Source organism: Natator depressus, chromosome 25 (genome assembly GCF_965152275.1).
Source record: "Natator depressus isolate rNatDep1 chromosome 25, rNatDep2.hap1, whole genome shotgun sequence".
Lineage (NCBI taxonomy): Eukaryota > Metazoa > Chordata > Testudines > Cheloniidae > Natator > Natator depressus.
The window spans coordinates 6872013-6932960 of record NC_134258.1 but is presented as its reverse complement, the minus strand read 5'-3'; the positions used below and the strand labels follow the sequence as shown (position 1 = coordinate 6932960).

Genomic DNA, 60948 nt, shown 5'->3' with positions numbered 1-60948 from the left:
GCTCTCCCCACTGTTCCCATTCTGCGTGTGGGCAGAGGAGCTCATTCTTCAGAGCTGTCAGTTCAAGCCCTTTAACAGCCAGCAGAAAAGGCGACCGAATTCCAACCTATGGAAGCAGATCATTTCTCCATCAAACCTTTTCCAGAGTTTTCGATAGAGCATTCGCTGAGCCTGACCTTACGCTCAGGCCAAGATGAGAAATCCGGAGAATCATTTTCCCCAAGTGGAACTCACAGAATTGCAGAAATTAGATATGGGAAAGTCCTATTAGCTCATCCCATCCATGACCTGCCAATGTGGGATTATTCCCTACAGTATATTTTCTAGTCCAGTTTCAAATGACTCAAGTAATAGGACTTCCACCACTTCCCTCGGGGAAGACGGTTCCACGCTCAAATGGAAATGTTTCCCGATAACTAGCCTACATTTTCCTTTGCTTAATATCAGGCCATTCCTACCAATACCCCCTTGGAACAGGTTAACAAACTGCCTCCTCTCTCTCCTGAGTGATCAAGCTCTTCAGGCGCTTGGAGTTGGCGATCACATTTTCCCCCCAGTCATGCTTGGCCAACACACCATGTGCAGAGTTAGTTCCTGAGAATTATACTCATAAATCAGTCCCACCAGCCCTTTAGCAGTTTTACTGCTCCTTGCTGAATTTTTGCTAGTTTGTTGACATTTTTCTGATACGGAGATGCCAACTGAAATAACAGCAGGATCAGGATGCCTTGCTCCTTCCTTTGCAGCTGCCCCGGCATCAGGGGCCAGGTGTCCACTTTTTAAAAGAGCAACTTCTTAAAAGGTTTATTTCATACAAAGAAGACTTGTCTGTTTGAGACCTGATGAATGCACCCCAGGCCCTACTGGCTTTCGCCCCAGATAGCGATGGCTTCCATTCCAGCCACTCAACAGTCTGCGTTCCTACAAGCGAACAGCACCACTGCTTAGTGACAAACAAGCTATCTAAATAAAAGGTATCGTCACGCCTGGATGTGCTGGCTCCGCTTGACTGCCCTTTCAAATGGGATACAAACGCCTTGTGACTCGGGATCATTAGAGATCTCTTGGCACACGTTGCAAGAGTAGAGATGTTAACCATGATGTCCTGGCCAGATTCCAACTTGGGTAATTATGTTTGCCCTCTCTACATCCCCTCCTGCAGTTTTAATTGGAGAATGTATTCTTCCCTTCCCCAGATATTTGTGGAAGGTCACAGGAGCAGAATGGCTGGGGCGGCCCATCTCTGAGGGACATCACAGCCATTCTGCTCCACAAACTTTACGTTGCAGAGGTGGGTAAATGATCCATATAAACAACTTGCAAAGTGCTCTGGGACCTTTCCTGACAAAAGATGCTATCTGCCTGTCACATTAGGACGACGACCAAAAAATGGACTTCTCCAGCCAATGGCTACACACATTTGGATCCCCCTGCGAGTGGAAAGGAGCACTTCCACTGGGCTGAGCCAGAAGTAGGTGTCCTAAAATGAGCTGCTCCTGGCAGTCAAATGGGTAAAATTGAGAGGACCAGCACACAAGGCTATTGCATCACACGTAAGGCCTAGACCTCCTGCTGCCCTTTGCAGGATTGTGGATTTCAGCCAGACCAAGTTGTGCTAGGGGCTGCACAAACAGCACAAAAAGACAGTCCTCATCTTTGTGCATCTCTGAGTCAGTCTACTGCACTTGACTGTTTGGTGGGTTAATCTTGACAAATGCTGTGAATGGATTTAGAGGTGGAATAAACTGAACACGAGTAGAAAGGGATGCATCTGGAGAAGACATCCAAGCTAAGTAGCTCTTAAGGCAGTGACGCAGAGGTGCTGGAATGAGGGGTGCAGGAGCACCCCATCTTGAAGTGGTTTCCATCATATACAGGGTTTACAGTTTGTTCAATGGCTCAGCACCCCCACTATACAAACGGTTCCAGCCCCCCTGCAGTGAAATAGAGCAGTTAATACAGTGAAGGACAGAGGAGGAGCCCCACTGTACTGACAAACCCAACTTCACATGTCCCAGCGGTACATAAGGCTAGTAGATCGTTGGCTTCTATCGCACAGGGACAGAAATGTAAGGATATTGTGTGATCACGGAGTAAAGCTCCTCTCAGACTGGAGACTTTTATCCCAAATGCAATCTGTCCTACCTGAATGGAGGACAGATACAGTTAGACTGAAGGGAATGGACCATAGGGAGATTAGCAAGATAACTAGAATGGAGGAGTTTGCAGACTTGGAGGTAGGGTGGCATGGACTGAAACAGATTGAGGTGATGATTAAGAAGGGACATGATAAAAATACTGAAGCCAGCTCAGGGTTCTCAGTCAAGCTGGTCAAAAGTTTTCTGATACAAACAGTTTTCAAATGGAAAATGCCGATTCAGTGGAACGGAAACATTCTGCACAACCGTGTCGATTCCAGTGAAACTTTCAATGGAAACTAGGCGGGTAGACTGGCCAGTCAGCCTGATTTCCTGCTAGCCCACCAGCCAGTCAGCAGGTGGGCAGGGTCCCAGGCTCTGTGGGTGGCCAGCTTCCCAGCCCACTTACCAGCCAGGAGTTTTTCAAGATATTTCCAGTCTGTGGAAAAAAATTGCATTTCCAGCTTTTCTGTCCAGCTTGGAACAATTTCTTTTTTCTGGAACTGCATAATTTCTCACAGTTCTTGCACAGCTCTAGCGATCACACGTTTTAAGCCTGATGATCTATTGGCCTTTGCCTGACTGACTAGAATTAGAAATCTTAGGGTTCAGTTAAGGAGGCATCATTTTGCCGAGAGATTGGTGAAGACGTGGCTGACGGGAGCTGAGTATCGCTCATGTATTTGAGCACAACCCAGGTGGACAATATAGAATGCAATTAACAAAAGGGGCATTATTATTATTTTGTATTATTTGCACTGCAGTGCAACTTGAGATCAGCATCCCATTAGGAGAGGCGGTGTGCGCTGGTGGCTAGGCTGGCAAACTGGGAATCAGGAAACCATGAATCTATTGGCAGCTGACACTGACCACCTGTGACCTCCTTGGCACGTCCCTCTGCCATCTGTTTTGACTGTAAGCTCTTCAGGGCAGGGACTGCTCCTTGCTGTGTGTTTATACAGCACCTCAGTTGGAGCCTCTAGGCGCTACATACGAACAAAAAAAGCTAAACTAGAAGATTAAATATCAACCCCAGGATATTTAAAGATCCCCCTTTTTAACAAGGAAAAAATTCCAAATGCTTGTAACATGGAGAGGATTAGGTCTCCAGTGGGGTCATTTTGTGGTTGGAAGCACACATTTCTGACAGTTGCTTAAGCATGAGGCATATAGTGTCGGTGAGAGGCTGCGGTGTAAAGTGTCTCCCGCAAAGGATGGCTGCCTCTTCAGCATGCAGCGATGCCTCCAGCCATGCATGAGAAGGAGCTTGTTAAATGCATGATCAGAACAACTGGGGCCAGTGTGGGAGATGAAAGATAGTTCTCATTTCTCTCACGCTCTTACACGGCCCCCATTACCAGGATACCCGAGTGCCTTACGGTGGTGCTGTGAGTGGGAAGCAGTGTTTTCCTCCTTTATCCAAAGAGGCTCAGTGACTTGCCCAAGGTCACACTGGAAGTCTGTGGTAAAGCTGGGAATTGCACCCCGGCCTCCCTCCTCCCAGCCTAGCACCCTAACCATTGGCCCATCCTTCCACCTCATTTCTGCTCTGTCAGGCCTCTCTCTCCTTTGCACAGTACGTGCCATTGCCTGGGAGCCCAGTGCTCTGTACTGGAGGACCACCACTCACTTGGACACTCAGCCCAGGAGGTTATGGTTGCATTGCACGCAAGTACACAGTGCCAGCTTTATCTGGAGCATCCCACCACTGGGTCACGAGATGGAAGTCATCCTACCACTTCAGGGAAAAAACTGCTCTAGAAACGCAATGGCCACATGCTATCACATGCCAAAGGCCAGGCCACATGACATGATGCCCTTTGTGCCAAGGAATCCCAACCCTCCACTCACTGAGATGCAATGACTTTGCCCCAGAATGAAAGCCCTGGGGAACGACTATCTTGGTCATACAGACAATGATACTAAGAGAGATAATCATGCTTCTTAATTTTGCAAAGAGATCCCCCTAGGTTACCGTTCCTACATGAGATAAAGGGTCCATCGCCTGGTGATTCTGCTGCAGGAGAGGGACCTTATATGGCTACTCCAGGGCAGTATTTTGCAGTCGCAACTTTAGTGGAGCCAAGACACTTTTGGTAGTCGTCAGGATCCGATTGAAAAAGTTTGGGTCCGCTCTGCGGTCAGTTACTGACCACTGCAGAGAGTGACTGCCTGAAAGCAGCCACGCTACATAAATTCTCCTGTTTCACACAATACTGCTTTCAGAGTAGCAGCCGTGTTAGTCTGTATCTGCAAAAAGAACAGGAGGACTTGTGGCACCTTAGAGACTCACAAATTTATTTGAGTATAAGCTTTCGTGAGCTACAGCTCACTTATCGGATGAACGAAAGCTTATGCTCAAATAAATTTGCAATGCTGCTTAGCCCCTTAGAGATCAAGCTGATGTCTGTGGACTCTGCTGTCCTCCCCTCCCCCTCATAACAGGGGACAATTAGCTAGTGAGCATTTGTGAAAAGGAACAGGAGGGTGCTACTGAGCAGGGTCTCCCATACTACATGGATGGGGGCCTATGAGTACCTAGATAGGCAGGGAGACAAGGAAAAGCATAAGGAGCTTGTTATAGGAACCTGCTCAGCCAGCAGCCCTCAACAATAAGGGGTGTTCATGATGGGTCAGCACGAAGAAGGGACACTGCCACCAAGTCAGTAGGTGCACGTTGTGTGGCTATTTCTCAGACAGTCCTGACCGCTGCTGGGTCTTTAAAGACTCCCTGGTACTGTTTGCAGCACAGCACTGGCCAAACTCCAGCTTGGGTGACTTCACACTGCCCTCCAGATTTACCTGGCTGTAGAACGGTCCTTGCCTTAGCCTCCGGCTGATAGGAGCGTTGCTCCGCCCTGCCAATCAGCTGCCACATTCCACCCCAGAGGTGGCTGCATTCCACTCATTCCTGTGGCATACAATTGGCACATCCATTTGTAAAATGAAAGGCTCTCTACGAATGGAAGACAACTTCCTTGTAACAAGGAGATCCTCACCATTAAAGCCTTGACCCATGTATACGCACACAAAAATCAGCTCAGATACAAAGCTTTCTTGGCTGAGAATTGTGCTTTCAAACTGCCGACTAAGCCATGCCCACCAGGCCGCCTCCTCCCCCCATGCAGGTGGCCTGCTGCCCTCCCCACAGAGCAATGGGAGCTAATTGCTTCCGCTCATTAGCATTTGACAAATAACCACAGAGAGAAAAAGTCCCCAGCAGGATATGAGCAAGCTTAGGCCTTCACTGCCGTCTGACAGCGCCGATCAAACGTGTCATTATTTTTCCATTCTTTATCACCCGATCTCTCCTTCGAGCGGAATCAGGGGGCTCTTGCCAGCTCAGAGTGGCTGTGTCAAAGCACGGGCAGAAAGTGAATGAATCGTGATGAAAGGGCAGGACGGGACTGAAGTGTGCAGGTGGCAATTCCTGAGCCTGGGGGAGCAGATGTAGGGGTGTGTGTGGGGGGGTGCACTTTGCATAAAGGTTCATGAGTTTCCTCCCCCCTCACAAATGTGACAAGCTTCCTCTCAGTCATCAACTACCCTTCCAGCTGCAAGCAAACTCAGCAGCTGCTGGGGTGGGGGAGAGGGGGTCAGCGCAGGCGAGTCAGAGCCTTGCTAGCCAGAGCTACCAGATCACAGACAGAAAGAGGCATAAGGGACGATAAGGTGCTGAGCAGTTGGTGGGTCAGTCAGCAGTGCCACAGGGAGCAAAGGCCCAAGCCGTCAGCGCGTCGGGCAAAAGTTCCATTTATTGAACAAATAAAATCCTGGTAATTGAGGGGTCTGGGCACCATGGTCGGGGATTTAGTTGGGGGCTTGTGATTTGGCTCAGCTCCCGATGGATACAGGCCCCTCAGGGATCTGCTGCGGCTCTTCAGGGAAGGCTTGCTGCAGCTTTGGAGCCTGTCTGCCCGGGCTGGGAGGCTCGCTTCCAGCTCCAGTGTAGACATCCTCTAAGTGGAACATGGGCAATACAGACAAGGACACAGAAGCAGCTGCCTGCCACAGACCCTTCCCTGTACCCAGAAGAGTGATCCTGTTTCAATGACAGCTGAGAAGGAGAGGATATTTACTGAACTCTGATTTCTCCTCATTTTCCTGCCTGGAATAGTATTTTCCTAACCTCCCTCCCATGGTATCAGAGAAATTATTCTACACTTTACTTCCTAAAAATGGTGCATTATTACTAGGGCAAAATGGTCACCATGTTCCACACCAGAAGTGGCTGCATTTCAGTGGTGGATGAAAGATCTCAACTTGCACAGTCTGGGATCCACAGAGATGAAAGAGACCTCAGACTTCTAGTTATTATTTACCCTTTTAAACACACAGCCAAGTACTATCCTTCAAGTTAATAACCTTACCTGCTCACTTCCTTAGATGAGAGAAGACCAGATCCCAGCTGAAGCCTGAGTGGTGCAGGTTTCCAGAAGAAAACCTGGAGAACAACATCTGTTCTGAGGGGTTTCTGTAAACATGAACACAGTCATTTCACTTAGGGCTAAGCCTGAATAAAACCCTCTTCCAGGGAGAAATGACTCTTCTTAGCAATATCTATTCAACTGTATTTAACTTGTTGACTGAAAAAAAAAAACAGAAGCAAAATGTGAATGAGCCCACACTGTATACTAATGTTCTATTTATCAGGAGCTCAGAAAGCTTCAAGTGTTGGCAGATGTTTTAATGAGAGGTTAATCAATTGTTACGCAGTCCAATCGATCAATAGACGGCTTATAACCACCTACAACACCTTTGACGGATGCGCTTATAACCCTATATAACGTACTATTCATGACTATAACATGCTCATATCTAATTCATCTTGTGTGCTGCAGTTTCCCCTTCCACAAAAATGGGGATAACGATATTGACCTCTTTTGTAAAGTACGTTGAGACCCACTGACGAAAGGCCCTACAATAGCTAGGAAGTATTCCTCATTAGGCTTTTGTAAGCAGACCCTTGACACGAAGCATGACCATGCCCAGTGTAAGATTCTGAGCCCGATCCCCCTGTTACTTATGCTAGGGCAGAGGGAGTGCAGAATGGTAGCAACGTATGCCCCCTTTGCCCAGATACAGGTGACAGGGCCAGGTATTACAGCCAATAGAGTCCAAAGGAGAGGCAGTGGAGAATCCGGCCCTACGTAGTTAGCAGGTCAGTGAAGCCAGCTCCTTAGCCGATATTTCAGTTCTCTAGCTTAAAGTGCTGCTCTTGTTTGTGCAGAATAGGGCCCAGTTGCTGAGCATGCCCCTGAAATGCTACTCAGCCATACACGCAAGCCATCTACCCTGACTGGCTTGTGTCAGCAGGAGGGCCAGGAGTGAACCAGGGACCTCTAAAAAGCAGGGGTCACTGCCCCTTGTGCTAAAGGAAGCCGCTTGGTTAGAAAGAATGGCCTTGGTAAGTTATCCAAGGGACCCCTTTCCAAGGCCTGGCAATAGCGGATAACAGCAACACCCCTATTGGTGCAAACCCTGCAAGGCCAGGGCTACGGCTAGAGCCGTGCACGTGGCTGCGAGGGCGAGGCAGTTCCTCGCAGGAAGGTTCCATGGCAGTTGCAAGCCACGGCCGTCGGTTGGGAGCCTGGCAAGCAGGGGAGAGTTTCTACCCTGGAACGAGCCAGGCCTACCCAGTCACTGCTGGGAAAAGGCTCAGCAAGTCCGGTATGTGGCCATGTCAGGCTTCTAAGGGCACTGCCTCCTGGTAAGCAAAAGCAGGGGTGGAGGGAAGCGGTCTGGAGGTGGACCAAAATCTCCCCTCAGACTAGCTTCTCATGCCTCATTACAGGGCCCCCCCCCATCTGCATCCCTGTTCTTGCTCCTCCTTCTCCAGCCTCATGCCTCCACCTCCCTCCCCGGGTCGCTCTCACTGCTCTGCCACCATGTCTCTCCTCCTTAAGCACCTACCCCTTCAAACAGCCCCTCCTTGCACTCAAGCGCAATCACACCTCATTCCTGGCCTTTGCCTCAAGCCCATGGCCAGGCTGGGGCTTGTTTGCCTTCCCCAGGGCCAGGGGCCACTGTAGCTAGTGGCATTTTACCAGTGCTACTCCCTCATGGTGTCATCCCCACTGGGGCTCTGAAGGAATTAGGGTGACCAGATGTCCAAATTTTATAGGGACAGTCCCACTATTTGGGGATTTTTCTTTCTAGGTGCCTATTACCCCCCACACTCAGTCCCAATTTGTCATACTTGCTATCTGGTCACCCGAGGAGGAATGTTCCAGCAGGGAGGGTAGGAAAATCAAAAGCAATGGGGCAAGAAAAGACCCTCCCCCACCCCCAAGCATTACTGGCTTTCCAGAGAGACACAGCTGAGCTCTGGGGAAGGCAGGCATCATCTTCACCAATATCACCCTCATCCCTGCTGCATTTCCTGGGATGGGAACAGGCACTCACAGGGAGTCTGAAGGGCCAGGCCCAAACTCAGCAAGAGGCACTAACAAGAGAACAGTCAAGGGGATTATTTCTCTCTCACCCTCATTGCCTTTCCTCAAGGCAACACCAGCCCTGGAGCTGCTGCAGCAGGCCTTCCCCATGTGGCTTCAGGCACTTCTGCTGCCTCCATTCTCCCATCTCCATCACCCTATGGCTGGTGTTTGCTGAACATGCCTCCTCTTTCCAGGAGCCTGGTTTACTAAGGTGGCAGTCAAACACTCACAAATCTCCCCACAACTCAACCCACCTAGCTGGCTCTCACCCTTGGTGCAGCGTTCTTAGTGCTAGCTCCACTAACCCTCTTCCTAGCTGGCTCCTCTCCCTGCAGCTTCTGCTCAAGCACACCAGAGAGTTACCACTGGCCTTATATTCCTCAGCAGGCCTAGTGCTGAGTCACACGCTCCCATCCCCTTGCCCCGGCCCCTCTCCATTCCCTTCACCTGGGAAGGCAGGCTACACCTGGCACAGGTGATGCTGAACCTCATCCATCTTAAAGGGCTAGCTCATAGAATCATAGAATATCAGGGTTGGAAGGGACCCCAGAAGGTCATCTAGTCCAACCCCCTGCTCGAAGCAGGACCAATTCCCAGTTAAATCATCCCAGCCAGGGCTTTGTCAAGCCTGACCTTAAAAACCTCTAAGGAAGGAGATTCTACCACCTCCCTAGGTAACGCATTCCAGTGTTTCACCACCCTCTTAGTGAAAAAGTTTTTCCTAATATCCAATCTAAACCTCCCCCATTGCAACTTGAGACCATTACTCCTCGTTCTGTCATCTGCTACCATTGAGAACAGTCTAGAGCCATCCTCTTTGGAACCCCCTTTCAGGTAGTTGAAAGCAGCTATCAAATCCCCCCTCATTCTTCTCTTCTGCAGACTAAACAATCCCAGCTCCCTCAGCCTCTCTTCATAAGTCATGTGCTCTAGACCCCTAATCATTTTTGTTGCCCTTCGCTGGACTCTCTCCAATTTATCCACATCCTTCTTGTAGTGTGGGGCCCAAAACTGGACACAGTACTCCAGATGAGGCCTCACCAGTGTCGAATAGAGGGGAACGATCACATCCCTCGATCTGCTGGCTATGCCCCTACTTATACATCCCAAAATGCCATTGGCCTTCTTGGCAACAAGGGCACACTGTTGACTCATATCCAGCTTCTCGTCCACTGTCACCCCTAGGTCCTTTTCCGCAGAACTGCTGCCTAGCCATTCGGTCCCTAGTCTGTAGCGGTGCATTGGATTCTTCCATCCTAAGTGCAGGACCCTGCACTTATCCTTATTGAACCTCATCAGATTTCTTTTGGCCCAATCCTCCAATTTGTCTAGGTCCTTCTGTATCCTATCCCTCCCCTCCAGCGTATCTACCACTCCTCCCAGTTTAGTATCATCTGCAAATTTGCTGAGAGTGCAATCCACACCATCCTCCAGATCATTTATGAAGATATTGAACAAAACCGGCCCCAGGACCGACCCCTGGGGCACTCCACTTGACACCGGCTGCCAACTAGACATGGAGCCATTGATCACTACCCGTTGAGCCCGACAATCTAGCCAGCTTTCTACCCACCTTATAGTGCATTCATCTAGCCCATACTTCCTTAACTTGCTGACAAGAATACTGTGGGAGACCGTGTCAAAAGCTTTGCTAAAGTCAAGAAACAATACATCCACTGCTTTCCCTTCATCCACAGAACCAGTAATCTCACACTGCGAGAGCTACATTACTGGGGTTTGTTGTGACCAGTTTAATCATAAATCCTAATAATAATGATAATATCGCCAACAATAATAATAGGAAGACATAAACAGCCCTCATGACAGGCTCCATACTTCTCCCTGCGTCACGGATCCAACCCCACTGACTTTGATTGATTTGCACCAGTGTCACAGACAGCAGAATTTGGCCCAGCCTGTTGTGTTTAGATGTCAGGAAGCGATACACCGTTGCTGGCAGTTTTCTCCCATGCCGAGGTCTGTGGCTGGCTATAGATAGCTGTAAATGACAGATATCTCAGAGATCTTTCTGTTTGTCGTGCCCACCTAAATGTGGTTGCAGTTTTGATCAGACCTAATTAAGTGTGGGAGAGGCCTTTCTCAGTGCAACTTTGGGGGGAGGGATAGCTCAGTGGTTTGAGCATTGGCCTGCTAAACCCAGGGTTGTGAGTTCAACCCTTGAGGGGGCCGTCTGGGATCTGGGGCAAATATTGGGGCTTGGTCCTGCTTTGAGCAGGGGGTTGGACTAGATGACCTCCTGAGGTCTCCAATGAGATTCTATGACTACACACATGAAGGCCAATGTGTTCTAAAGTGGCTACTGATTTTGGGTGCTTCTGGTTTTTGGTTGCTCGACTTGAGACACTTCGGGCATGTGGGGATTCTCAGCCCCTCTGGAAATTCAGGCCCCGACTGCCACCCAACATTTAGAGGCTGCTTGAAAAATCAGGGCCTGATTTTAGCAATCGGGGGGAGCAGAAGATGCATAGCACCATATAGGCCTCACAACGCAGTTGCAAGATGGGGACAATAATGCTGTGCCTATTTCACAGAGAGGCAAACTGAGGTACGCAGCAGCTAAGAGAGTTGCTCTGGGTCACACGGTGAGGCAAGTGGCAGTGTTAGGAACAGAACTCATTACTGCACAATAGCTTTGAGGCCAAGTGCTTAGCAGGATTCAGAAAAGGACCAGAGATGTATATAGATAACAAACATTTCCCATATCCTGGGACCAACACGGCAACAACACCACTGCATACCACAGTTTCCATAGTTGTATTATAATAGTAAAGATTAAACACAAACTTTGGAAGGGATATAACCCACATGTGTCAGGGCCTAAACCACTCCCTAAATATCAGTGGTCAGGAAGTAAATTTAACAGGGGAACTAGTTACTCCATAATTGTTTCCTTCAGGGTTTCTTGCACTTTCCTCTGACACAACTAGTATCAGCCACTGTTGGTAACAGCATACTGGGCTAGTTGGACCCCTGGTCTGATCCAGTCCGGCAATTCCTATGTTCCGAACTCAGGTCTCCTGCCCCCGTGATCCTGATTGCTGGCCCATTTGGTCCCCGTATCCTCCCATTTCATGCATTTGATAAAAGAGGCTTCACAACGCAGGCTGAATTTTGCTGAGTCTGACACAGTTTAATCTACGGCTTGTACCCAAGTTGCAAACCTCCCTGACTGTTTCCGGCCGTGGTTTCCTGCAATAGTAAAACGCCTCCGCTGCTCAGCCTGCTTTCGGTTGTCGGATGGCCCTTTCTGGGCTTCAGGCAGATAAAAAACAAATCTGGCAAAAAAAGCTGGTGGCCATAAATCCAGCTCCCTGTGCAGGCACCTCCTTGCCTTGCTCCTGAGCAAAGCAGGGGAGTTATGGCGGGATGGCGTCTCTCCAGCAATCCCCCTCCATCCCCATCTCACATACACTAGGCCAGTGGTTTTCAAACTTTTTTTCTGGTGACCCAGTTGAAGAAAATTGTTGATGCCTGCAACCCAAAGGAGCTGGGGATGAGGGGTGTGGGAGGGGCTCAGGGCTGAGGGTTGGGGCATGGGGGTGAGGGCTGTGGGGTGGGGCCGGGAATGAGGGGCTCAGGGTGTGGGAGGGGGCTCTGGGATGGGGCAGGGGGTTGGTGTGCAGGAGGGGGTCAGGGCTCTGGGCTGGGGGTGCAGGCTCTGGGGTGGGGCTGGGGATGAGGAGTTTGGGGTGGAGGAAGGGGCTCTGGGTTTGGGGGGGCTCAGGGCTGGGGCAGGGGATTGCGGTGTGGGCTTACCTTGGGCGGCTCCCGGTCAGTGGCGCAGCGGGGGTGGTAAGCCAGGCTCCCTGCCTGTCCCGGCACCATGGACCACTCTGTGCCCCGGAAGCGGCCAGCAGCAGGTCCAGCTCCTAGGCCGAGGCGTGCAAGTGGCTCTGCGTGGCTCTCACCCGCAGGCACCGCCCCCCTCAGCTCCCATTGGCCAGAAACTGGCCGATGGGAGTGCGGAACTGGTGCTCGGGGCAGGGGCAGTGCGTGGAGCCCCATGGCCCCCCTGCCTAGGAGCCGGACCTACTGCTGGCCACTTCCAGGGCACAGTGTGGTGTCAGAACAGGTAGGAACTAGCCTGCCTCAGCTGGGCAGCACCGCCAATGGGACTTTTAATGGCTCGGTCGGCAGTGCTGACCAGAGCCGCCACGACCCAGCGCCTTCCATTCCGCGACCCAGTACTGGGTCGTGACCCGCAGTTTGAAAACCACTGCACTAGTGTATATCATCTATAAGGTCAACGCTTATTATCATGATTGATTATTTGTATTATGGTAGCACGTAGGAGCTCCAGTCACGGATCAGGACCCCAACTGGGCTTGGCACTGTAAAAACACGGAACAAAAAGACAGTCCCTGCCTAGCCCACACACTACCAGGGTGTGGCCAGCCCAGCTCAGAATGCCATATGACCGTCTAAGGCCTGGTCCTTTCTGTGCTGGCCTTTAGTGTGCAATAGGTCTGTCCCTCAGTCGACCAAGAGGCCCGGCCGTTGGGACAATTTAAAATCTTGTTGGTCTGTCTTTGTCCATCTTCGTCTGATCGACTGTCAGCTCTGTCGGGCAGGGACTGTCTTTTTTGTTCCGGGTTTGTACAGCCCCTAGCACCATTGGGTCCTGGTCTCTGACGAGGGCTCCTGGGCACTATAATACTATGACTACTACTAATAATGAATTAAAAATGTGTGCAGAAGCGCAGAGACCGGACACCGCAACCCAAGGAGTCGGGTTGACTGTATTCTGAATGTGACCGACACGTCTGTGAAAAGGAGACGCCAGCTCAGCTCTTCTCACGTCACGCTACATCCCCATCAAAGGTCAGCGCCCAGGGAGCCAGGGTACCCCCTGGAGTTCACTGGTGTTTCCATTAATTAACGGAAACTGGCCGGGGTCTGTGGGTGGGATTTAGATACCAAAACCAAGAGCGCAGATAACAGCTCATTGGTGGAGGAGACTCGTCACAGGCTCAGCCAGCAGCGTGACATGGTGCACTGGGTTCCTGTTGAGAGCTGGCTCTACCGGGATAGGTGGTAAGTCCCTTTCTCTTATTACTCTGTCGTGAGTCTAGGGGCCTCCGGTGACATCTGCAGATTCCAGTTTGAAAAGGGTGGGAGAATTGCACAGAATCCAATCTGCAATGATGGATTGTCACACTGGAGTCACAGCTTTCTCTGGGTTGATAGGCACAGAGGACCAGCCAAACTGGTTCAGACCACTGGTCCGTCTAATGGACAATCTTTGACAGGGGCCACTGCCAGATACTCTGGTGGAAGATGCAAAAAATTCAGCAACAGATAGGGAAAGGTTCTTCTTTGCCCTTGCCACTTGGCAGTTGGATTATGCCTAGAAGCATAAGGGTTTTATATCCCTTATAAACTTGTATCCTACCTAGTGGAACTGTCAATGTTCTGATTACCCATAGAACTGTCTAGTCCTTTTTTTGAGGCCTGCTAATCTCTTGGCCGTAAGAGTATGTTGAGGTAGCGAGTTCCAAAGGTTAATGATGCATTGCAAAAAACGGTATTTCCTATTATCATGATCTACAGGGACCTCTCTGGAGAGAAGATTTTGGGTAGTAGGGGGCTTTTTAATGTAGACAATAATGGCATAACTAGGTCCAATGACAATGTCAGGCTGCAATTTTTTAACAGTGAGGATAATTAACCATTGGAACAGCTCACTAGGGGAATGTGGTGGATTCTCCATCACCTGAAATCTCTAACTCCAGTCCAGGTGTCTTTCTAAAAACCACACTCTGGCTCAGTCAGCAGTTAGGGGCGTGATGCAGGAACCACAGGGTGGAATTATCTAGCCCGTTACGCAGGAAAGGAGATTAGATGATCAGAATAGTCCCTTCTGGCCTTAGATTCTATTAATTGACCCTGCGGTAATGGCTTGTGGGCAGATGGATGGAGATGGCGACACGGGCCCTGCACTCCCAAGGGGTCCTCTGCCAACAGCTTCCCTTTTTCTGTGGCAGTGTTGCCATGCAATGTCTCAATGAGGAATTCTGCTTCCGTTCCCTAGGCACAGCACACAGAGTGTCTGAGCAGGTCCGAGGAGCCCCGGTCAGCGTACGAGATGCCGGATGCAGCCAGCCACCTGCCCTTCTTCTACGGCAGCATTTCTCGGTCGGAGGCCGAGGAGTACCTCAAACTGGCCGGCATGTCGGATGGCCTCTTCCTCCTACGCCAGTGCCTGCGTAGCCTCGGGGGCTACGTCCTCTCCATGGTCCACAACCTGCAGTTCTACCACTACCCCATCGAGCGCCAGCTGAACGGCACGTACGCCATCGCGGGGGGCAAGGCGCACTGCGGGCCGGAGGAGCTCTGCGAATTCTACTCCAAGGACGCCGACGGGCTCTGCTGCACCCTCCGCAAGCCCTGCAACCGCCCCAGCAGCGTGGAGCTCCAGCCCGGCGTCTTCGACAGCATGCGGGACAACATGGTGCGCGAGTACGTCCGGCAGACGTGGAAATTGGAGGTACTGGCTGGTCCCAAGGCAAAGGCTGTATTCAGTCTTGCTGCCAGTGGTCACACTGTCCCTCAACTCCTCCTCCCTCCGTTCGTCTCACACCGACTCTTCTCGAGCCCTTTCCACACGCTCAGCACAACTGGGGCTCCTGCCATTTGGAAAAGTCTCCCCGAATCTTCCTCCCTTTTCCAGTTCCCGCTGCAGACATAGCTCTGAGCCTTTGCCTGTGCCTTCAAATTCCTCTCTCCCTCTGCTCCGGCTTAACAAAATAGGGCCTGCCTGTCCTCTGTGGCCATTGCAGAGCTCACAGCATAAGAGAGGGGGGCTAGCCCTAGTGTCCTTAGCCTGGCTACAGCGGGGTAGCTGCTACTGTTTGGGTACTCAGCCCAAGCTGGCTGTGCTTCAGGGGTGCTGTACGGGACTTGTACAGAGCCAGACCCTGAGATGCTGATTCCGCTTTTCCTCTGTTCTTCCATCACTGAAGTCACGGGGAGTTTTTCTTGTGGACGCAGGAGTTGGTACGTCGAATCAGAGCTAGCTATGTGTCTATTTATTCCCATTATGAAATAACTAGAATAACACCTGTCCAAGGCTCTAGGCAATGTACCAGACGACAGTGCATGCAATTTAGATCTCGGCAGCATTAATCTGATCAGGTCAGTGAGGGCTCAGCCAGCCCTGCACAGAACTCCTTTCTGTCCTTCCTCCTCTGGGAAGCACACCGCCAGCCTTCTCCCCAAACCCTCACAAACAGGCAGCTTTTGCAGCACATCAACAAGGTCACCAAAAGTTCAGGCTAATTCAGACCAAAGGGGAAAGCATGTTCTAAAATCTCTAGGCCCTCTCTGTCAGGGATATCCAGCTCGCAGGCCCCTGCTGACTGCAGCTGCGGCAGTATGGTACTGGGAGAGAGGAGGTCCTAGGCCATTTAGGGCTTTATAGGTCATATGACCTATCTATGAGAGAGGCAGTGTGGCCTCGTGGACCGAGCCTCAGACTGGGATCTGGAGATTTGGGTTCTAGTTCCGGCTATGCTGCCAGCTGCTTGCTGTGGACAAGTCACCTCACAGCTCTGTGCCTCAGTTTCCCCATGTGTATAATGGGATAATGATACTGCCCTCCTTTGTAAAGTGCTTTGAGTTGTATGGATGAAAAATGCTAGTTAAGAAGTACTATATTAATTATTAGTATGACCCATCTGATCCAGTGTCCTGTCTCTAACAGTGACTGGTACCAGATCCTCTGCAAGAGCAGATGCAGTAAACTCCATAATGGACAATTATCAAATAACCTGCTCACATGGGAAATTTCTCCCAGTCCCCAGGCAGACTGATTGGATAATGACTTTTAACATATGTCCCTTACAAATTTTATCCTCTGTCTAATGTAATGGTGGATGTACTTGTTATCCATAGAAATTTCCAATTCTTTTTTGAAATCTGCTATGCTCTTGGCCTGAATGAGATCTTGTGGCAGAAGGTTCCACAGGCTAATTATAATTGTGTGAAGACATACTGCCTTTTATCAGTTTTAAATTTGACACTTTGTTTCATTGAACATCCCCTTGTTCTTGTATACCAAGAGAGGATGATTAGAAGTTTTCTCTCTACCTTCTGTTTATTATCCAATACTTTGTATATGTTATTACGTCCCATCTTATTCACCTCCTCTCTAAGGAAAACAGTCCCAAATTTTACAATCTCTCTTCATATTAGACTATTCCACGCCCCTAAACATGTTGCCCATTTCCAAACCTCCTCTAATTCTGCAATATCTTATTTTTAGATGGGGTGTGTGATGGGTTCCCTGGGGTGCAGCCTGGGACTGTGGGACTGCTGTGTCCCCTGGACTCACTCCAGCCTGGGCTGTCTCTCACAATGCCTTGCTAGTGACCAGCAGCAAACCCCTCCAGGCGCTGTGATCACTCAGCACAACCACATGTGGAGTCCCACACCTAGCTAGATTGCATGAATGCTCCCAGAGCCACTCATGAATCACACAGAGAAAGGCACCAGCCGAATCCCCCCAGCTCCCAGCACTGTACCCCAGGAATATACCGTATTGCACTGCTCAAGATGGGCAGTGCAAATTTATTAATTGGTTCACCACTTCATCAGTGGAAAATGGATATATACCAGCCTTTGTCAAACCTGAGCAGATTTGCCCCACACTTCATACAAATTCACTGGTAAAGATAAACAAACGTATTGACTATAAAAGGTAGATTTAAAGTGATATTAAGTGATAAGGCAACAAGTCAAAGTTAGTTACCAAAAGAAATAAAATATAAGCATACAGTCTAACCTCTCAACCCTATTAGACTGGGCAACAACTAGATTGAGCAGTTTTTATCACCCCACTGGATATTGCAATCCTTAATATACAGGTTTTTTCCTTAAACCTGGTCCTATTTCCTCTGTTGGAATCTTGTCTTCTTCTCAGCGTCTTAGTTGCTTGCAGCGTAGGTTGGGACAGGAGAAAAGGCCCAGTATGTGTCCACTTTATCTGTTTTATACCCTCAGTCCATATGCTTGGAAAACACAAGTCCAGGCATATCTGGGTGGGCCTTGCTGAGTCTCTAGGCAAGGCTGAGAAATTCCCCTCATGTGGCCTCATGCAGGTGAGTCATTGCATCGTAGCTCCCTTGCTGGACAATGGTTGTTGATTGGTGGTTTGACACCCCACCTGGGTGCTGGCTACTTTCCTTGCTGTTGCCTCTGGGGAGCTAATGTCTGGCTGATTCTCCAACTTACAGCATGTCTTAGTGACCACCATACAACACAATTCTCATAACTTCATATGCATTACTGATATACACATATGAATGGAGAAATGACCTTCAGCAGGTCATAACCTTTCCCCTAATACCTTACAAGGCATGCTTTATATGTAAGATCACAATCACATATAAATGAGGAATATGGGGGTTACAGGGCACTCCCGCAAGGTACAGAATGTCACAGGGTGACCAGATCTGCACATAGTAGTTCAGAGGCAGATGCACCATTGATTTGTATATTGTATATATATGTGGTATTACAGTAATTTCAATGTCACACTCCCTCCCCTTCTTTATGCATCCTACAAATTTTGCTTTGTCAGCCTCTGGTCCACATTGAGCAAAAGTCTTCACTGAACTGTCCATAACAATGCCGGGGTCCTTTCTCCTAGCTGATACAGTCAATTAAGAACCCAGTTCATATTATTCCCTCCAATGGCCATTACTTCGCCTTTGTCAACAATGAATTTCATCTGCTATTGTGTTTCCCATTCCCTCTGAAATTCCTTGCCAGTTTCCACTGGTGTAAGTGTATAGATTTCAATGCAGTAACTCCATGGTCTACTGCGGTGTGAGAGCAAAATAAGGCCTCAAATGGTTAATATGGTCCCACTCACTGTTCTAACAGAAATAAGCCCTTGCAATAGGGTTGCCAACCTTCTAGGATTGTACTGGAGACTCCAGGAATTAAAGATCAATCTTTAATTAAAGATTATATCATGTGATGAAACCTCCAGGAATACGTCCAACCAAAATTGGCAACCCTGCCTTGCAACAGAAAGGCATCACCGAATCAATGGCTTGTCTATGTTATTAATAGTATTATCAGAGCACCCAGGAGCCTGATCCCCAGTCCTGGACCAGGACTCCATTGTGCTAAGAATGACAAGACATCCTTTGAGGGTGGGGTGGCAAAATCACCTAGGAGATTTGGGTACCCATTGCCCATCAGAAATCAATAAATCTCAAAGGTGGCTGGGAAATACTCCCAGCTTCACAGCTGCAGTGCTCCACAGGTTCTTACCTGGTGTTCTTGTAGCCGCCAGGTGCAATCCGAGAGGGGTCATAGAGAGGCTTGGCAGGATGGGCATCATCCACGTGCTAGGCTGTTTGGGCTGGTCTACACTACGGGGAGGATCAATCTAAGTTACGCAACTTCAGCTATGTGAATAACATAGCTGAAGTCGATGTACTTAGATCTACTCACCGCAGTGTCTTCACTGCGGTGTGCGTCTCCCGTCAATTCCCCTTGCGCGTCTCGTTGAATCGACCGGAATCGACACTAGAGTGATCGGCGGTCGATTTATCGCATCTATACTAGACACGATAAAAAGACCCCCGCTGGATCGATCGCTGCCTGTCGATCTGGACTGTAGTGTAGACAAGCCCCTCAGACACAAAGGAGATATAGGTGCTTACATGCAAGTCCAGGTTGTTAATATAAAGTGTGCCATCTACAGGCAAATAAGAAAATGTAATTGTCCACATATGCGGGAGTCATAAACTTGCCGTGCACTGTGAATGGCTTCAAGATTACATTGCTCTTAACAGGGAGTAGGGAGCAAAGTAAAGGGAGACAGAGCAGCCAGGAGAGAGTTTAAAAGGCCTCTGGATTGACAATGGAAGACAGACCCCAAGGCTTGTGACCAGCTCTAACAATAGTCCTCTTCTAAAGGCCACCATGACCTTCTGCTTCTCTCACCTGCAAGTCGGTGAGCTCCCTTCCCTTCCCCACAATGGGTAGTGAGGGGCGGGAGGGAGAGGGACGCCCTTGGAAGATGGAGTCACTCTGGATTTAGACGGGAGCAGAATTCAGCCCAGTATCACTCCAGTGGTGTGGGCAGCCAGAGCTTTATCGGCGACCAAGAGAGGGATTCTGAGGTCTCCTGAGAGTTCACTATCACCTGCCCAAGAGGATGCAATAAAAACCAGCGCTGCCCTGCAGCAGCTGGCATGGTGCCTAGCAGTAGCTGGGTAGAGTGGTCTCCCTTCTTGCTTCCTCGCAGGGTGATGCCCTCGAACAGGCCATCATAAGCCAGGCCCCTCAGGTCGAGAAACTCATTGCCACCACTGCCCATGAGAAGATGCCCTGGTACCACGGCAATGTCTCCCGGGAGGAGGCTGAACGCAGGCTCTATTCCGGAGCACAGCCTGATGGGAAATTTCTGTGAGTATCCAAAGCGCTGGGAGATACCTGCTCCTATTACTGTGACCCCCCAACCCCGTTCTGCTCCATCTGCTTGTTTCCGAGGCAACGTAGAGAGGGTGTTGTCAGGTCAGGGCCAGCAGCTGAGCCCGTGTCCCAATTCCCCACATTTCAAGAGGTGGGGGGCAGAGGAATGAACCTAGTGGAGCTCCACGGGGGAGCTCTGGAGGCCCAGGAGCAGCTCCCCTTGACACTCAGACATGGGTCCAGAAAGGACCAGAACAGTGCTGCTGTGAAGTGCGTGCAGGGAGATCCGCGAGGACAGGGCCAGTGTGGCGCGCCGGGTCTCTGCATTGAGATTAGTACCCATCCAGGAGATGTGAGAGCCCCAGGATTTGGAAACCAGGCTTCTGGCCTGTTCCATGGGGAGCAAATCCCACCTCCCCATGGAAAGATGCGGCCCAGGTGGGAGGGGGTGACCCTTCCCAGAGCTCTGGTACAGGCGCCTCATGAGGACGCACGATAATTTCACGGGGTGAGCCCCAAAGCCAGCCCCTCTGACCCCCTCCTCTTTCCCACCCAGACTGCGAGAAAGGAAGGAAAATGGCACCTACGCACTGTCCCTCGTCTATGGGAAAACAGTGTATCACTACCGCATCGACCAGGACAAGTCCGGCAAGTACTCCATCCCCGAGGGGACCAAGTTTGACACGCTGTGGCAGGTATGATACTGTGGGACGCTCTCCCCAGCCCTCCCTGCCCCCAGTCAGGAGGAGGAAAGTTCTTTTGTCTCTGTCTTGGGGGATAGAGCCTGAGCTTCAGAAGCCTTGTGCGGCCGGACCAGGAGAGAAGAGCTCTCTCTCCAGAGGCAGCATTAAGCCTTTAGACCTCAGTTTCCTGCTTCCTGTATCCATCCCCCAGTCAGTTCTGTGCAATAATATGAGCACTCTCTGCTGTAGATCTGAACACGGGCTCTCTGAAATAACCCTTGCCTTGCTGCGCCCTGGGCACTTCTTGGAAGGACACCACCACATTGTGTTTCTAAAGGAGCCGAGAGGAACAATGCCCTTTATTTCTAGCCCCCTGGCCACGACACTTTCATGGTCAGGAACCTCGAGGTGGCCCTGTTAACTAAGCCTGTACTCTGTGGGCATACATCACGTACCGAGCCACAGGATCAGCCCACATAACGCTAGAGATTCCTGCCTACAAGCCCTGACTCACCTGCCTATCCCCTGTCCCTCCCTCCTACTGTGAGCCACCTCCTGCTGCTGTGATGTGTCTGTAGTCAGGGAACTCGGATGCCTTTTGTCTTCTTTCAGAGGAGCAGCCGTGTTAGTCTGTATTTCCAAAAAGAACAGGAGTACAAATTTGTTAGTCTCTAAGGTGCCACAAGTCCTCCTTTCCTTTTGTCTTCTGTGAACGCCACCTTTATTTTTCAAAGATCTCTCTCGTGTGCATAGACAGCAGCCATTTTGGTCTCAGAACTGCTGCAGTCTGCTGCACAGAAGACACACACCATGCTCTCTCCTGGACAGAGCTGTCCAGAGGACGACCATTCCGTTTCAGAGCAAGTCTTGAAGGTTTTTAACGTGTTTTCATTCCGCATTTGAACGAAAACAAAATGTTTTCACACAGATGGAATTGTGTTGACTGCCCATTGCTGGGGGGGTGGAGCGACAGAGAAACTTCTCATATGCTGTAGCACCAGCTTGGGAGACCCAGGTTCAAGTCCTGGTTCTGCATGAGCCAGTGATGGGGGATGAAAAACTCCACTTGGAATCAGGCACCTGGACCTAGTGTCTCAGGGACGTGCCCAGCCACCAGGCTATAGGGTGAAATGAGAGTCCTACTCACAATCACGGGAACCAACACCTCTCTGTGAACTGTTTTGGCTTCAATCCCGTTTCATTTAACTAGAAATGTTCCAACCGGTTCTACTCCTACAGACTTTACTTTCCTCCTTGTTCTCTTTCCCTTTGTGTAGTAACAACCCAAGTCCCTCTCCCCAGCTCTCCCAGCCAGTGGGGTTTGTAAATACAGAGCAAAGAGGGTCCCGAGTACGTAGACAGATGAGAGGAACTAATGGGCTAATGGGGGCCTGTCCGCCACAAACCTAAGAGAAAGAGATACCATAAACCACAAATGTTGCCTGTAAAACAAAGCAGTCATTTTCCTCCTTTTCCCGATTCCTCCCCCAGCTGGTGGAGTACTTGAAACTCAAGCCAGACGGACTGATATATTTCCTGAAGGAAAGCTGCCAAAATCCCAATATGCCGGCAGGTGAGTTGAATCTTAAGGGCAGGACCAGCCATCTTTGGCTGCGAACACCTAACCTCGCCTTCATACTGGGGATCTACCTTAGCTCCGGGATTCTTTCAGTTTTCTGGTGGATCTGCTCAGCTGTTCTCTTGCTTCCTGCCATATTAGACCAGATCACTGGGACCATTTCATTTAGTATCCTGCCTCCTACCCGCCCTGTCTCTTTCTGGGATTTTTGCACATCTCTCGCTGAAGAATCAGGCAATGGCCAGTGCTGGACAGAGGATACTGGGCGAAAGGCCCTTCATCGGCTCGGGACAGAAATTGCAATGTGTGGGTGTGTCATAGCAGGTTCCGGCATTGGCCTATCCTGGCTCTTGCTAAACTGCAGCGTAGTGTCACTTCGTCCTGGCCAAGGGCTATGATAAGGGCTAACAAGGTAGGAGCTCAGCTCCCAGGCCTGCACTCCACACTGAGACAGCTCCCCTCCTCTCCTGTGGCTGCGGGGAGAGCTCCCCCGACTGTTTCACTCCACATTAAGCACTGCTCTGGTCTGTTATCCAACTTCTGCCTTAGCAAACCAGCCCCCGCATCATGCTAGGGCGATGTCTGGCCTGCTGTTAGTCCATCGGGGCTGGAATTCCACTGTTGCCAGATTGAATCGGTCTGGTGCCCTGCAACTGAAAGGGGGTTGATATTTCAGATGAAGGCAAAACTGGTCCCTCCAAGGCACCTACAGGTAGCCCGTTGCGCAAAGCTGAACATGGTGGAGATAAACAAAGACAGGGAAGACAGCGATGATGAAGCCAGATCCAGAGATAGGACAGAGGGGGTCAAAGCCTCAGCTGGCGTAAATTAGTTTAGCACCATTGAATCCAGCCACTGGTTTTCATTTCCACACTGAGGTATCAGTCACCCAGTGCCCTCGTTTAAGCAGGAAGGACAAGGGGCTCTGTCTGCCCCATGGTTCCTGATCCACCACCAAGCATGTTGAATGGTTCTGGCTGTGTGTCCAGAGGAAGGGAAGGGGTTTATTTTTTATTTGCTTCGTTTCTGTCTCTCCCTGGCTGTTTTAGTCCCATTTTTGTTTAAGCTGAGTGTATATCCTGCCGGGGAGCGCTGCCAGATGGACAGCCCTGGAGTCTTAAGGCCTTTTATCCCCACAGCAGGGTCAGTCTGAGCAGCAACAGGGTAAGCTCCCCCGCACCGTACCCAGCCAATATGCCTACATTCTGGTCGGGAGAGACACACAATGTGGGCGCTCAGCACCTCGGACAATCAGGGCCACAATGTTCCAAGTCGGGCAAGAATTAGTGGCCACTTAGGCAAACGTTGGCCTCCGGAGCTTGCCGGAGGTCACTGTGAGACAGTGGCAGAGCTGGGAAGAGAGCCCCAGGGCAAGATTTTCCAAAGTGACTCATGATTTTGGGTGCCCCACTTGAGACACCTTAAAGGGGCCTGATTTTCAGAGGGCAGGTGCTCAGTGCTCCCTGGAAATCAGGCCCCTTTAAGGTGTCTTAAGCGGGACCCCCCAAATCAGGACCACGTCTAGTCAATCTCAGATCAGTGCCCTGTTCGCTGGACTGCAGTATTTCTCCTGGGGCAGGAGCAGAACGCTCTGTCCCTGCTGCTAGCCACGGGGTTCCCTGCACCCGTCTCCTCCCACCCACACCAGAATCTGGGGGCCTCATCCTCATTGACTCCACTTCGTCAGCGCAGTGCGAACTGGAATCAGGCCTGGGCTAAAGAGGTGCATGGAAACCCCTTTGTGCCCAGACCTTCGAGCAGGGCAGTGAGTTAATGTCTCTTTCCTGATTTTCAGCAACCGTGGCACCAATCCCGCCGGCCCACCCCTCCGGAACCGTAAGTTTGGGGTGGTATCTCCTCTCCAACCCTCCAGAGCTTCTCACATCCTTGCCTTTTAGGCCTGGGGAGAAAATCCTGCCTTTCTCTTACTGGAATGTAATATGGGTAGCTTAACCCTGCGGCCCTTCCCGCCTTGGGGCAGAGGGGGAAGGGGAAGTGGCTGGGCACAAATACAGCTGGAGATGGAAGCAAGTTTCCGCCATGCAACATGTGGGCCTATGATTTGGGGAATCAAGCTCAGCCCCAGGCCGGCCTGCCTGGCAGAGGCTGGGAACACTCAGGCAGACCTGCCTAGCCACTGGCTTTTGGCCCGATCTTCGTGCTTCTCTGCCTTTCTGACTGAAAAGTGCTGCAGGGAGTCTCAGGACTCTGGGGTGGGAGAGACACACAGGAGGACTGAGGAAGGGGACTCCCAGCTGTATTGGGCATTCGTGTACATGAGTCTCAGTGCCTGGCTAATAAAGGATGATTCATCACAGAAGGGCGCACTCGACTCTCCAGACAGCCTGCCCCTTCTTCCAGGTTTTGTGCCTAAGAATCCACCTCGGAATATCCACTTCCCCCAGCGCTAGGAGCGGGATCTATAGATTTACTGGGGGCAGAGCTGGACTCCAGATTGGCAGCAGAGTATCTGCCACCTGATGGATCACAGACTGGCTCCAGCCTGCCCCAGGGGTGCACACAAGCCATGCCTGGAGAAGAAAAAGCAAGCTCCTTACCAGTGTTGAGATGGTGGCCTGGATCCCTACTCCCCACCCCCTTCTGTCTACAGATTGTGTGTGGTGGAAGGGACAGCATGGTGGATGGGGCTGCCCTCTCTCTGTGTCCTTGGGGCACAGGCAGGGTGTATGTGCTGCCCCAGTAGATGATGCTAGCTAGAAAGGTCTGCATATGTGCCAGAGAGTGGGCACACAGAGCCAGTGATCTCCTAGAGCCGTAGGGATCACGGGAAGGCACTGGTTCTGGAGGGTCCCTGTCCCCCACCCCAATTGTTTCCCTCATGGGCACTGAGTTTTTCTTTTCCCCAGGGGTGCTCCACTCCTGCTTTGCTCGGGGGTCCCACTCCCACCCCAGGCCTCCCCGAGACCCCCCTCCCCGAGGCCCCCACTCGCTTGCTGCTTTCTGCCCTCCCCCAAGCCCCTCCCCCAGCTGCCAATCAGCCGCTTGGCAGTGCCTCCAGTCAGCTGTTTGGCAGCACCTTGATCAGCCAATCAGAGGCGCCGCCAAACAGCTGTGGCTGGTGGGTGCTGAGCACCCGCTATTTTCCCCCCATGGGTGCAGAGCACCCACGGAGTCGGCGCCGATGGTTTCCCTCCTGTGGTATTAAATGCATCATTGACTTTGTCACTGTTTCTCTCCCAGGCCCAGAGACACGTGGGGGCTCTTAACGCAGACGGATACACCCCGGAGCCCATAGGTGAGTATCGCCGCAGAGGCCGCCCTGCCTGTCGGCACAGATCCAGCCAAGCTGTGGGACGCGATCTAGTGATGCCCCGTGAACCTGCAGCTACAGCAATGCAAGGGAGCGTTTACACAATGCCTAGCACATCAGCACCACCTTCTGGCTAAGAGAGGTGCTGCAAGGCTTTCATAGAATCATAGAAGATCAGGGTTGGAAGGGACCTCAGGAGGTATCTCGTCCAACCCCCTGCTCAAAGCAGGACCAGTCCCCAACTAAATCATCCACTCAAGGCACCCGAGGGCAATCCAAAGGTCCCATTTGTTTTACAGGGCCCCAAACCACTTGCATGAATGCAATTAAACGATCGCTCCCAGGAATAAACCAAGCCCAGCCCAGTCCTGCCCCCCCCTTCCCCCGCCTCACTACTATCTGTGGGCTTGAATCCACAAACACTGAAACATGGATGTAATGCGACTTCAGGGGCACTGCTGATGTGTGAGAAGCCGTGCACACAGCAAGCGTGTTTAGGATCAGGGTCCGGGGTAGAGGGAGTACTGACACATGCAACTCCACCCAGCAGTAGGAGTGGGAGGGGCTGGCACAGGCTGGAAAGCCAAGAGAGGTGACCGAGAGGGAGGCTGGAAGGTCAGCGCAGGGAGGACAGTGGCCAGAGGGAATGGGGAGGCTCTGGGTTCTCCCGAGGGAGTGACAGGCAGGGGGCGCGTGACAGATCCCTGACCTTGTTCTCCTGTGGAAGGCTCAGGGAAATCACGCCTCCTGCCCATGGACACCAGCGTCTACGAGAGTCCCTACAGTGACCCAGAGGAGCTGAAGGACAAGAAGCTCTTCCTGAAGAGGGACCACCTGATGATTGACGAGGTGGAACTGGGGTCAGGGAACTTCGGCTGTGTCAGGAAAGGAGTCTACAAGATGCGGAAGTAAGCGCTGTCCAAAAGGGACGAGAAGGGGAGCATGGCCAGACTGCGCCTAGGATATAGATGGGCCAAACCCATCCCATGTCAGAGGTGTTTGGGCCCAGGGCTTTGTTTCGGACCCATCTCTAGAGCAGATGCTGTAACAGGGATGGAGACAGGAGTGTCTGTGCTGATAGGGGGAGGGGAGGGCGCGTGCATGGGAAAGCTACTGGTGAAAGTTGCAACAGCGACTTCATGTGCACTGGGGAATGTGGAGAGCATTGGAGAGGTGAGCGATGGGAACTCGCACATTGACTGCCAGCACCAGAGGTGTCTGCTGGCCAAAGGTGAATTCAGAAGGGGAGCTCATGGTTTTAAGAAAGGCACCTTGATCCAATAGATGGGGTATGGGATTGAGAAGGAGGAGATGCGTTCTATTCCCGGCTCTGCTACTGACTCCCTGTGTGACCCTGGAAATGGTCCCTCCCCTCTCTGTGCCTCAGTTTCCCCACCTGTGAAATGGCAGTAATCATACTGATCCTGCTTTGTAAGGTGTCTTCAGAGCTATAGATTATAAATGCTACGTGTTATTACTGTGCTAGAAAGGGGGAGGGAAGAGACTAACTGCCCCTGATTGCACAGTCTGAGACAGAATTGCTGTCATTTTATTTCTCTAGCTACCATTTCCTGTCCTTGCGTACTCGAATAGGGTTCCCCAGGGGCACTGCTGCAGGAGCACCTCACCCAGAGTTAATCTGCAATAACCTTGCTTCACAGACCTGTAGCCCATGACCATAACTGGGAACGAGATGCCCTAATAATATCATTATTACCCCAGGCATTGTAGATACAGCCTAGTGAGCCAGCAGCTTTAAACGGTACCACTGATCGGTGGTTCACGTTACTGGCTGTGATACACTCCATCATCTGCAGCTTAACCCACCCCATGTGTGCTCCTCCTCTCGCCCCCTGGCTAGGAAGCAGATTGACGTGGCCATCAAGGTGCTGAAGAGCAACAACGAGAAGGCCGTGAAGGATGAAATGATGAAGGAGGCACAGATCATGCACCAGTTGGACAACCCCTATATCGTCCGCATGATCGGGGTTTGCGAGGCAGAGTCCCTGATGCTGGTCATGGAGATGGCCTCGGGCGGGCCTCTCAACAAGTACTTGTCTTCCAAGAGGTGAGCGTTCTTTGGGGTATTGAATAGCCATGGCTGGCTGATTCCTCTCCCCTTCTGGGCACTGTCCCGTCAGACTCACGGTAACGGCAGACGACTTGCTTTGAAGGTGGAAGGATATGGAAAATAGTTCCAATAAAACACTAGGGAGCTCTCTGAAACATTCCTAGCCTAGTCTGGCCGTGGCACATGTAGGACGGGTGGGGTGAGACAAATGGGCTCTTGGCACACATGTGGGGTGACCCACAGAATGCGCTCAAGCTTTTGCCTCTCAAGGGATGAGACGACATCTCAGACTCCTGAGACGTTTATATCCCACACTCAGGTATCATTTGCCTGCCTGCCCTCTGACCTGATCTCATCTAACACAATGCAAATAATAAGGAAGAATCGAAATGCTCAAAATGTTCTGTTGGGCCTTTCCATCAACAGCTAACGTCCTGTCCAGCCAACCAGCTTTCTCGGTTTCCCAGCCCGGTGATGGCACTACTTGGTGATATAGCCATGTTCCACATGAGGCTTGGAGTGCCATCAAGTTCTAGCAACAATATGTCAGCAAGCTGGCGGTGGAGGATCTGTTGGCTGGCTAGTGGAATTGCCCAATAAAGTATTGTACTTGCTAGTGTGTGCATATCATGGTCTTCTATTGTGTGTAACCAGAACTATGCAGCTGTGTGTCACAGGCCCTGTACTGCTAATAGAGATTTTCTTTTACCTTGCTTAGTAAGGGCTGATGCTTCTGGAGTACGAGAGTCTGAATTCTCTGCTCACTGTGGCTGTGAAGCTCCGAGGGCCATGGTAATGAGTTTCCTACTTCTCCAGGGATTTCTTGCTGTATTGCCCTCTTTTTCCTTTGCCCCAGAGAGGAGATTCCAGTGAGCAATGTGGTAGAGCTGATGCACCAGGTGTCTATAGGGATGAAGTACTTGGAGGAGAAAAACTTCGTCCACAGAGACCTGGCTGCCAGAAATGTCCTGCTCGTCAACCAGCATTATGCCAAGATCAGTGACTTTGGACTTTCCAAGGCTCTTGCTGCTGATGACAGCTATTACAAGGTAAGCGTAAGCACAGCTGAGGAATCACAGACCGGGGCACATCTACAGAGTCAGCCCCGATGGAGTCTGTGCCCTTCACTCCACCTGTTAGCAGAAGCCATGCACGCATCTCACACGCATGCCATTGGGACGCTCACCCCGAACACCCTGTGACCTGACCCTTTCTGGCTTGCTGCTGAGACCTAGAGCCATTCCCAGGAGCTCTGCCTTGTGATCACCCCGAGTTCTTATCATGCCTGTTGTTTATATAATGCCATGTTTGCAAATGTTCAGAAAGCCGGTCCCTGCCCCAAGGAACTTACAGTCCAACACAGACAGATACAATGGAAGGCTAAGGGTCAGGGGTAAGAATGAAGATGCATAATGCTGGAGAGGAAAGACACACACCAGAGGAGAGTTCTGTGAAGGGATCTGAAAGAGGGAGGGGGGCTAGGTATGTATCAGGAGAGGCTGGGGGAGGGTGAAGCAAGAAACAAGAGCTGAGATGCTGGCAGCCAGGAGCTCTGCTGAGCCTTGAGGGTGACAAGGGGCTCGAAATACACATGGACAAAGGGAGGAGGGAACCAAACGGGGGGCAGGGGCGGTGGGTGATGTGGTGGAGCTGTGGGAGAAGAAGGTTATTGTCACTGCAGCCATGTGGAGAAGGGAGGAGCGAAGCAGAGAAGCAGAGAGCGAGGGGAAGAAGGAGCGATGCTGAGTTGATTGGAAGTTCGTCAGGGCAGGGACCAGCTTTCTGTTCTGGGTCTGTAGAGTGCCCAGCACAAGGAGCCCCATTCCCCAAGTAGGGCCCCCAGGTGATCCCACAGTAGAGACAGTAAGTAACAACAATTGCCAACATAGCCGGATGTGCCTGCCACACGATGGCACCATTCGCACAGTGATCTCTCCAGACACAGCTTAGGCCCCAGTTTCATTTCCGAGTGTGTGTGTGTTTTAACCCAGTGGCACACGCATCTGCCAGGTGACACCACAGAATCTGGAACGCATCCGAGAGGCCGTGCAAGAGACCCTGTCCTCTGGATTAGCTGTTGTTCCACCCGCCCTGAGATGGGCGCTATCGATCAAGAACAAGCGTGGCTCCTGGCTGGAACGCTGCCTCCAGAGCCCACCTTCTGGGAGAAATACATATCTGGATTGGATTCTGCATTCAGGGGACCAGAGGACACCCTGGGGCTCTGTAAACGGCTCATTAGTCACATGGAGGATGGGCTGCTCCCAGGCTCCGTTTCAGACAGGGACAGAACTTCCTGTTACTTTCATCCTCCATCAATTCTGGCAAACAGAGCCCTCTCCCTTGTTCCCCTGGAGAGCCAGAAAGGAGGTGGCTCATAGGACCCTGCGCCGATAGCTCAGCTTTGAATTAGCGATGGACTCAGTGCACCATGTGGACTCCAATCCGGATCCAAACAGCCCAAACTGCAGGGGTTTCCAGCCCTGGGCTTTTGGTTCATCCCAGTATAGTGAGAGCGGACAACTCATAAATTGATAGCAGCCTTCGACTACCTGAAGGGGAGTTCCAAAGAGAATGGATCTAGACTGTTTTCAGTGGTGGCAGATGACAGAACAAGGAGCAATGGTCTCAAGTTGCAGTGGGGGAGGGCTAGGTTGGATATTAGGAAAAACTTTTTCACTAGGAGGGTGGTGAAGCACTGGAATGGGTTCCCTAGGGAGGTGGTGGAATCTCCTTCCTTAGAGACTTTTGAGGTCAGGCTTGACAAAGCCCTGGCTGGGATGATTTAGTGGGGATTGGTCCTGCTTTGAGCAGGGGGTTGGACTAGATGATCTCCTGAGGTCTCTTTCAACCCTAATCTTCTATTCTATAAATTGGATATTGGTTCCGGTCGTGACCCACTGCTTCCCTGACCTGCTGGGGTTGCTCGGATCCAGGGTTTGGGGCTAGGCCCTTTGAATCTGCCTTTGGCAGTGAACCCTCACTCGAGAGGTCTTGAGCTCATTGGACTGACAGATACGGCAAGGCAGACCCAAGACAACAGGCTCCGGCTCAGGGCATGGGAGTGTGTCGGACAGTTTCTGGGTAAGCCACACTCTTCTTTCTGTCACTTTGCTGCAGGCCAGGACAGCTGGCAAGTGGCCCCTGAAATGGTACGCGCCAGAGTGTATCCTGTACCACAAGTTCTCCAGCAAGAGTGACGTGTGGAGTTACGGTGTGACCATGTGGGAGGCCTTCACCTACGGGCAGAAACCGTACAAGGTGAGCAGAGCGAGGGCGCACTGCTGGATCAGAGTCCGCTTTACTGACCCAGGGCAGCTCCTTGGCCGTCCCAGCTGAGTTTGTGCTCCCACCCCATCCCCGCTGTTTCAGTGCATCCCGCAAAGAGCCAGGTAGCAGTCCGATAGTAGAGAGAGTACCCAGAGGGCAGGCGGACAGAGCTGTACGTGGGGCAATGAACTCTGGGATGTCTTTCCTCCCAGGACAGGGAGAGGGAGGCCAGCCAAAGTAATCACCCAGTTGTGGTGAGGGGGTCCACCCTACATTGCCAAAAAGCAGGGTGCTGGCCAGGTTACGGGGGGTCAGACCTGTACCAGGGCAGGTATGAGATACTAACGCAAGGTGCTGTGATTACTGACAGCGTCATCACAGGAGGTTGGCCACACCCAGTGCCATTAGCTCCTTACAGACTCAGTGAAAAGGGCCCTCGGGGGGTGGGGGAGTGGGGGTGTCTAACCTGCCCTCTCTCAGCTGCCCCGTCAGCTCCTGTGCTTGGTGGGGAGGGCAGGGTCATTAACAGACTTCCCTACTCACCCTAGAAAATGAAAGGGCCCGAGGTGATCACTTTCATAGAGCAAGGGAAGCGCATGGAGTGCCCAGCAGACTGCCCGGCAGAGATGTACAAGCTGATGATGCAGTGTTGGACCTACAAGTAAGGCTTTCCCCCGGCTAATCTCCCAGCAGACTGGAGCAGGCCCCTTTGGGACTGGGCACATTGTCTGTAGGAGGGTGGCGGGTGTGTGTGGGGGGGTGTCTCCTGTCCTGATCTCCCTCTGGCAAGGGCTGCAGGCTCTGTGATGAGTGATGATTTCCTTTTCGTCCTTCCCCTCCCCTGGCCTGCAGTTCCCCTGGATGAGATTGGAGCCCCTCTGGGGCTCTCTGTCTCAGAAACAGTCTCAGCCTCTCCAAGGAGGCCACCATGCCAGGCTGCAGCATCTGTGGTCAGCAGGTGCCTGGGGATGACCCTAAATGAAACTGACAAGAGCCGGATGGTTGTGACAGGGTTTTAGCTATCAGTCATTAGGTACCACGATGCAAAGCAAAACAGGCTTGGGCGACTCTAGATTTAACATAGCAGCTCCTCAGGGCTAGCCCCTCTGGGTGACTCACCTCTCTGCTCCTCCTGGGGTTTCCGAGCAATTGGAAAGGCATCTCCCTTTGCCACTGACATGTGAAGGAAGTTCCCTTTGCTCTGCTCTGCCTGGTCTAGTCAGTTACTGGCCTTGTTGGTCTTTCTTACCAGGGTGCTAAGCAGCAGGGGTGGTAACTCCCAGGGCGGGCACCCCTACCCGTGAGGGTCCCTTTCCCTGTAGCCTGGCAACGCGGCAGAATCAATGCTCACAGCCAAAGCAGTCAGTGCCTTCCCACAGTCCAGCAGTGGCTTTCCCACTCCGCCAACTTCTGCAGCTTGGGCCCATTCCCGGGTTCTTCTTGAGGTGCTGCTGGATGTCTCCTGCCACGGGACTCAGAGCCTGTCGCTGAGCTGAGTCCAGGCCAGGTCAGATGTGACAGGCATCTGCCTGCTCAGCGCAGAGTCCACATCCCAGACCCGTTAGCACAACTGGCTTCCTTGCCTGCAGACTCAGCAGAGAGGCTAACAATTAACAGACCACGGTGGCCAAACTCTCCTCGCAAGCCCCGGTGCAAACGTGGTGCCAGGAAATCTTCCCACGTCCCGCTCTCTCCCTGCCCCTCTGTCAGCGGACTGGGTCGTAGGCGGTCAGGCCTAGTGGTCGGAGTCTGAATGCCAGAGCCCAGGGGCGAGACAGAGTCAATATCAGGAGTCAGAGCCGAATGCCAGAGCCGAGGGTGGGAGCCAGATTACCAGGAGTCAGGGAACTTAGGAGCAGGGCTGGTTCTGTGGCTGGAACAGGATGGGAACAAGGTGGGGTGCAGGGCAGGGTCTGGCTGGAGCTGTGGAGGAGCAGAGCAGGGCTTGCGGAGGCGAGCACAGGGAGGCAGAGTCCATGGGCATTGAGCAGCCAGCGAGCTGTGGCCGCTGCTAGGTTTAAGAACCGGCCTGCTGGCTTCCTCAGCCAATCAGGCAGGGCAGGCCATGAGGCGCCGTGGCTGGCTCGTTAGGGCGTCAGGCATACTGAGCAGGTGCAGCCGAAGGTCTTACTCCTGACACCGACACTGGGCCCCCTCGGGGAGCGCCTGGGCTGTCCCCCCATCCTGGCCCGTTTGCGTTGCTCCTTCTTGCTGATCTTTCTTCAGTGCCGCCCTTCTCTTCCAGGTGGGAAGATCGCCCAGGGTTTGCAGCGGTGGAAACCATAATCCGTTCCTATTACTACAGTATCGCCGCCAAGACAGAAAAGGGGCCAGAGGAGACGGAGGAGGACAAGGCAACAGCAGCTTTCCCCTGAGTCTTCCTCTCTGTGCCCAGAGGTGTCCTCGGCACATGCGCGCTCTAGTCTTGGTCTTTCAGGAAGGGAGCTGGAGATGCCCTGGCTAGTTTGGGTTTGGTTTTCTCCTGCTGGTGCTTCTTGGGGAGTCACGGAACTGAGCCCTTCGGAAAGAACGGTGCTGGCTGGACTGGCACGGCAAAGAGGAGGCTCCCAAGGGAACTCAGCCATCGTTCAATCTCTCGGCCGTGATTTGCAGCCTTTGCTTGTGCCACCTGAGGGACTGGGCAGAACAGTACGGCAGCCCCCTCCTGCACACCGCCTAACCACCGTCCCCGACTCTCGGCCCTCAGTCCCACCCTGTGCTCCCCCGGGGTTCCCCGCTTTGGCTTCCGCCTCCATCTGCACATTGCATGTCCCCTAACTCCCCCGATTTGTTATTGGGCTGATTATGGCCCTTCCGGTGAAGGGTGCACAGGGGTGGGGGGCAGAAGACAGGGAACCACAGCCCCTGCCCCATGCACCTGGGCAGGAGGCTGCTGGCATATTGCACTCCCAGAGCACAGAATGAGCTGTTGTATGCCCCAAAGGAGCCTGGCTGGGGGACGGGCTGCCAGCCACTTCCACACCTGCTCCTTCCACACCTGCTAGCAGCACTGGGAGGTGGGCGCTGGGGAAGCGTGCACTGCTCCCATTCCGTGGGAGGGGTGGGAACTGCCCGGGAGCCCACTCCCCCATGCCTGCCACAGCCTCTGCAGGACCGGCACCTCCACCAGGGCTGGCCAGAGCGTCTGTGGCCAGGCCTGTGAAACCTTTTTCCACCAGCTAAACCCCTTAGCTCCCTGTGCTCCCCTCCGGCCCCTGCCCTGGTACACGCCCCACCTTGACGAGTGTTGCTCTTTCTCAGCTGGAAGATCTGCTGACCCTATAAATAAACCAGGCTCGTTCTTACCCTGAAACCCATCTCAGACTATTCAACTACTGCAAACGTTGGCAGCTGTTCGCACCCAGGCACGTCCACAGGGCCTTGCTATTGGCCTTGGATTCTGATTCTTCTAGCAGACTGTCACGCGTGAGGCGTCTGGCCAGCCCCCATTCAGCCGGTAGCATCGCAGAGCTCTAGGGCCTTGGTGACTCATTCAGACCTCAGGGAGGCCTGGACAAGTTTAAGGTTCAGGGAGCTCTAGTCTGCTCGTCATAATAAAATGCGCAAGTTTCCAGTGGGGTGGCAGGTTTCGTCTGTGTCATTTCAGCCCCACGACTTTGCACCTCCCTTTGCCAATCCCTCACCATCAAAGGCAGACGGATTATTTAGTGTCAGGGTTACAGTGGGTAGGTCTGTACTGGAATCACAGGGTGAGATTGCAGTTTGAGTAGGCCTCCCTGAGCCTGTGTAATTTAGCAAGCTCAGGGCCTGCAGCTGTAGCAGGGTGCACTTCAGCGCGAGCTAACCCCCAGGGTCCCAGGACAGCTGGGTAGTGCTGAAGCATCTACAGCCATTAGGGTGACCAGAGAGTGTGAAAAACCGGGACAGGAGGTGGTGGTGTACAAGACAAAGTCCCAAATATTGGGACTGGCCCTATAAAATCAGGACATCTGGTCATCCCCCCTGCCATGACTTCACTGCTCCGGTTCTGGAGCTAGCTAGCCTCTGGCTTTAATCCCACCCCTCAAGGGCGCCACATCAGAGCCACCAGTTTCGGTTGGGGGGCCTGCCCGACAATTTTGTACCAGCCGTAGAGGAGTCGTGTGGCGTCCTTTGGGCACAGGGCCAGCTGTGGAGGGGACGGGGGACTTGGGGGAGGATCAGTTGTCAGTGGAGGAATAAGGAACTTTCAGGAGCAATCCATTGCAGGGCCTGGGGGCAGGGAGCGGTGGACATCCAGCTGGAGAAAGAGCTCGCTTGAAACAAGTGGTTTTTAAAAAAATCTTTAAACCCCCCCCGTGCTAAGGCAGGCTCCCCCAGCTGCTTCCCCACCGTGCCCCAAGCACTCTCCCTGTTACTCCTGAGCAGTGGCCTAGCCTGTCCTTGGGCTGGGTTAAATCAAGGGGCTGAATCAGGCTGGGGTGTCGGAGACAAGGCGGGGGCCTGCGTTTCCACAAGGGGCTAGTGGCTTGGGGTGCCAGAGGGCAGCCGTCCAGTCAGCACCTTGTGAAAAATCAGCCAAGGTTCGTGTCTCAGCTTGGCTGCCCCCAATCACTGGTCGCTTTGGGGCGGAAGGCCAGCGTTGGTGGGGCCCGGCGTGAGGAGCAGTGAAGCCTTTGAGTCTGACATGAAAACAATGAAACAGGAAAAAATAAATGGCCTCCCCCCCCTCCGCCCCCATCTGTCTGAGCCGCCCCTGGCAGCAGACACAGTTAAAGCCTCCCAGCTGGAGAGGCCGGTCTGCGTGAGAAATGCTGCACTAACCACAAGCATCCCACCAACCCTTCTCCAGGCCAGGCCAGGAAATGGCTGAAACTCTGTCAGTAACCTCAGGGGTACCATGGCCGCTTCGCCTGCGGGGGAGGAGAGAACGCAATGGTGTGGAAGGCAGGCAGACAGGAGAGGCGAGAGGGGAAGGGTGGTTAGAGCACAGACCTGAGGCGGTAGAGACCTGGGGCCTCGCCCCAGCTCCGTCCCTGACTCAGGGCGTCACTTGCCTGGTCTGGGCCTCAGTTTCCCCGTCTGTCAAATGGCGGCAGTGATATCGCCTCCTCAGTGGAGCACGTATGCGTATTTTGTGACAGGCACCAGGCGCTTTGAGATCTTCAGGTGTGTGTGTGTGGGGGGGTGTTAAGGGCCAAGTATTTATGGCTGAATTATCACTGCCTCGGTTTCTCATGGACTCTGCAGAGCACAATCTACTCCCAGTCCTGCCCACATGAGACCCGAGCAGTCAGGAATGCCACTGGAGGGGCGAGGGTGTCCCCAATCTTGCAGCAGGGTCAACAGCCCCTGGCACGGCCTTGTCCTTCGCTTGTCAAGAGACAGCCGTGCGACTGCGGTGTGCGCAGGGTGGGCGTGGGGACCGGGGGAGCAGAGGAAGCAGACGCTCAGAGCTGTACCCGGCAGGGAGATGGGAAGCTTATCTCTCACCATCTCCGGGCCCAGCCCAGCCGTAGCCCAGCCAGTGGGCTCTGTCCAGGAGGTGAAAGCAGCAGCTAGAGCCCAGGCCAGGGCAGAGCTGTTGTCTGGGTGGGCTGGGGTCTGACCGGAAGGCCACACAACCCCTGGAATGGAGCCAGCCATAGCTCTGGTTCTCCCTCCCAGCATCCCCCCATACGGGTACCTGGGCAGGGGTCAGTGGATTGAACTGAACGTGTAATGAGCTGCCCCCTCGCGTGACTTAGAAGCACCCTCAGAAGATTTACAGGGACTGGAGTGACACTAGGTGCTTAGGTAGCATAGCTGATTCTGCCTCCACGTGCATGAATTAGCTAGGCCCGAGGGCATTCTGCGCCAAAAAATCAAAAATTCTGCACACAATATTTTAAATTTTTTCTGCAAAATTTTACTTGTCACATAAATGTGGAGGCTCCAGCGTGGCATTGGGAAGCACAGGCCACAGGGGTGGGAGATCACTGTGCAGCTCCTCCCCGGCCCACAGACTCAGTGGTGAGGCTGCACCCAACACTGACACAGCGCAAGGACTGGGCCTGCCCCAGAAACACCCTAGGGCCCTGCCCCTCCGTGCCAGGTGCACCAGGTGTGGGCAGGCAGGCTCAGCAAGGCAGGATCCAAGGGTGGAGGGGCTTAATGTGGGGGGTCCAGGTGCAGGATGAGAAGGTTCTGTGTGGGGCAGTCTGGGTGCGGGTGGCTCAGTGGGGGATCTGGGTGTGGAGGGGATCTGGATGCACAGGGGCTTGTTGGGGGGTTCTGGGTGCAATGGTAATGGGACCCTGCAGGGGTTCCAGGTGAAGGTGGTTGGGGCTCAGTGGGAGGTGTCTGGGTGTGAGAGGGATAGAGCTCAGCAGGGGAGTCTGGGTGTGGGGGGATCAATAGGGGGGTCTAGATGCTGGGGGAGTGGGGCTCAGTGAGGTGGGGATCCAGGTGCAACTGGCTGGGGCTCGGTAACATGGGGATCCAGATGCAGGTCCAGGTGGGGTTCCCCAGGAACCCCAAGCAAAGGGCATGGCCCAGGTGACAGAGGGCAGCGCCCTTCTGAAAAGCCGGCCGGGGGGTTCACAGAAATGTCAGCAGTCACTATGGGGGAAGGGGGAAAGCGCGACCCTGGGGGCTGATGTCATGTGGCCTCCCTTGTGAGTTAGGAATGACGCAGTCTCCAGGCTGGGGTGTCATTTGTCACCTCCACCCTCTCGGGCTGGAGGCTCAAGGCCTCTGCTAGCTTGGCGTGGCTCATGACAAGTTCACGCTGGCGGTTAGCTGTAAACACGCTCAGCCATGACCCCGCCGGAGTCACGCAGAAGCAGAAGCTGTTGTTGTGGGTAGAGGCCTGTTGGATCCCCCCATGTCTCTGTCCCTGTTGGGGTCAGGAACTTGGAGACATTAGGGCAGCCAAAACACTGGCTCTGTCTACTAGATCAGGATGTGTTTCGCACAAACCCTCTCTTCCCAACCCATCCTGCTAGGACTGGCCCGGAAGATATATAGTTACACAGTGCTTTGTCCTCTAGCATCGTCCATTTTGCCATGCCAGGGCTCTTCACAGACTTTGATTGATTCGTCGCACCTCACATCCCGCTCTGTGAGATAGGGCAGTATTATTTTTGTCTCCATTTACATATGGAGAAACTGAGGCACAGAGACACAGGCAGCCACAAAGTGTAAGGCCAGAAGGGATCCACAGTCTGACCTCCTGTATATCCCAGGCCATCAACACCACCCAGTGGCAGGGCTGGGAAGAGCACCCGGGTCTGCCATTGTCCAGTCTTGTGCTTTGACCACTAGATAACATCTCCTCCCCATAGTTCAGAGAAGCTGAATGCGACAGCTGGGGAATTTTACCTCCAGTACACAGAAGGAGAAGGACCATGGCCTGCTAGATACCCATCCTTCACCAACTGGGTTAGAGGGAACTATGTACAGTTCTAGGTGCTGGGGTTCCTCCTTTTATAGCCAGCCAGTCCCTCCTGTCCCCAAGGGGTATGCCATGGGAACAAGAGTAACTCAAGAGCATTGAAGGGGAAGTAAATTTAGAACACAGAAAAGGAAACACATCCCCTCACATAGCAGAGAGTTGATCTGTGGAACTCACTGCCACAGGAAACCATTAGATCCATCTATCTAGATATTCAGGCCACGTTATAGCACCCACCACCATAGCATGAGCACTGAGTATTTAAGCCCCAAGGTGCAGCTTTCCTCCGATCACCGAAGCACTGGAATACCTATTATTTTCTCCCAGGCCCAGAGTGTGAGTAACCCTCCAGGGCAGTCGAGATTTCAAGGGGTCAGGAGAGTGCACTTGGTTTTTGTACATCACTGTGGCTTTGCTTCTGGAGTAGCAATCTGCACGTTGACCGGGTAAGCCAGGCTGGCCCGGATGTGTCCACAAGTGGTTTGCAGATCCGTATGGCAAGCCTCTGCGTGATAGGGAGGTGTCGGTGCTAAACCCATAGGGGTGAAATGAAACGTAGCAGCATCGACCTCTTCTGGCATTCCATGTGACCCGTTGCAAGGCTAGCGGCGCACATGGGGTGTGAGCCCCCCGGGGCAGAGGATTTAGGCTTCAACGCTGCTTTGAAGTTGATTCCTGAACCTCCTCCTTTATGGCAGCATTCAAAAGGTAAGTCCCGTTGAGTCTGCGTCAGGCATTTCCCTGGCAAGCTGTAGCAGCATCTGCCTTGCAGTAAGGGTCCATTTTGTTGTGCTTGCAGGGCTGGCCTCGGCACAAGCTGGGTGAGTGACTCACTGGAGGTTGCAAAGGGAGTGGCTCTGCTAGGATTTGGAACCCAGAACCTCTTCCAACTGGCATGAAAATCCCTGTGAAATCTTATAACACTTTGCATTCACAAAGCACCGATAGATTCCAAAGCAGTTTACAAAGGTGAGTATCACTCTACGGATGGGGAAACCGAGGCACGGCGCAAGGAAGTGACCCGCCCAACACCAGTGGCAGAGGCAGTGTAGCGGGGTGGTCACCCGCTCTGGCCTTAAAGGGCTTAAAACAGCCCAGTAGAGCGCTGTGGCTGGGAGCCAGCAGTTCCCAGGCTGATTTGGGGAAGCAGGCTCAGCTGGGGCCACGCCCCAGTCAGGGCTCAGCTGGCCCTTATAAGAGGGCTGTGGGCCAGGAGCAGATGGTCTCCTCTAGCTGTGGAGGGAGATGGGCCTGGTTGCTGGGGAGTGTACCAGGGTACCTGAGGTGGAGCAGGGTTGGGGGAGGGCTAAGGGAGTGCTGGCCTGGAAACCCCCCAGGCTGCAGGCCTAGTGTAAGGCTGGATAGGTACTGGGGTTGCAGGGGGCAGCCCAAAGGTAGGCAGAGGCAGCAAGTCCAAACCCTCCTGGGCTGTGATGATTGGCAGTCTGCCCCAGTGTGCAGGGGCTCAATGGTGACTGGCAGTAGCCAAAGACTGAGGTGAGGTGGGGATACAGGGTGAAGGTTCCCTGGGGAGGGGAGACCCAAAGACTGTGGGGGTACTTCCCCCTGACCTGAAAGGGGCACTGGGATCTGAGAGGGACATGTGAGGGGGGCAGCGGGACACTGGCCTGCAGCGGGTGCTCCGGAGGCTGGAAGAGCTAATTCCTGGAGAGACCAGCAGGAGGTGCCACAGGGGTGAGTCCCCCCATGACAGGCAGGACTAGAACCCAGGAGCCCTCCGTGCCCGCTCTGCTGGCCCGTGTAGTTTATGTCATACCATTGATCTGATACCGCCCAAGAGGCGGTGCAGCTACAGAGCAAGACAGCCGCTTTCACACCTCCTGTCTGTCCTGGACGGTGGCTATTTTTGTCTCCAGCAGCCAGCACGCAGGGTAAGCCGTGGTGGTTTCAGCACAGCTCTCGCTCGCCACATGCTCCTTGGCTCAGCTCCAGTCCGTTTAACACATTGCTCGAAGCTGAGCTGCCCAGGGTGGGGGTTAAGTTTGACCTTGCTTGAGAGGGCCCCCGAACCTGTGAAATTGGTGGGAGTAGTGTTAAGCATGGGGTCACGGCGCTCTGCAGGTTTGGGCCTGGCTGCTGTGGGTGCTGGGACCCCACGTGCCAGGGCGCAATGCCACTCGCTCAAATTGGGCCCAGCCACCCCTCTGTCGTGACAGAGGGCAGCTGGGCCAAACCCAAGGGGCGTGATGACCCTGGGGCAGAGAGCAGAGTCTGGAGCGAAGAGCTGGGCCCAGCCCCAGGGGACAGGAGCAGCTGCTACAGGATGACTGTGGGGCGGACTTGCTTTCCAACCTGGGCTCCTCCCGCTGGGGCTTCAGTTTCGGGGGTGGTGGTGGTGGGGGAGCAGCTCAGTTTCAGACTTTGCCCCAGGTTCCCCCAAAGCCTCTGTGCAGCCCTGGCCCTATATCAGGGGTTCTCAAACTGGGTGTCATGATCCCTCAGGGGGTCGCAAGGTGATTCTGTGGGGGGTTGTGAGCTGTCAGCCTCCACCCTGCAAACCCAAACCCCACTTCGTCTCCAGCATTTATAATATTAAAAAATGTATTGAATTTACCAGTGGGGGTCGCACTCATAAGTTTGCTGTGTGAAAGGGGTCACCAGTACAAAAGTTTGAGAACCACGGCCCTATATTATCTTCCTACGCAAAACGAGCTCCGAACGGCTCGTGTTTCCATTGCTGGGGATGCAGCCCCTCTGGGGAACCCGAGGACACGTGCTGGGACTGGCCTGTAAAGGGCAAGGGGGCTCTGGGCGGCCAGGAGGCCCAGATGACACTGACAAGTTTGGCTGCCAATCAAAGGCCCATTTCAAGTTTCTTCCCTGTTTCCCAGCTTTGCCCCACTCTCCCCCGCTTCCCCCCATCACATGCTCTTCATTCCCCTCTTCCCTCCCTCCTGACCTTGCTTCCCCAACATGCTCCCACCCCCTGCCATTGTCCCAGCAGCGCCCCAGAAGCCCAGGACACACCCTGAGAGCTGCACTCAGCACTTCCCCTTGAGCCCAGCCCACAGTGCTGGAGCAGGCAGCCCCAGCCCCAGGCAAGGACTTGGGGGACCAGTGCCCTCTGGGGTAAGGGGGTTGTTTTCCCTCCCTCAGGACTAAAACCATCTGTTTGGGCCTTAAAGGGGGGAGGGATTAAACTAAAAGCCTTCTCTCCCTCTCCCCCCCCCCCCCGCCCCCCGGTGCATTCCCCCAAGGGGTTTACACTCCAGCTAGGTCCGCCAGCTCCCTGCCCCATCACCCTGGGCTATCTGCAGCTGCTTCTGCAGAATGAAACTCAGCCATACTCACTTCTCCCCCAGCTGCTGAGCTGATCACGGTATTACTCACAGGTTGCTTCTCAGGAAATTCTCAGGAAAGTTGTCAGAACCCCCTGAGTATCCCTAATGTGGGGCTTCCGAAAGGACAAACATACACAGGTTCTACTCAAGGCACATTTTAATTCACCCTGTCCCGGATACGGGGAAGCACAGGGTCTCTCAGAGAATAACACTCCCCGTGCCGTCACCCCTGCAGAGGGCTGTAGGTCCTTGGGAAAGCCAGTGGCCTAGGTTGCTCACAAAGAGTTGGATTTGGTCTAGCACCTCGCTAGTGCAATCAGTTCCACACAGGCAAACAGAATTCTGTTACTGGGAGGGAAATATTTGCTAGAATTGTATTAATCCACAAAGAGAAAAGCAATTAATTGTTTACTTAACAATTAATGGATTTCCATTGAATACCCCCATTTCTCCCCCGTAGGGCTTCACTGATCGATAGATACATGTGGAAGAAGCAGAGTCTTGGGCACTAGATAAACGGAATCAGGTCACCTGGGTTCTATCCCCAACTCTCCATAGACCAGCTGTGTGAACTTGGGCAAATCCTCCTGAGGTCCCTTCCAACCCTGATATTCTATGGTTCTATGAAATCAATGCCCCCCAGCCTGCATTTCCCCTCCTACCCTGGGGGGAGGGATAGCTCAGTGGTTTGAGCATTGGCCTGCTAAACCTGGGGTTGTGAGCTCAATCCTTGAGGGAGCCATTTGGGATCAGGGCAAAAATTGGGGATTGGTCCTGCTCTGAGCAGGGGGTTGGACTAGATGACCTCCTGAGGTCCCTTCCAACCCTGGTATTCTATTCTATGATTCTGCATTTTCTATTTAGAGTGTCAGCTCTTTGGGGCAGGGACCATCTCTCCCTGTTTGTACAGCCCCTAGCACAATGTGCTGTTAGACATTGCAGTATTACAAATAATAACAATATCCCCAAATACATTCTCTGCACCAATAAATACACACCTTAAAGACTCAGAACTCAGGTGATTGGTCCAGGAAAGTGGTGGGGGTCAGTTTGTTTAAGACGCATGCTTGGGGGTGTTTAGTTTTTTTTGTGAACCAAGAGCCCACCATTTGGCGGGCCAGGGTGAGGCAGCTGACTTTTAGGTAGAAGGCCAGGAAATTTCTTCTCGCCCCCTGTTATTAATATGAGTGTCATGTTACCAGTGACACAGTGACAGTGCAAACCACAGAAGCAGCATTTGGTTCCCAAGCATCCTCTCTCATTGGCTGCGGCCCCTCTTTCCCTACGTGGGCTGGCTCGGGGGTAGGGGGGGCGATTTTTTTTAAACACACGGTAGTGGTTCATTTCAACTTTGTACTAAGGAGCTGAAAAAACCCTTTCAAATCCCTTCACCTGCTCAACAGAGACTCATCCTGAGACTGCAGGTAAAGAAAACAATCCTCACTTGTTACAGCTTTTAGGATTTTTCTTTGAAACGTGTTTTTTTTAAAAAAAAACACAAATGTGGCCGTGCCTTTAATTTATTTGCTGATGGTGTTCGAGAACCTCTCCCTTGGAGTGTGGCTATTTCACTTTGGGCCCTGCATTCGCCGCTCTCCTGCAGCTTGCGTTCAGTGGGAGCACGGGGATCCTGATTCACCCAGGTGACGAACACCAGCAGTTCCAACAGGCATGCAGGCATCCCGAGTGGCTCAGAGGCAGGCCTTGGGAAGGCAAAGAGTGCAGGATCCCGCCCCTGTTTGGAGCCTTTGGGAAGATGTGTGGACAGACAGAAATAAAGACCTGAGGGCAGATCCTTAGCTGGTGTAAATGATCATAGACCATTTGTGGAGCTATGACCATTTCTGCTAGGTAAGAGCTAGGTATTAAAGGGTGGACTGTGTGTGACCTTGGGTAAGTCACTTTCCCCTCTCTGTGCCTCAGTTTCCCCATGTGCAAAATGGGTTTAATGATACTGACCCACCTTTGTAAAGGGCTTTGAGATCTATGGAAGAAAAGTGCTAGCTAAGAGCTAGGTAGTGGTGTCATTCTTTCTGTCTCTGGGGAATGACTCCTGCGTTCTCGTCCCCGCTCGGCCACTGACTCGTTGCATAACCTTGAGCAAGTCACTTCAACTCCGGTTCTCCATTTGGGAAAGGGGCATAATAACACTTAGCTCCCCCACAGTCGGTAGCCAGCTAACCATGGGGGTTACAAGGCTTTCTTCATGCTGGTAATGTGCTTTGAGGTCGTCGGATGAGAGTCGCTAGGGAAAGGCAATGTGTTATTGTCACAGTGTTTGTCGTCTTCCAGCGCCCATGCGGCACGGCTAGCTTTACAGTCCAGACTGTTCGTATGTCGCTTGTCACGTGACTAGGGGCTCTGGCAGAGGGAGACGACAGTTGTCTGCAAGAATTTAAAGTGTAGATGCATGAAGGAGGGAGAGGAATCTCCTGGGGGCGGGGGTGTGCTTGGGGTAACAAACATGACTGGCAAATGGTGAAAAGTGGAACAGCAAGAAACCAGGCCTAGCTTTGGAACGGGGAGATGCACTAGCCCGGGGGATAGGAAGGGGGCATCCTTGCTCAAACCGTTTAAAACCAGACTTGGCATTAGGAAACGGATTGCAGGGGCTGGGCAACCTCGCTGGTCTTTTCAGAGCTTGATTCTCCGCTGCCCTGTGGCTCCAGCAGAGCGGGGCGGGAATTGGAGTTTCCCTCCTGCAGAGAATTTCACATCTTTATTCTGAATCAATCGGCAGGTGGGTCGATTTCAAACAATTAAGTTTTGGGAGAATAGAAATGGAATGTTTCACCAACAAAAATATTGCCTGGCCAGGGCCCTGCTGCCCCCTGGAAGGTAGCTGGAGAGATGGACAGCCCCAGGGACCTGGCTAGATGGGGTGAGGGCCAGCCTGGGAAGTCAGGCGGCTTAACTGCCCTCCTGCCTTTCTTCTTGGCCCTTGGACAGCCTGGGAGGCTGGATCAGAGGAGGCCTGAGCCACGGAGCTGGGGAACCCCGATGACCCACCAGGCGGGCTGCCCAAGAGGCAAGGAGGTGGGCAGGCAAGCTGCCAGGAGACCCGGCAGAGGGGCAGGTTTCCATCAAACGTTTTGCTGGAACTGACACATTCTGGCAGCAGAACATTTCAATTCCCTCAGGCCACGTTTCCTGAAAGAAGCCTGATTCCCTCCGAAAATTCCCAACAAGCTGCCGTCGCCACGGACAGCAGGGCACGGTGGGAGCAAAGCGCTACCGAGGCCGAGTAGTAGCATGCGGCTCCTCCTTTGCACTGGTGTAAATGACAGCACAAGGAGGAGGGTGATGGAGAATCAGGCTTCCGGTCCCTTGTTCCTACAATATGAACATCCCCCTGCTCTGGCTAAGAGGAGGGATTCCTTTAGGGGCTGGTCACAAATGAGGATCAGTCTCAAAGGACTTTTTATGATCTGGACCTAAAAATGAACATGAAATACGGTATGTGAACGGTGTGTGTGGGCCTCTGCTTTTCAGGAAACCTATTTGCTTCAAAATTAACACTCCACCTTTCCTCCTTTTGCTTTTGACTCCTGACTACACAGAGGAGATGATGTAGCTATTTTGGTATAAAGGATCTCAGAGTGGACGAGCTCATGCCCATTCCCTTACAGGTACTGGTACTATACCGGTACCGTGAAAGCAGTACAATTCTTGTGCATCTACAAGGCTTAACTTCCAAAAGGAGTCAACACTTGACTATATTTGTGATGATACATAAGGGTGTGCCAAACCATATCGATTTGCTCTGGCTATTATAATATGCTATTTAGCTGGTAGAATTTCAAATGTATAAGATTAAAAAAACCCTACACCATGGAGAAAATTGCAATTAGTCAAAAAGAAGATAACCACTTCAAACAAACCTCAGGGCTTGTTGGGTTGGCTTCATAAAATCAATGGAAGAGGGGAATCTTCCCTGGCTGGGATGATTTAGTTGGGGATTGGCCCTGCTTTGAGCAGGGGGTTGGACTAGATGACCTCCTGAGGTCCCTTCCAACCCTGATATTCTATGAGTGCAATAAGCGTAATATATTTGGAGTTTAATAACACATTTGATACGTAGTCCTGCCAGGAGTGCAGGGGACTGGACTAAATGACCTCTCGAGGCCCCTTCCAGTCCTACAATTCTATGTCTCTCCCAACAGTAATAGAAACAAGGACGGCAAAACTGTGATGTGGATTCAAAACTAGCTAAAAACTCACAAACTTAGCAAGACAGGAAAATACCAGAGCAGAGCAGTGGTGCACCTAGGACATTATCCTCTCTCCAAAGGGAAATGATAAAAAGCAACATATGAAACAGAGAAGAGACATCTAATGAGGTGCCCCAGGGACTCAATGTTTGGACCAGCCTTATTTAACATCTTCACTGATGATTGGGAAGGCGAAGTAGACAGCACACTAATGAAATTCACAAATGATACCAAATTGGGAGGAGTTGCAAGCATGAGCGATGACAGAGAAAGGGACTGTATCGATTGTATTGATTTAGATGGAATAAAGGGGCCCAAAGTCACTGTTCAACATTAGACAGTAAGGTTTGGTATACAGAGTCCTCAGCCTCCTTAGTACCATGGCAAACACCATTAAAACGCTTTAAACCTTTTAGTAAAGTTACAGAAAAGAAGGGAAAACCTAGGTAAAGCGTTTGAACTGTAAATGATGAAATAAGGCTTTCATTTCAACAATATTCCTTGTTCCCTTTCCCTTTAGCTGGAAGGTGTCTTTAGAAGGACTCCCAGCCCCATCCCCTTGTTTGACAGTCTGTTCGCTGGTCTTAAAGATGGTAACTACTGTCCCTTTTGGGGAAAAGAGAAGAAGTTAGTTGAGATGGGCTGGAGCTGTGGTTATTGCAGTCTGATCCTGCTTTCTTTAGAAAACAACACATAAAAGTGGGAGAGAAAAGAACAGCAAAGATGGAAAATGCAGCTTCTGCCTCTGATGTCAACTCTCACTTGCAGCCTCACTGATGGCGAAACAAAGGGCACATCTACACGACAAAAAAAGACCCACAGCACGGCCGCAGCTGGCTCAGGTCAGCTGACGCAGGCTCATGGAGCTTAAGTGGTGCGTCTAAAAATTGCAGGGTAGACCTTCAGGCTCAGGCTGGAGCTTGGGCTCTGAGATCCAACAAGGTCGTTAGGCCTCAGAGCCCAGGCTCCAGCCCGAGCCTGAATGCCTACATTCTAACTTTTAGCCCCTCAGCCTGAGTTAATTGACCCGGGCTCTGAGATGTGGTGCTGTGCGCTGTTTATTGCAGGGTAGATGTACCCAAAGGCAGCACATGCTCTTATCAGCCTCTTTGAGACCTGGCACACTTCTACCAGCTTCGGGCTTTTCAGGGCATTGCTTTTAGCAGCCTCTTTCTGGCCATGGGCTTTCAGGAGTGTTGCACAATAGACAGTCTTGGCTCGCTAACCAGTCTCTTATTAGGCAGAAGGAAAAAGGAAGGCTAGGAGAGAGAAGAAAGAAAGTAGGAAAGGAAAAAGACACACCGAAGGGCAGGGGGAAAGAGGGGCAGTCTCACATGCCAGGTAGGGGTTGGGATTCAGATGGAGCCAATAGAGGTGGTGACATCATCTGAGTCCCTCTCTCTGGCCCGGTTTAGTGAGGATATCTCTCAGGATCAGGCTGACAAAGGCCTGGGGTCCCACGACATGGTAGGGGATGCAGTCATGATGGTGAAGCTCGCTCCTTCCCCTTCTTTCAGTTAGCCAGTGTCACTGGTAACCTCCATCAATTTGTCCATATTCCTCCCCTCCCGCCCCGGCAAGTCTTTTTGAAGAGCCCCAAAAGGGAGCGTTGAGCAAAATAGCCCAATCCTCATTATTTTGTCCAGTGAGGCCTAATATCCAACACACCAATTTTGGTTTATTACTTTCCGGTCCCACATTTGCTTGTTTACTAGGCATAAGCAGAACACAGTCCTTGAGTTATCAGTTGGCCTTTTTGTCTGGACTAATTCCACCTTTCTGTCTTGCTTTTGTACCGTTTCCCACCAACATTGATTGTTACGAGTTACTGTAACACTTTATAAACTTTCATCCACTTTCCCACAGTTAGGCTCACACTTAGAGTAAATTTGTAGGCCCAGGTATCACAAGCAGAAAACAACATGACAGTCAACGTGGAAAATTCTGGCCAATAAATCTGGGGGAAAAAAATCAATCTGAACATCACATACGTAACGGGATGAAGAAAACTGGGAGCCAAGAATTGTTGAAAGGCCCAAGGTGAGAGAGTGAAGAGCAAATTGCAGAGTTTGCACGGGGATATATGGTTGTATAAACAGGCCAGTCGGACCTCGGACTGTATAGGCAGAGGATCAAGAGCCATCATCCTAGTGAAAAGTGCAGACATCAGAGACTGCACCTCTACAGAGTTATTAATAGAGCCCTGCAAATCTGTGGATATCCGATTTATATCTGCAGATATCCGTGGACCACGTTTGCGGATCGCATGTGGATACAGGTTTTGTATCCGCGCAGGGCTCTAGTTATTAAATTGTATCCCGTTTGCAACGTTTTACTCCCTTTCCTGCAAATCAGATCTGCTCTCCTGTCTCAATTACTGTTGCTCTAGGAACCTTGGCGAGAACCTCAACCTCCTCTCCCCCTTTTTTGCTGTGTGAAAGGCCAGAGCACTGCAAAGGGGGCCCCAGAACTGATTCCCCTGGAGCAGGCACTGTGGATGATGCCCAGAGACTCCCGTGCAAGGGGTGGTGGTGTCAGGGATGAGACTGGGGGCAGGGCTGCTTTGCTGGGAGCTTTAGAGCAACCCTAGGGAGGTTGCCAGAATGTAGGCAAGCTCTCACACCCCAGAGGAGCCCAGGATTGGAAGGGCACAATGGTGGCTTAAAGCCGCCTTAGCCCCACTATCCTTCCTCTGAGCTGCACCTGCTAGAGACAGCACAGACTTTCACCCCTCAACTTCTGTCTTCCTCCACTCTCTGAACTGTAACAGTGCCACCTTAAAGCAGGGATCAGCAAATAGTTTTACATTTAATGCCCCTGTTTTTGAGAACAGAAAAGGACAAGGAAGGAGATGGCAAAAGGTCTTTTCTCAGGTGGTTGCCATCACCACTGCGTTGAACACCATCCCCCTCTTCTTCATTGAGTGCTGTGTATGTAGGTGTAAACTCTTTGAGGCAGCCATTAATTCGGATCAAGTGAAACATTTTGTCAGTTTTGCTGAATTGTTTCAGTTGAAAAACACCTAAGAGAATTCGGGGGGGGGGGGGAATTATTTTTGAAACTAAATGTTTAGATTTTTCTTTTCTGCATAACTTTTTTTCAAAATGTGCTTTAATTTAATTTTTTTTAAAGTGGTTTTAAACACTCAAATGAAACATTTTGTTTCATGTTTGACTTGTAATGTGTTTCCCTCCCCGACTTTTTGAATCCTGGGATGCCAAAAAAACTGAAAAAAGTTTTTGTTTCAGGTCTAGGCCCGCCCCCCCTTGCCCTTTTTTATTTTTTGTATGGCCAGCGAACCGATAAAAGTCAGGTACTTGCACAGCTCTAGTTGACAATATGTAAATAATAATAATTTAGTTATGATGCATTTGGATTCCTTTTAGGTGCATGCGCCAACACACAGCATCATGGCAATAGACATTCATGGAAACTAGGTATTCTTCATCATTCCTCTTCTATTTGCTTTGTAGCTTCCTCTAACCGAGAACATGTCCCATCCCAGTGATCATGCTGTGGGGAACCGTGACTCTGCCGCTCTGGCTCCTGACAGCACGGTGGGAGACGATGCCCCCCAAAGGGACCTCATTTGTTTCCCACATCCTGCCTTTCTTCCCCACAGCATCCTGGGGATCAGGGGCCAGAGGAGGCTGCCTGTGGCCAGCTTCACAAGACGGAAACAAGAGTTCACCCCCACGGAGAAAAAGGATGCCAGGTACTGGACCAAGAGGAGGAAGAACAACGAGGCCGCTAAGCGCTCCAGAGCTAAGAAGTGCTTCAATGACTTGATGCTGGAAAGGAGGCTCGTGGCCATGAAGGAAGAGAACTTGCACCTGAAGGCAGAGCTGATGGCTCTGAAGCTGCAATGCGGGCAAGTGAAGAACCCAATCTCCTCGCAGGGTCACATATTTTACAGCAGCTCCTTGTCCCATTTCATGCCCAATTTTTGGCATTTCAAGATGGGCCAAATCACAGCAACCAGGGCTCACCCAATGCCCCTCAATCCAGGCCAGGAACAAGATTTACTGACCAAGACTTCAGTGGGACTCATCTTTTCAGAAGGAGATCAGCTCCCACACCCTTCGGGCTTAGGCTGTGGGAAGGCTTGGGTACCTGAGGAGATACAAGGCCCAGGGAATAAGGAGTCCATGACCTCCGAGAGCTGCCCTTCAGGGCGTGAGAGAACCAAGAATCAAGGCTTCGGGATCAAAGTGAGCCCTGATGCATCTACCTCCACCCAGGATCTCTTTAGTACCAGCTGCAGTGTGGGACTCAAAAGCCTTCCCTACAGGCTTCAGTTAAAATATATAGGAAATGAAGACCAGGAGCCCCTCAGCCAGAGGGGTCAGGTGCAAATGGCATCCACTCAAGCCTTAAGGCAAGAGCTCTGGACGGATCCTGCCCTGTACAGACCTCTAATCCCCAGCCTGTCATCGTCCCAGGCCAATGCTTCCAGCAGGCTGATCCCCACAGCTGGACATTGGTGGAGCGAAAAGTGTAGTGTCTGTGGAACACCCAGCAGGCCTCCCCTGAGGTCCCCTGCTCTGGGCTCCTTCAGCCCATTTCACTTCCCCTTAAATAGCGTGAGCTACCAAATAGGCACAGAGCACTTTTGAAAATCTGTCCCTTATTCGGGTGACTAACTGGGAGCTTTGCTATTTGGGAAACATGGCCCCATTTGTCAGGGCCTGAGCTCTTAGAAATCGGGTCCTGAACTTTTTCTTTCTCCCTCTCCCCCCCCCCCCCCCCCCCCAGAAAGATAGCTGGTCTGGCAGGAAGGCTGCTCTTGCGGGTAAAGAACTAGACTGGGCCTCAAGAGCTCTGCAGGCATAGCTCTACAAGAGACTAACTGTGTAACCTTAAACAAGTCACTTCATCTCTGGATGCCTCCACTCCCCTTCGTTTCCTGTTGTGTTCCATTCCTTTCCCCCACCCTTTAGCTAGGTAGACTGTAAATTCTTTGTAGCAAGGACTGTCCTTCACTGCCTGTGGGCCCAGCACGATAAAGCTTTGAGGTTGATTGAGGCCTCTAGGTGGAACTGGAACACAAACAACAATAATCATAGTAAAGCCAAGCGAGTACATAAGAAGTATGGTTTTCGTGGTTTTATGCCCAGATTATACACAGATAATATGGTCATGAGAGTTATATTAGGGCCTGAATAGATGGGTAGATAGGAGTTCGTTATGCCTGAGGATCTTTCAATTAAAACAGAAGGGCAGAGATAAGTATAATTCCAACCAGTGGTGTCTTTCTATTCAGAATGCTCCTTATGCCTAGAAATACTGTAGATAATTTTGCTTGGTGGAATAGTAGTAGTTTTACACATTGTCCTCTGTCTCTAAAACTCCAGCAATGGCCCAATTCTGCTCTCAGCTGCCTCAGAGTGAACCCAGTCAAATCCCTTCAGCTTCCTCTGGATTTACACCAGCGTCATTGAGAGCAGAGTTGGCCCTAAATGTAAAAAAGAAAAAAAGACATTTGTACCAATGACAATAAAAAGATTTAAGTGTTTAGACCAACAGGATACTGTGTTTTCTAGACTGCTTGTCTAAAGGTCTATTTGAGTTTTGCACTGTTGCTATAATTGTCTTGTTCTACACTTTAATCTATTATTATTTTACCACATCTATAGCACCTTTCAGAGCCCTTTACAACCATGAAATTAAGCCTCACCAGCCCTGGGCATTAAGTAAGCAGAGTTGGTCAAATCATTTGTTGCACATAATATTGATTGTGAATTTGGGATATTTTTTTTTCAATCAGATGATTTGAGAATCTTTTTTTTCTCTAAAAAGAACAGGAGTACTTGTGGCACCTTAGAGACTAACAAATTTATTTGAGCATAAGCTTTCGTGAGCTACAGCTCACTTCATCGAATGCATCTGACGAAGTGAGCTGTAGCTCACGAAAGCTTATGCTCAAATAAATTTGTTAGTTTCTAAGGTGCCACAAGTCCTCTTTTTCTTTTTATGGATACAGACTAACACGGCTGCTACTCTGAAACCTGCCATTTTTTCCTCTGTGCCCCAGCTCTGTAGGTCAGCATTGTCACCACCCTTCTTGTACAGACACAAGAGAGATGGAGTGAGTTGCCCAAGGCTACAGACAAGTTAGTGGGAGAAGGTTGTGAATAGAATTCAGAGCTCCCAGCTCCCAGTCCAGATTCCAACAGCTCCTCTCTCATGCCAGACACGAGTCTGGTGTATAAACTCATGAACAGGGGGCATGTTAAAACTCATTCCTACGGTGGGCATAGAGAGACAGAGAGAGAGAGAGGCATTTTAAACATGCTGCCGTGTGTTGTACGGTTTGTCAGTGAAAACCTCAATACAAATAAATACGAACTGCAAACTCCTTCTAACACACAAAGCAACAGAAGGCCGGTTCATTAATCAGTTCAAGTAGCTCGGTAAAGGAAATAGAGGTTTTAAAAAAAGAAAACAATGAAAGGAGGTGGGGGAAGCAGTGCATGGTCTCATGACGTTTTGAACCAGACCCCAGTGGGAGCCCCAGGAGCACTGGCCCAGCGTGGTTAATGTTTTCAAGCGCAGGTGGGAGGCTTGGCGGGTTTCTCCTTTGTGGATTTGATGACTAATCTATGAATAATGAAAACATGAATGCGGCCCTGGTTATTGTGAGCGTGCAGAGATGCAAATGCACACACCGAGAATCATACAAATATAGGGCTGGAAAGGACCTAGTAAATTAAATAGACCTAGGCCATCCCTGACAGATGTTTGTCCAACCTGTTATTAAAAACCTCCAGTGACAGATTCCAGAGCCTCATTAGGTAACCTGTGTGACAGGTTGGACCCCTTTTGGGATGCCACCTGATGTACTGGGGTTTCACTGAGCCCCTCCTGCTCCACCAGCCTGGATTCCCTCTCCCTGTTTTGCTGAATTAGGCTTTCCAGCCCCTTGCAGCACACGCACAAGTAGGGCACACCCAGCTGCAGACACAGACTGAAGTCAGCTCTGCGTGCGAGGATTCACCCAGGACTCATGTGTACACCCCTTTTGGGGAAATAAACCCAAAATACTGTCTTGCACTGTATAGAAATATCTGCACAGTGCAGACTCATAAAAATTCACCCTCTCCCTTAATGTGAAGAGAGAGATGCACAGCTTCTTGCTCCCCTTCTCCCCCAGATATGAATTTGCACAAACTGGGTTTAATAATAAACAAAACAAATTTGTTAACTTTAAAAGGCAGATTTTAAGTGATTATAAGAGATAGCAAACAGAACAAAGCAGATGACCTTAGTAAATATGATGATGCAAAATTACAAAAAATAGTTAAGACCCAGGCAGACTGCAAAGAGCTACAAAGGGATCTCTCAAAGCTCGGTGACTGGGCAACAAAATGTCAGATGAAATTTAATGTCGATAAATGCAAAGTAATGCACATTAGAAAGCATAATCCTAACTATACATATAAAATGATGGGGTCTAAATTAGCTGTTACCACTCAAGAAAGAGATCTTGGAGTCATTGTGGATAGTTCTCTGAAAACATCCACTCAATGTGCGGCGGCAGTCAAAAAAGCAAACAGAATGTTGGGAATAATTAAGAAAGGGATAGATAATAGGACAGAATATATCATGTTGCCTCTATATAAATCCCTGGTATGCCCACATCTTGAATACTGTATGCAGATGTGGTCTCCCCATCACAAAAAAGATATATTGGAATTGGAAAAGGTTCAGAAAAAGGCAACAAAAATGATTAGGGGTATGGAACGGCTTCTGTATGAGGAGAGATTAATAAGACTGGGACTTTTCAGCTTGGAAAAGAGACGACTAAGGGGGGATATGATAGAGGTCTACAAAATCATGACAGGTCTGGAGAAAGTAAATAAGAAAGTGTTATATACTCCTTCTCATAACACAATTACTAGTGGTCACCAAATGAAATTAATAGGCAGCAGGTTTAAAACAAATAAAAGGAAGTATTTCTTCACACAATGCACAGTCCACCTGTGGAACTCCTTGCCAGAGGATGTTGTGAAGGCCAAGACCATAACAGCTTTCAAAAAAGAACTAGATAAATTCATGGAGGATAGGTCCCTCAATGGCTATTAGCCAGGATGGGCAGGAATGGTGTCCTTAGCCTCTGTTTGCCAGAAGCTGGGAATGAGCGACAGGGGATAGATCACTTGATGATTCCCTGTTCTGTTCATTCCCTCTGGGGCCCCTGGCACTGGCCACTGTTGGAAGACAGGATACTGGGCTAGATGGACCCTTGGTCTGACCCAGTAGGGCCATTTTTATGTTCCTATGTTCTTAAATAAACAAAAACCACAAAGTGAGCTTAACACACCAGATAGGTAGGATATAAATTAGCAAATTCTCACCCTGAGTGATAAACAGGTTGGCAGATTCTTAAGGCACAAGTTGCCTTGGCTTTCCCAGGTTTTTATACATAGGCTAAAAATCCTAGCCTGGGACAATCACTTCTCACAGTTCAGTCTTTGTTCCTGAGGTGTTTCAAGGTGTGTTGCAGTACGGAGAGTGAGGTCCCCTCATGTTGTCATTGTCTGGTTTGTCCCCCTTTTATATCTTCCCCCAACTTGCTAGAAAGCTCTTTTGCTGTGACCTGGATCAAAGAGTTCCCGTTGTACAGAGCTATTGCTGAGAGGTTTCTATTGCACACAGTTCCTGGGGTAAGCCTTGTGTTTGTGCACATTCCCCTCAATAAGCAATTAACATTGTTTGGCCTTTTTACTGTCGTACCTGAAAGGCTGCTTGTGGGTGTCCCCCAACCTAGCACATTTGAAATACAGATACATGGCCAGTATTCCGAGCTTCAGATACAAAAATGATAGACGCATACAAATTGGATAAACGCATTCAGTAGGTCATAATCTTTTCAATTATATCTTACAGGAGCCATCTTGCATAAAGTATATCTTAGTTATGCCATATTCATGTCATAACCATATTTCTATGAAAAATATGGGGTGTAACATCACAACTTGTTCCAGTGCTTAACTACCCTTACAGTTAGAAAGTTTTTCCTAATATCTAACCTAAATCTCCTTTGCTGTAAACTAAACTGATTCATTCTTGTCCAACCCTTGATGGACCTGAGGAACAACTGAGCAGTGTTCTCTTTATAACAGCCCTTAAGATATTTGAAAACTGTTATCATGCCCCTCCTCTCAGTCTTCTCTTCTCTAGATTAAACACATCCCATTCTTTCAGTCTCTCCTCAGAGATCAGGTTTTCTACACCTCTGCTCTGGCCTCCCTCCAATTTCTCCATATTTTTCTTAAAGTGTGGTTGCCCAAAACTGGACACTGTACTCCTGCCAAGGCCTCACCAGCTCTGAGTAAAGCAGAAAAATTACTTCCCAGGTTTTATAGACCACATTCCCATTAACACATCCCAGAATGACATTTGCCTTTTTTTGCAACTGCATCACATTGTTGACTAAGAATTTGTGATCCACTATAACCCCCAGATCCCTTTCTGCAGTACTGTTGCCTGCCCACTTATTCACCATTTTGTAGCTATGCATTTGATTTTTCCCTCCGAAGTGAAGTACTTTGCACTTCTCTTGATTTAATTTTATCTTGCTGATTTCAGGTCAATTCTCCAATGTATCAAGGTCATTTTTAATCTTAATCCTCTCCTCCAAAGTGTTTGCAACCCCTCATAGTTTGGTGTCATCTGCAGTTTTTATAAGCATGCTCTCCACTCCATGAAAATATTGACTAATACCGAACCCAGGAAAGACCCACTTGATATGTCCTGCCAGTGAACCATTGATAACTACTCTTTTTCAACAAGTTGGGCAGCTTCCTTATAGTAATTTCAAATATTTCTTTAGCTGGCTTATGAGAATGTCAGGTGGGACCATATCAAAAGCTCTACTAAATTCAAGATATGCACACATGAAGGCTTGCACACTCTCACTGTGACACTCCCCCGGGGTGGCAGGGTTGTGAGGTATCTCACCACCACCTGCCTTTAGCCTGAGGGAGTCTTGTCTGTGTCTGCTCTGGTTCAGCTCCCTGACATCACCAGCCTCTGGCGACACAAACAGCCTCCCAGACTACTGCAGGACTTGCTCCCTCTGTCCAGGTTAGTGACAGGTGCACACCAGCCTCTGAGCATCCCTCTGGAGTGCCCAGATCTGTGCCATTGCACGCTCACAGAATCCATGGATTCACTACTCCCAAAAGAACAGCGCACACCAGCTTGCAGTTTTAACTCGGGAGCTCCGCTTAACATCTAGCGCAGAGATATATTTATAGTGAAAACAAGAATAAGTTTATTTTCAAGGACTAGAGGTTCCAAGGAGAGAAAGTAAGGATAGTGGGAAAAATGGATACATATAAAACAAAACCATAACATGCTTTCGAGAGTGTAAATTTAACTCACAAACCATTCCTTTGTCTCCTACAGAATAGCTTGACCCAAGTCCTTTTCCCAGTGTTTTCAGCCAGGACGGCTGAGATCCCCCTTTCATAAGATCAAGCCCACTGGCAGCCTGTCTTCAGACTGTGCTCTTTGCCCCCCCCCACATACACCAGACCAGTTGTTTGATCTTAACCTGAGAACAGGGTGTCTCCCCCCCACACACTGTTTGTTAGTTTCCTTTGCAAGTCTTTGCCAGCTCTTCATTAGCATTTAACTCAGTATGCTCATAGACTTCTGTTGTGAGACACACAACAGTCCACCAGGGAGATAAGAGTCTCCCACCTCCAGGCTGGAGAGGTTTATCTCAAGACACTCTACCTTTGAGTGTCCTGCCTTTAACTACAAGGCCTAGAGAACAGAATTTGGAACATATATACATAATTTCTCACGTATTCTCCATACATACGTCTCGCATTCATTATGAGGAGCAGTGGGACACAGGCTTTCAATAGAGACTTTACCTGACGTGCTTTTGGTGTACCCTTCCGTGGGCCTGTGCCCTCTGCATGCACACGAATAAAATGTCCATAGCACCTTGTCCTACACCTTGAGGAGAGAGGCTCAGGTTCATATACAATCTGCTGAAGGACAGAATGGAAGCTTCTGCTTGGTGAGTTAGAAAGAGGAAGCTCTACTTGGCCAAAAGAGAATCAAAATCATCAAATAAGGAGACTTGGGGAAAGTGACTTCGGCATGCTCTCATTAGAAATCACATTAGAGATTGCAGACATAATTACAGATTCCCAAGCTTTCCTTTGCCTTGGTGGGATGAAGGAGCTGGCCCCGCAGATACACACAATCTTCTCCCACAGGATGTGGATATCCCCCCTCTTATACAGTTTTCATGGACTCCGCAGCCGCTGTAATGAGTCCTGCTCCCACTGCTGCTGATGGGAAAGCTCCTCTTCCTGTAAGAAGGGAGATGGGGACATGGTGCAGTTAAGGCAATTGGCTTCTTCCTCCTCTTTCAGTCATGGTCAGTGCTGGGGAGGTGTGCCTGGGTGACAGCCCCAGAGGCCAGCAGCCGGGCGAGCTTCCTCCACACTCAGCATGCCAAGTGCTTTTTAAAATCGGGTTACTGACTTTGATGCCTACATGAGAACCAATCTCCTTTCAAAATCTGGCCCCCCCAGTACCTTGTGGGACTAGGGCCCATGCAGGTTTGTTACAAGTGCAGGGAAAAACCCGCTTTGTTCAGTAGAGGCTGAATATTTGTCAGTGTGACGGCCGCCACCTTGGTTGATGCTCAGGGATTGAACCAGAAACCTCCAAGGCCAGAAGCATAAACCAAAGATCCCTAACTGCAGCTAGTCCCTCTGAGCATTGGGCCCAGAGGTGGATCCATAACAAACACTAGCCAATGGGTTACATAAGCAATCCTGTTCTTGACCTGACTGCACATGCCGGCCTGGCCAGCAATTGTTATTTGGAAGTAAGGGAATTATTTGCCAATCAATTTCCAGTACCATCGCTCTTACTCAGCAGGTTTAACTAAAGCAACGTGCCCATTTCCCTCCATAGCTTATGGTTGCCACTAGCAGAGCCAGAGAGTCACTCTTATCTAGAGTGATGAAAGACAATCCACAATGTAGGTCTTCTCGTTTATTCTATCCAGGTTCACCATGATCTCTGAGTGCCTTGCAAAACTATAATCCATGCCTTAAATGACAATCTTAATAGTAGAGACAGGCTCACACCAGAAATGGATCTTACCTCATAGATTCATGGAGTCCAAGGCCAGAAGGGACCCTTGCGATCATCTAGTCTGACATCCTGTGTAACACAGGCCAGAGAACTTCCTGAGAATAATTCCTAGAGCAGATCTTTTAGAAAACCTCCAATCTTGATTTTAAAATGGTCAGTGACGGAGAATCCACAACAACTCTTGGTAAATTGTTGCAATGGTTTGTTACCCTTGCTGTTAAAAATGTATACCTTATTTCCAGTCTGAAGTTGTCTAGCTTCAGTTGTCCAGCCATGTTACTCTTTTCTCTGCTAGAATGAAGAGCCCATTATTAAATATTCGTTCCCCAGGTAGGTACATATAGACTAATCAAATCATTCCTTAACCTTCTCTTTGTTATGCAGAATAGATCGAGCTCTTTGAGTCTGTCACTGTAAGGCAGGTTTTCTAATCCTTTAATCATTCTCGTGGCTCTTCTCTGACCCTTCTCCAATTTATCAACATCCTTCTGGAATTGTGGGCACCAGAATTGGACACAGGATTCCCGCACGGGTAAAATAACCTCTCTACCCCTACTCAAGATTCCCATTTATGCATCCAAGGATCTCATTATCCCTTTCAGCCATAGCTTTGCACCGGAAATGCCTATTCCGCTGATTATCCACTATGACCCCCAAATCTTCTTCAGAGTCCCTGCTTCCCAGGATAGAGTTCCCCCTCCTGTAAGTATGGCCTACATTATTTGTTCCTGGACGTATACATTCAGCCATAGTAAAACACTTGGTATGTTTGCCCCTGTTTACCAAGCCATTCTGATCCCTCGGTCTCAGAGACCTGCCCTCTTCATTATTTACCACTCCCCCAGTTTGTGTGTCATTTGTGCCAGTTATTGAATTAAGTTTAAGTATCTTCAGAGTTCATTGTATTAAAAATGCAGATGTTTGTGTGTTATTGTGGGTTTGTATGTAATTTTTTTGAGGGGGCAAGGGGAAGATAATGTAAACCCTGGGAAGTGTTACAAGCTTCAAAGGACTATTTGAAACAAATGCCTCAGACAAGAATGAATGTTTAAAGTTTAGTGGGTTTCCCAGGAAATCACAGGGTGGGGGGGGGGGATTAGGCATGTCCTGTTATGCAAGAACTCAGGTAGAGGCTTCAACAGGTAGAGGAGGGGACCTTTGTCTGATAATCACCTGTTATGCCAAGACAAGATCAGAGGCCCAAACTGTTTAAAGGACTGGCTCAGAGTTTCATGGGTGTGTTTCTTCTGACCCAAGGCAGCCATGAACTTGGAGAGACAGAAAACACCTTGGTGGGGTTTGAAGGACTGACTCCTGCCAGAGCCATTGCTGGGGTTGCAGTGGTCTCTCATAAGCTTATTAGCATGCATATAGGGGCTTTTGTTGTTTTAATAAGTTTTCTCTGTAATTCTTTCACTTTAAGAATAAACGTACTTGCTTAGAAAAGCTTGTGTGGTACCTTGTAATTAGGGGCGATTACACTGTTTATAGCCTCTGAGTAGAAAGCAAAGCAGGCCTGCTGAGGCATCTGATTTGTGGGGGAATTCACAGCATAGGCCAGGAACTGTGCAGCTTGCAAAAAAAAAACCCTGTAGGAAGTAGAGAGACATTTCTCTCTGCCAGGGAATGGTGATGTGATTCTTGGTGGATCATAGACAAGTGATACGGATGCTGTTGCCTTGAACTGTGAAATCATTTGCAGACTTTAATCGCTGCTGATTTAAGGTTTTCATCCAAGTTATTGGTAAAAAAAATGTTAAAATAACACAGGGCCGCGTGAAGGGGGTCATTCCCGCAGGCACCACCCAGTGGTCATGCAGGGCATGGCAGGTACTCTTCTTTCCCGGCGCTCCTGTTGACAGCCACTCTGGTTTGGGGGTGGTCTGTCCCTTCCTTGACTCAGCATTTCCATGAGGTCACATTTTATATCTGCCCCTTGGGGGTATATAAAGAATCCAACAAAGGGGTAGTCCACTTTGTCAGAAGAGGGTCTCTGGGTCTCTGCATTGGTTGACATTTTGGGGTCTTGTCCCTTCAGTCCTCCGGGCCATATCAGGGGTCAGCTTTTGCCTTTGGCACTTCCTAGGAGTTGGGAGGAGGTCTAGCTGGGATGAGAGAGAACTTCACCCCCTCCACCAGACTCCAATCTGGGGCCCAGAGTAAGCAGCTGAGTCCAGCAAAGTACAATGCTGCTGCCTCCCTGGATCACTTCCTACCAGTTCCCTCTTTCCAAATGGGTGAAGACATTAAATAACTGGAAATCAAAGATAAAGTCTCAGACCGTGTGAGAATCCCGTCTATTCTCCTTGAGCTCAGAGCATAGGTCACTTCACCTCCACTGTCTGCGGTCCTACCGTCCTATCGGCTGCTCTCCTCATCCAAGCCATGCATGCTTCGCAGGTGGGGTGGGGCTGCCTAGGCCCAGAACAGCTGCTTAACCCCTTTGGGGTTTGTATACCCAGTCAGAGGCCAAGAAATGATCCCTGCAGGACCCCACTACAAACACACTCTTTTGATGAGGACTCCTCATTTACAATTACATTTTGACACCTATCAGTTAGCCATCTTTTAATCCATTCAATGTGTGGCATGTTAATTTTATATTGTTCTCAAAATGTCATGCAGTACCAAGTCAAACACCTTACAGATGTCTAAGTATGTTACATCAATGCTATTACTTTTATCAACCAAATCTGTAACTTCATAAAATAAGTTAGCTTGACGGGAGCTATTTTCCACAAACCTGTGTTGATTGGCATTAGTTATATTCTTCTTCTTTAATTCTTGATTAATCCAATCCTGTATCAGCTACTCCATTATCTTGCCCAGGACTGATGTCAGATTTACAGGCCTATAATTATCTGGGTCATCCCATTTACCCTTTTTAAACAATGGCACAACATGGACTTTCTTCTAGTCTTCTGGAAACTCCCCAGTGTACCAAGACTTATTGAAAAATTAACATTAACAAATCCAATGAGCTGCTCAGCCAGCTCTTTTAAAACTCTTGGATGCAAGATATCTGGAC

General features: G+C 50.7%; 1 protein-coding gene across 4 annotated transcripts; it reads left to right on the top strand.

Moving 5' to 3' along the window:
- The first annotated feature begins 14681 nt into the window (after window positions 1-14681).
- On the top strand, window positions 14682-33816 carry ZAP70 (zeta chain of T cell receptor associated protein kinase 70). 4 transcript variants are annotated; one of them, XM_074939336.1, is made up of 13 exons: window positions 14682-15083; window positions 19860-20020; window positions 20583-20721; window positions 22201-22282; window positions 24084-24128; window positions 24364-24374; window positions 25496-25544; window positions 26287-26467; window positions 27421-27627; window positions 28487-28679; window positions 30751-30891; window positions 31449-31561; window positions 33146-33816. In XM_074939336.1, exons 1-13 carry the CDS (start codon window positions 14682-14684, stop codon window positions 33273-33275), a joined length of 1854 nt encoding a protein of 617 aa, XP_074795437.1. In that variant the 3' UTR covers window positions 33276-33816. The 4 variants fall into 4 exon arrangements, with proteins under 4 accessions (XP_074795437.1, XP_074795438.1, XP_074795436.1 ...); XM_074939337.1 differs by having other exon boundaries at window positions 25496-25556; XM_074939335.1 differs by lacking the exon at window positions 24364-24374 and having other exon boundaries at window positions 24084-24124.
- The last annotated feature ends 27132 nt before the right edge of the window (window positions 33817-60948 follow it).

Coding starts and splice junctions, on each gene's coding strand:
- ZAP70 (XM_074939337.1), top strand. CDS start 14,682: ATGCCGGATGCAGCCAGCCACCTGCCCTTCTTCTACGGCAGCATTTCT. Junction 25,557..26,286: donor GCCCATAGGTGAGTATCGCC/GCAGAGGCCGCC, acceptor CTCCTGTGGAAG/GCTCAGGGAAATCACGCCTC. Junction 28,680..30,750: donor CTGATGACAGCTATTACAAG/GTAAGCGTAAGC, acceptor ACTTTGCTGCAG/GCCAGGACAGCTGGCAAGTG.